Below are 72,089 nucleotides of genomic sequence, written 5' to 3'. Positions count from 1 at the left end.
GCAATATACAAATGTAGTGCATCCCACTCTCAAGCAACTATAGAAAAAATAAGTATATGAATTACAACCAATTTATCTAGAATATTATGAAATAATTAACTATAATAACACCTTATAATTTATTACCTATCACTTTACTCAATCTACCTTTCCCCACCAAGTACTCCCCTTGGAATTTTTTAGTGGGGTTTGGATCCCAAATGCAATCTATATGGGACTTTGCTATAAGATTAGGAAGATATTGAGTAACATACACTATAGTCTGGCATACCATGCATCCCTCCATCATAGAACCTTCAAGATGTACTCTTTTTCAAACCAAAGCCTTCAAAAATTTCAAGTGTCACTCAACCATCCACATTGACCTAGTTTGTACAGGGCCACACATTTTAATCTCCTCAACTTGGTGTATGAGGTAGTGTTCTTGTGGATTGAAAAAAGTTGGAAGTAAACACTTGTTCATTTCACACATTAGTTGAGGGATTCTTCTCTTCCAATATTTTATATATTTTTTAAGGATTCACTTGGATGACAACCACTTATAAGAGATTTGAGACTTATACATACAGACATACATATATGTGTGTGTGTGTATGTATGTATATACATACATACATACATATGTATGTATGTATGTATATGTATATGTATGTATGTGTGTATGTATGTGTATATATATGTATATACATACATACATACAAACATACATATATATTTGAAACAAATTATGAATATAATAAATATATACAATAAATAGAACAAATATCACTACTTACCTCATGTGTTTTCCAATATCACTTATCACTTGTTTGATGTTATTATCAAAGTTCTCAGGGAGAGATAGGGGTAGTGTGTACTGCAACAATTATAAACTGGCAATTTCATTCTTTTCTAACATAATATAATGAAAAGTATATGTAGTTTACAAATATATTATAAGTAGATAAGAGCATGACTTACCTTGATGAAGGTATGTCAATCATGCATTTTAAACCCTAACCCAAAATCACCTTTCTTTGATACAAGACTACTTATATTTGCAACAAATGCTGTGGGAAATCAAATTTTTTGTATGAATTCTTTTATGGTATCACTTTGTTGCTCTGTTAATAACCAAGGAAGGACACTCGTATTAATCTAATCTCTATTGCTATTTGATTAAATTAAAAATTTTAGTGCATGATTGGATTCATGAATATCATTACAAATTTTGATGATTTTTTCTTTGTCAGACCTTCCATCTAATATTTTCTACAATGTCTCTGTTATATTCTTTCCAATATTAATTGTATCAAACAAATACACAATTTGTAGGTCCTCGTAATAGGGCAACCTACTAAGTTGTTTGGGATAACATTTTAGTCCCTTTGGAAGGTGCCCAATAATGCCTTGACAACTTTCACGAGCATCAATTACATCGTTAGTAAACAAAACACAATATCAAAATATAAATTTCAAACAAAAACTATAAGATGGAATGACATTACCTCTATGATACATTCTATTGTATTCTAACTTCCACAAGTGAGGTGTCATTCTTTGTGGCTTTGATGTTATCTCTTCTCTCCCATTGAAAATATGTTTTTTAGTAGTTTGATACTTATGACTTCTATGGAGGAAGTGTCTATACTCAAACACCTACTTTCCTAAACTTTTTGAATGATGAGATTTCATCTTTGGACCTCAAACTGGACATGCAAATTTTCCCTTTGTTTGAAGACCTACAAGATAATGATACAATTGGATTAAATATGTTAATTTTAATAATTAGAATTATCGTGTGCAACTTGAATTCACCATAACATACTAGAAAAATGTGTCAGCCCTAGGGCATCATGTATTGTCAATACAAGCATTGCATAGAATTAAAATTATCTATGTCCAATTGGTCTAGAGATGTCGTACATAGTGACATCATTCCATAACTCTACCAACTCGTCGATAAGAGGCTCAATATATACATTCATATCTTTAACTTGGTATTTACCTAGTTTAATGAACAACAACAACATTATTTAATTATTGTCAGCATTTTGCTACAAGACTTATAATTACATGTAGATAACTATAAAATATTTAAACACCCAAAACAATCATTCTCAACATAATGTGCTCCCTCGTTATTGACATCCATGGAGGAAGGTTATTGTTGATAACAAAAATAGGCCACACCAAGTAAATAAAAATCTCAACTCTCCAAATGGATTGACACCTTCCACTACAAGCGAAAGCTTGAGATTTTGAAGTTCTTCTTTAAACTTTGGCCACTTTTCCTCTGTGTCCATAAATACCAAACCATCTGCATCTATTCAAATAATGGCATCTTGACTTCTATTACATGCATGTTAATACATAATTTTTGACAAGCTACTACACTCGAATAATAATTGTAAATATGGAATAATGAGGATGTAACAAAGAACCTTGTGAGGCACATTTTTTGTTACTTGATTTGGTCAATATCTACTCGTATGACATTTAGGGCATTATGTTTAAAATTCATGTTATTTATGGTAAATAATATGTTCTTAGGTACATGTATGTATTGCTTGACACTCCATTCCAATATCTTTTATAATGGCACATAATTCTCAGTATGAGCGAGGGAGAAATTTTTATGGTGGTAATAAAAACTTGCATATCAATCTACAATAAAAAGTATAAGTTGTTAATATAAACAATATTAATGCTACATGTTTCACCCTTTATTGAAAATAATGACACCACATATATATGACAAACCTTAGCATATGTGACATTGTTATGTTGGATAAACCATTCATAACTTTCACATTCACCAACAATAATACAATAGAGAGAAGAGTTTTTTGGGAGCCTCACAAAGGGTTGTGTTTATCATCTCAAGTAGAAGTATGTCATGGACAACGTCAATGTCATCATGATCATTAATTGCGTCGATACGAATTGTTTCATGGATCAATGTATTTGCATCGTCATCTTCAAATGTGTTTTCTAGCACATGATCGTCAACTTCCATGGAATCATGATCTTCAGCTTTAATATTCACACCTTCATGTTCCTCCACTTCCAAAACCATATTCCTTGGGATTTGGTTGCCCATATCATACATTGCATATTATGTTTAAAATTCATGTTCTTTATGGTAAATAATATGTTCTTAGGGACATTTATCTATTGCTTGACACTCCATTCCAATATCTTTTATAATGGCACATAATTCTCAATATGAGCAAGGGAGAAATTTTTACGGTGGTAACAAAAACTTGCATATCAATCTACAATAAAAGTTATAAGTTGTTAATATAAACAATATTAATGCTACATGTTTCACCCTTTATTGAAAATAATGACACACACATATATATAACAAACCTTAGCATATGTGACATTGTTATGTTGGATAAACCATTCATAACTTTCACATTCACCAATAATAATACAATAGAGAGAAGAGTTTTTTGGGAGCCTTACAAAGGGTTGTGTTTATCATCTCAAGTAGAAGTATATCATGGACAATGTCAATGTCATCATGATCATCAATTGCATCAATACCAAATGTGTCATGAATCAATGTATTTGCATCGTCATCTTCAAATGTGTTTTCTGGAACATGATCATCAACTTCCATGGAATCATGATCTTCAGCTTCAATATTCACACCTTCATGTTCCTCCACTTCCAAAACCATATTCCTTGGGATTTGGTTGCCCATATCATACATTGCCTTGGGGAGATCGACCTATATAAAAATGATGAACATAAACAAATCATGATCACGATCTCATCATTAAGCGATTTCATATGTATATTGATTGTTAAAATAATATAATGAATAACTTACCAATGGACAATATTCAAACCCCCTTCAATGTGACCATATCTTAGTTGTTTTTATTAGGAGTCTTCTTGTGTTTAAGTTGTTACACCTTTTGTAGGGAAATTAACATTTTACATCTCCTTCTCTTTGAAAGTTAGACACCAATCTAGTAATTGTCTCCCTATTTTGATCTAATTCACTTCTATTATCTGAAATGATCCTTCTTCATAGGAATATATTATGCTTGTACCCTTGTTCAATTGGTTGTACTTTCTAAATCTATCATTGATTATCATTTCACCATACACATTAACATTAGAGATAAAACCTTGAAAATGAACGACAAATTTTCTGATGCACCAAATTTACGTTTGACATCTACTAAGATGAAAAGCCTTAAACTAAAATTAGCCCTTTGTAATCTCAAAATATATGCATGACTAGCTTGACCTAACTTGGTACCTTTTCATACAATATTAAGTCTATGGTGGTCTAGATGGTTATCTTAAGCCATTTGTAGATTGATTCATTCACAATCCAAAACAAATTTTGAGGTCTCTAGTTATCCAAACCATTTATATGTAAGGTTCATGGTCAACTGAAACCAATCACACATGAGGATTTGAGATATGTGGCCTAATCCTAACATGAACAAGAAAACAATGAATTAAAAAGCGACTAATATGACAAATATGAAATGCAATTAGTATTGTAGTGGTGGGAACCAAGATGAATTGATATATAGATTTGCATCATATCTCATCATTCTCTTCACAAAGTATATAAAGATTTCCCTCATCGGATAAAACTATAAATTTTCCATATTTTAAATATTTCCCTCATTGGATAAAACTATAAAGATGTTTCATAATATTCTCTACAAGTTGTGTGCTTGGTGAATCTAACTATTGAAACCATATATATATGAGTGCGGACATGAGAATGGTATAATATGGTATGAGTTATACTTGCTGAATTTGACTATTAGGTCCCTTGTTTGGTGGCTTTGATTATGTATTTTGGACAATAAATATGCAAACCTTTATGTTGTTTCTAGGTGTTGATGTGGGGTTATGTTGATTATGTGAATTTGAGAGTTGTAACGTACAGGATAAATATTAAGAATTTGATAACAAAATTAATGTTCTTTCCTCTCAACAATTACAGTGAACCAATGAGGTAACATACCTCAAGAAGAATAGAAAAACTCCTAATGCAAGTTCTGTATGAATGCCTTCAGGTTTGGCCTACATAAAAAGTAAATAAGATTTGTCATACAAACAACAAGCATTGCAACATTCACTATTAAATCAATTCAAAGGACAATGTTAACTATTCCACACAAATTTTAACATTTTTCTAATACACACTAGAGGGTCAAAAATTGGGATATATGATATGTTACAAACCTCAAAAAGTCTCAATGAAAGCAAAAGTTGTGCTAGGTAGTGAGACACTTCCTTCTCTACTGAGAAAGATCACTACAGAGACATAGATCACAAGGGCACATCAAGAGACAAAGAATATATTCACTCTTGAATCCCAAATGAATGAATGAATTGATGTATTGATAGCTTAGATTAACATCAAGATAACCTTGTAGGCAAGAAACTAGAATTACCCAATTCACATGAAGATAACCTTGTAAGCAAGGTCTTAATGAAAGAAATAGGTGCATACCAAGTGATAATTAGCCAAGGTAAAATACCTACACTACACCACCATCAAAGAAATCCCACAAAATTAGAAATTAGAAGTTGCATATATGCCAACTACTTGATATGTTACATATGTTTAATTTTATTTTGATATATAGAAAAAAGTGCATGAGAAAGACAAAATGTTATCTTTACGAATTAACATTATTATTATTATTTTTTTTTTATCAGTAAGAGGCCGAAGCCAAGATTGATTATTATATGTTGTAATTAACTATTATTATTATTTATTAAGCATGATCATGAGAAGATTTGAACCCAAGACCTCTTCGATAAGAGGCTCACAATTTACCATTGTGTTGTAGGCTCTTGCCTAAATTAACATTACTTACAACCATCAACAAAAAGTCTATATAAAATTAGATGTATCTTAAAAAGAATGATTCTGATTGTTCAATCAATAATTAACAATATGATAAAGGTTTAGATGCAAAACAAAGTAAGATTATATTTAGAACAATGACAAACATAAGTCATAAATGCTTCACCTCTAGAGGCAATGTCATTGGAGTGAATAGAAGGTGGGTTATCACTAGGATTGAGAAATAAATAAAGACAATTGTTTTTTTCATTGCCTAAATTTGAAGGTAGTTTTTAAGAGAGGCAAACAAAATGGTAGATTGGTTGGCTAATTATGCAGTAAAGATGGGAGAAGACATGCTCAAGTTTAAAGCAGATTAGTTATCTTAAGCTATCCAAAGTAGATTATTAAGTAATGAACTAGCTCACAAATTTGATGAAGTATACGTAACCAAAGGGGACTCGGGCTATCTCTAGGGAAAGTAGATAATATTGGTTTTTAATAATATAATAACTTACTTTAAAAAAGTACACTAGTTGGTATTAGATCAAGATCAGTCAGATGAACTTTGGTTAGAAGTGCTAACAATGATTACCATGATTTCAGAGGCATACTAAATCAAGAAAAAACAATATTGCATGAGGTGACACTCATGTAGTTTTTGGGTTTGGTATCTTCTTCTTGAAGGGATCTTGAGAGGGGATATGACATATATCTTAGATAAATCATAATATACTTGCAGTAAGGGCTACATATCTAGTAATTAAGATAGTGTATATGAGTATAAGATCTCACATATAATGAATTCTTAAGTGGATTAGTTGCAATAATGGCTTTGAGGTAGTATTTATAGTCTAGGGAAGGATTTTTTATACTTTGTATTCTTCTTGGGAACAAAATATACTAATTATTTTGATTTGGTTATTATGAGTATCATTTTACTCAATGTTGATATGACCGATAATTCATATTGACAGTTATAAAATAAGTAGTGCATCGCTTCTCATTATAATATTTGGAGGTATGATGTCTTGTGAGCTTCCCATGATTTAGATTGAATGGGTGCAAATATTGATCATTAATTACTTGAAATTTAGGTTATAGATTTAGTTTCACATTGTTCTAGATCAGTCATTCACATGGTAGTAGTTTGATGCATAAATGCCTAGAAATAGACTAAATTTGTATTTCTAACATGAGCTAGGTTCTTTGAAATAGGTTACTCCATCAGAGATTATGGGGACTGTATTTAACCCATTTATTGTCATTGTCTTGTTGTTATAATATAACTTGGGTTCTCACAAAGGTTAACAATGAATTCATTAGATTACATGGAGTTGGGGGAATTCCATTTCACCTTCATCATCTAACAAAGGAAAAGAGAATATAAATGCTAAGGAGGTTGATTCATCAAGGATCTTAGACCATGTTGCTAAATCATAAATCCATAGAGTAGTTTTGTAGTGCTTTGTTACTTGGGATGTCATTTTGTTATAGGTATCTTTTATAAAATGTAAGTGATAGGTATAAGGTGTCATGCATAGGTCTATAGTTATGAGATTATATGGTTTCAAAATACGATCAATAGTCTTGAGATTCTACAATAGTATGATGGTCTTCAATAGAGATATATAGTATTTTTAGTATATTGTGGTTATGGAGCTATTATGAATCTTGGTGGCATGATGTATATGTATGTATGTATGTATGTATGTATATATATATATGTATATACGTATGTATATATATGTATATATATGTATGTATATATATGTATATATATCTATATGTATTTATGTATATGTGTGCGTATATACACACACACACACACACACACACACATATATATATATATAGTGGTTATGGAGTCATTATGAATCTTGGTGACATGATGTATATATATATATATACATATACATATATATACATATATATACATATATATACATATACATACATATATATATACACACACATATATACACACACATATATATACACACATATATATACATATGTATATATATACATACACATATATATGTATACATATATATATGTATACATATATGTATATGTACATATATATATGTATACATATATGTATATGTACATATATATATATATATATATATATATGTATGTATGTATATGTATATACATATACATATATGTATATGTATATATATATCTATATGTATATATATGTATATATATACATATAGATATACATATACATATACATATACATACATATATATACACATATATATGTATGTATACATACATATACACATATATATACATAGATATGTATGTATATATATATATATGTATCTATATATACATACATAGACATACATACATATATACATACACATATATGTGTATATATATGTATATATGTATACATATATGTATATATTATATATATACATGTATATGTATATACATATATATGTATATATGTATATATGTATGTATGTATGTATGTATGTATGTATGTATGTATGTATAATAATAACATGTCTCAAACCTTTTATCAAGAAAAAAATATGAATATTTTTATTATTGACTATTATACCCTATTTTATACTATCCTTGTATTCGATGATAGTCCTTTGAACAAGAACATCAATTGGTGGAAGTCTATAACATTTTGATATCCATACACTCTATTAAGTATGTCTAATCCTTTCTACCTAAGAAGAATTCATTTTGTGAATTAATTTAGTCAATTTTTCTAATACCCCAATTTTAGTAGTAGATTGTTATTAATGTTGCTAGGATTCATCATAGTCTTCTCAATATATTTCACAATAAAAAACAAGAATCCATTTTTCAAAACTGGACCATTATCCACACATGCTTTTAGCCACACAGAGAAATTAGAACAACAATTAATTTAAATTGAAAGAACAATGTGAACAAGGAATAAGGAAACAACGATAAAGGAATACAATGTAGAATTTCCAACTTCACAAGAAATGAGAAATGTAAGTGATGCAGGAGAATCTTGGGTCTTTGAGCAATCTTGCATCAACCAAAAATATTTATTGTTTTCTGTTATAGTATGTTGTTTACGATGTAGCAGTTGCTATGTGTTGTTTCATGTTATGTGCGATTAATACCATGTTGAGAACTTATCCTAGATCATGATCCTAAGTGTGCAAGCTTTTAAGTTACATATTCCTAGAGTTATGTGCCATTCTTCATGGTTCATATTCCTTTGATTTTCCTTCCTACATAGTGTATTATCTCGATTGGTGTGGTTGCATATGTTAACGTGACGTATTGCATAGTTAGGAGATGACTCCTTGCACATGTTTTGATCCACCTCTAAGTGCACATCATTTTATTTTTAGATTTTCTATAGTTTTGGTTTACTCCCCTAAGGTGAACCTATAATGTAATTAAATGCCTGACTAGCTGACTTGTGGCTTAGCTAGCTATATAAGGAGCTTGGGTTATTTTTGAAATAACAATTAAGAGAGAAGTAGCGAGATAGATCATTGGAAGATCCTAGAGAAGAAGATAGAATGCAAGCTTGGACTTGATTTCATAATTCATTGTATATGGCCACAACCCATAAGGCCTCATAGCTGGGCATGTTTAGATTTCTTTTATGAAAGTTAATTGATTTCATTTGTATGGTTGCATGGAATATAGTCTCTAGTTTTCTTTGTTCAATTAATTTGTATGTTACTTTTGTGTGTAACTCTAAGAAGAGGATGTTCATAGGTTTAAGTTGGACCTATTCCTCTTGAATCTGCCCGTCCTTACGTTGGGTGGTATCAGAGCCTAGTTTATTTCTTGTGGACTGGATCATGGAGAACCTTATTGGATTGGTTGTAGGGTGGCAAATTTGAAATCTAACCTATAACTTGCAGAAGGTTACAATCTTGCAAGAACCTGCTTATCAAAATGGTTTGTGGTAGAGGAAATGTGAATAATGTTATTATGGACATGTTGAGATAGATTGCAACTAGGCTTGAAGTTGTACAAACAACCCAAAGAAGAGTTGTACATCTTGAAGTTGTTAGTGATGAAGAAGAGGCAACACCTAATCCTAAACCTATATCTAAAGCCAAACAAGATGAGGAAAGACTTTTGAGAGTTTTGTCTAAAGCTAATTCTAGACCTGATGTAGAAGTTTCTCACTATGATGGAAGACTTGAGACTGATGCATTGTTGGATTGGATCTCTAAGATGGACAAGTATTTTGAGTATGAAGGTGCTCCTGATAATAAGAAGGTTAAGATTGTAGTCACAAATTTGAAATATCATGCATCTCTTTAGTGGGATCATTTGCAAACTGACAGACACAAGAGAAAAAGAAAAGATCAAAACACGAATGAAGATGCTTGAAAAGATGAAGAAGAAGTTTCTCCCAGAAGACTACAAGGTTAGTTTGTTGAGAAAGATGCAAAATTTGAGACAAAAGGACATGAGTGTGAAGGAATATACTAAGGACTTCTACAAGTTGGATATCAGATATAGACATGTTGACGATGAAGTTGAGAAAGTGGCTAGATACCTTAATGACTTGAGAGCATCAATTCAAGATGAAATCATCTATGTTAATATGGATAGCATAGAAGAGGCATATAAATTTGTTTTGAAGGATGAAGAAAGGTTGATAAAGAGACATGATCAAAGGTAGAGAGGAAGAGGTGACAGATTTTGAAGAAGGCAACGTAGAACCTATGGAGAAAGTAGCAAATCTGATGACACAATGCAAGATAAGGGATGGAAAGATGAACCTTCTAAAAGGGGTAATTACTCTTGAGATAGCTATATTGGTTACTCTAGGAATAATGATAGTGGAAAAAGAGAAGAGAGATCTTGGTTTAGAGGTACTTGTTACAAATGTGGTGAAGAAGGACATAAGGCCTTTGCATGTACTAGCTCTAGAAAGAAGATCAAAGGTAATAACATAAATACTTTGGCTTGTGAAGAAGTTGTTGAAACACCTAATGAACCTGAAAATGACAAGAATCTAATTTTAAGAAGGATCTTGTGGAATGAATAAGATGATGAGGAACCTATTTTGAGAAGAAGTTTGTTCAAAACCATATGTAAGATCGCTAGAAAATATTGCAAAGTAATCATTGATAGTGGAAGTTTAGATAATTTGGCATTTGAAGAGCTGGTTAACAAACTGTAGTTGTAGAGATTAAGACATCCTAAGCCTTACCATGTTGCTTGGATCTAGAAGGAGCATAACTTACTTGTAAGTGAACAATGCCTTGTCAAACTCAAAATTGGAAATTATCATGATGAAGTCTTGTGCGATATTATGCCTATGGATTGTTGTCATATTCTTTTGGAAAGGCCTTGGTAGTATGATAGAAAATCTTTGCATGATGGTAGATTGAATCAATATACTATTTGGGTGGAAGGAAAGAAACAAATATTGTTGCCTCTGGTGGAAGAGTTTGAGGAAAGACACAATACTATAGTCAAAGTATGTGTGGTAAAAGGTAATAAGTTTGCAAAGGAAATGAAAGAACAAAATGTTTGTTATGATTTGATTCCTAGAGATAGAGAAATAAGATGAATTGAAACATGCACCTAAGATTGAACCTTTGTTGACTGAGTTTCGTGACATCATTTTTGATAATGTACCTAATGGTTTGCCTCCTATGCGAAGTATAAGTCATTGTATAAATTTGATACCTGGAGCTAGTTTTCCTAATAAAGAATCACACATATTGACACCTGGCAATTTTTTTTAGATGAATAGACAAGTGCAAGAATTGCTAGAGAAAGGTTTGATAAGAGAAAGTTTGAGTCCTTGTGTAGTACCTGTTGTGTTAGCACCTAAAAATAATGGAGAATTGAGAATGTGCATTGATTCTAGGGCTATAAACAAGATAATAGTAAAGTACAAATTTCCATTACCTAGGATGGATGCCATAATAGATAGCTTGAGTGGAGCAAAGTACTTTAAAAATATTGATTTGAAAAGTGGCTATCATCATATTAGAATCAGGGAAGGAGATGAATGGGAAATTGCTTTTAAGATTAATGAAGGTTTGTATGAATGGTTGGTTATTCCCTTTAGTTTAACTAATGCACCTAGTACTTTCATGAGGTTGATGAATGAAGTTTTGAAGAATTTTTTGGGTAAATTTGTGATTGTATATCTTGATGACATTTTGATATTCAATAAGAGTAAGGAAGAACCTCTTGAACATATCAAACAAGTATTGTGGAAATTGAAGGAAGAAAAGTTACTGATTAATTTGAAGAAATGTTCATTCATGAAGGAGGAAATTGTATACCTTGTTTTTGTAATTTCAGCTGATGGACCTTGAAAAGGTGAGAATTTTCTTGATTGGCCTACACCAAAGAATGTTGGAGAGGTAAGATCATTTCATGGATTGACAAGCTTTTATAGGAAGTTTATCAGAAATTTCAGTTATATTTATAATGCTATGACTGAAACTATGTGAGGAAATAAAAAGGATTTCAAATGGACACATGGAGCACAAAGAAGTTTTGAAACACTGAAACAAAAGATTGCATATTTGCCTAGACTTGCCTTACCTGATTTTAGTAAAGTTTTTCAAGTTGAATGCGATGCTAGTGGAACTACCATAGGAGTTGTTTTGAGTCAAGAAGGAAGACCTTTAACTTTCTTTATTGAGAAGTTGACTGATGCTAAGAGGAAATATTCAGTTAAAGATCAAGAATTCTATGCTATTGTTCAAGCTTTGAAGAAATGGAGACATTATTTGATGCCTAAAGATTTTGTGTTGTATATTGGCCATAAAGCTTTGCAATATTTGGGAAGTCAGAATAAGTTGAATCAAAGACATATGAAGTGGGTTGAGTTCTTGTAGAATTTTTCCTTTTCATTAAAGCATAAAAATGGACAATTGAATAACGTTGTCGATGCCTTGAGCTAAAGAAGAAATTTGTTGATAGAGATGAGAGTTGAGGTACTTAGTTTTGATGATTTGAAACATTTATATGAGACTAATCTTGATTTTGTAGAACCTTGGAAAGCCCATAAAGAACAAATAGTAAGTGATAAGTGGAGTGATTATTTCATTTAGGAAGACACGTTGTTGAAAGGAATTTAGTTATGCATCCCTAGAGGATTTATGAGATAAAACATAACGAAGGAGAAACATAGTAGTGGACTTGCTGGATATTTTGGGATTGACAAAATAGTGAAACTAATTTTAGAGAGATACTTTTGGCCACAGATTTATAAGGATGTGCAAAAAATGGTAAGAAGATGCAAAATTTGTCAAACAACAAAAGGAACTAGTCATAATTTGGGATTGTATTCATCTTTGCCTATACTTGATAAGCCTTGGGAAGATATCAGCATGGACTTTGTTCTTGGTTTACCTAGAACACATAGGGTTAATGATTCTATCTTTGTAGTGGCTGACAAATTTTTAGAGATGGCTCATTTCATATCTTGTAAGGAAACATCTGATGCATTACGTGTAGCTGAGTTATTCTTCAAGGAAGTGGTAAGATTGCATGGTTTGCCTAAATCTACTAGTTATTTTTGGAAGACACTTTGGAAGAAGTTGAATACATAGTTGAAGTTTAGTTCTACATTTCACCCTTAGACAGATGGACAAATCGAAGTTGTGAACAAAAGTTTGGGTAACTTGTTGAGATGTCTAGTTGGAGATAAGCCTACTAATTGGGATTTAGTTTTGGCACAAGCAGAGTTTGAATATAATAATTTTGTGAATAAATGTACTAAGAAATCACTATTTGAGATTGTTACTAGATTTCATCCTATGGGAACTACAAATTTGAGAGACCTGAGCATGGAAATGAATAGGAGTGTTGAGGCTAAAGAATTTGTTGATTTCATGAAGAAGTTACATCAAGAAGTCATAGATAACTTGAAAAAAAAATCTGATATATAAGGAACTAATGGATCATAAAAAAAGACATAAATCTTTTGAAGTTGGTGATGAATAATGGTTTACTTGAGGAAAAAAATATTTCCAATTATAACTTACAACAAGCTGAAAATGAAGAAGTTTGGGCCTTGTAAAATTCTAAAAAAGTTTGAAAGTGATAATGCTTTTGAGATTGAATTACCAAAGGATATAGATGTTTCACCTATATTCAATATTGCAGACATATATGAGTACCATGAATTAGATAATGAAGCAGTTGATAAACTAGATTATCCTAAGAAGCAAGATGAAGACATTGAAAGAATTTCGGATACTAGGATAAGAAAAAGCACCAGAGGAAAAGATTATTTGGAATACCTTATTCAATAGAAGCATAAACCAGTCAAAGGTAGTTCTTGGATTACACAAGCTTAGTGGGATCTTTATGATTTAGGTTAGAATATGAAGAACGACTGATGTGGACATTAGTTCTTTACTAACCCTAGGTGTCTGATGCAGGAGCATCTTAGGTCTTTGAGCAATCTTGCATCAACCAAAAATATTTCTTGTTTTTTGTTCTAGTCTATTGTTTGTGATGTAGCAATTTCTACATGTCATTTCGTGTTATGCGCGTTTAACACCATACTGAGGACCTATCCTAGATCATGATCCTAAGTGTGCACACTTTGAAGTTACATATTCCTAGAGTTATGTGTCATTCTTCACGATTCCTGTTCCTTTGATTTTCCTTCCTACTTAGCATGTTATCTTAATTGGTGTGGTCACATATGTTAATGTGATGTGTTGTGTAGTTAGGAGCTGACTCCTTGCACACATTTCGATCCACCTCTAAGTGCACATCATTTTATGTTTAGATTTTCTATAGTTTTGGTTTACTCCCCTAAGGTGGACCTATAATGTAATTAAATGCCTAACTAGTTGACTTGTGGCTTAGCTAGCTATATAAGGAGCTCCGATTGTTGTTGAAATGACAATTAAGAAAGAAGTAGCAAGATAGATCATTGGAAGATCCTAGAGAAGAAGATAGAATGCAAGCTTGGACTTGATTTCATAATTCATTGTATATGGCCACAACCTGGAAGGCCTCATGACTGGGCATGTTTGGATTTCTTTTACGAAAGTTAATTGATTACATCCATATGGTTGCGTGGAACATGGTCTCTAATTCTCTTTGTTCAATTTAATTTGTATGTTGTTTCCATGTGTAACTCTAAGCACAGGATGTTCGTATTTAAGTTGGACCTATTCCTCTTGGATTTACCTGTCCCTGTGTTAGGAAGTAAGAACTATTAAATAAGTAACGGTTGTTATTATCCTTATAAAACATCGAGGTTTCAAAGAATCAACAATTGAGCAAAGTATATGTATGAGTTAGTCATAAGTGATAATATTATAGTCATGAAAGCATAAAAAAGGATTATAATGGTGCATAAGTCAAAGCCATAATAAGCTCAAAGGATCATCTACACATGACTTTATAAAGATATCTCTATAGTTTTCCATATAATTCACAAAAGATACATTGGAGGGTGTTAATCAAGAAATAAATAATGAGAAAGAATCCACACTATTGATACTTTTGGATAGAGTTATCTAATGAACCTAGATTGAGATTTGATATCAAGAGTTATGTCTATAGAAACATCAAATAAGTAATCAAGTAGACATTAGAATTATGGTTGGGGTTAAAGTGCAAAAAATCAAAGTAAAGGCATAATTGTATATCAAAATAAATTGTAATAGGTTGTTCTTCATTGAAGATAATTGAAGTATATATACCATCATAAAAAAGAAGAGGTGTTAGTGCCATCAAGAAGTTAGTGCAAGAGAACTAGTATTATATTTAGGTTAACCTTTTCCTTCAACTAGTAATGAGCTTGTTTCTTTATAATGGGAGGCAACTAAAAATCAAAAGACATGTACAAAATGATGCATATAATTAAAGGAAAAATGTTTGTTTTCAACTACATTTTTTTGCACCACATGAACATAACTAAAAAAGAATATAGAATTTAAGCTAGCTACATGTGGTAAGAAGATCCAATGGCTAAAAATTTGTCTTCGGAGAAAAATTCATAAAAGTTTTATCATTTACTACCATTTACAACAACCATGGCTAATTGGTTTGTGGATCATTAGATGTGGTATTTGGCTCTAGAGTTATCTTAAAATAATTTTTATAAAACTCTGATAGATTATGTTATAAATTATGCCCCCACCTAGTTTTTCCATATATTCATTCATTCATTTGGGATTTAGGAGTGAATATATATATTTTTTCTTAATGTGCCCTTGTGATCTATGTCTCTACAATGATTTTTTCAATGGAGAAGGAAGACAAGGAAAAGAAAAAGGAAGGGTCTTGTATACACAATTTAGTACAGGTAGCTTAGCCACAACCACATTAGTGGCTAGTAGGAACAACAAGAGGCTAGGTTAGTTAGTAGCAGTGTAATAGTAGTAATAGTACTAACTATACATACTATAATATATAGAGACATACTATAGTATGATCATAAATAATAACTAGGCCTAGGCCTATTCATGCTCATTATATGATCATGCAATAGACAATAAAATTAATCCTTTATCGATTTTAGCTAAATCCCCATAAACTCCTTTATGTGGAGAAGGAAGAAAGGGAAAGGAAAAGGAAGTGGCTTACATGCAACCACATTAGTGGCACCAACTAGAGTAACAAGAGGCTACATCATCTCAAATGATGATATGTGCATCCTAAATGTTGAGTGTCTGTACTGCGTACTCCAAAATTATACATTTCATACCTTCATCCATACAATTTCTTTCTAGTTTCTTTCTACTCAAATGCCCATTTCATTTCATACAATCATCTATACACAATTTCTTTCTAGATTCTTTCTATTCAAATGCCCATTTCATTTCATACGATCATTTGAAAATTGTATATTTTTTTGGTTTGCAGGGTTTTGATTTAGAAAGGTAGGTGGTATTTGGTGAGAAATAACTTGTTTTGGTCATTACAAAAATGTAGATCACAAGGGCGCAATAGGAGACAAAATATAAATTCAATTTGAGACTTTGAGTTTGAAGGCACAAAAAAAAAAATACATGTACAATATGATGCATAAAACTAAAGGAAAAATGACAGTTTTCAACTACGTTTTTTTGTACCACATGAACATAACTAAAAAATAAAATAGAATTTAAGCTAACTACATGTGGTAAGAATATCCAACGGCTAAAAATTTGTACTTAGAGAGAAAAATTCACAAAACTTTTGTCATTTACTACCATTTACAACAACCATGGCTAATTGGTCTATGTATCAGTATTTGGTTCTAGATTTATCTTAATTTTTATAAAAAACTTATAAAACTTTGATTGATTATGTTATAAATTATGCCTCCACCTAGTTTTTCTGTAATTCATTTATTTATCTGGGATTCAAGAGTGAATAAAGTTTTGGCTCTTGAAGTACTCTTGTGATCTATGTCTCTGCAATGATCTTTTTTCAATGGATAAGGAAGAAAGGAAAAAGGAAGGGTCTTGTATACACAATGTAGTACAAGTGGCTTAGATACAACCACATTTGTGGCTAGCAGGAATAGTAGGAGGCTAGGTTAGTTAGTAGTAATAGTAATAGTAGGAATAATACTAACTATACATACTATACTATACAGAGGCAGACTATAGCATGATCATAAATAATAACTAGGCCTGGGCCTATTCATGCTCATCATATGATCATGCAATAGACAATCAAATTAATCCTTTTATCAATCTTAGCTAAATCCCCATAAACTCCTTTTCGTGGAAAAGGAAGAAAGGGAGATGAAAAGGAAGTGACTTACATACAACCACAATAGTGGCACCAACTGGAGCAACATAAGGCTGCATCATCTCAAATGATGACATGTGCATACTAAATGTTGAGTGCATGTACTGAGTACTCAAAAATCATCCATTTCACACCTTCATCTACACACATTGTCTTTCTAGTTTCTTTCTACTCAAATGCCCATTTCATTTCATACAATCATTTATACACAATGTCTTTCTAGTTTCTTTTTATTCAAACGCCTAGTTCATTTCATACAATCATTTGAAAACTGTGTTTTTTTTGGTTGTGGGGTTTTGATTTATAAAGGTAAGTGGTATTTGATGAGAAATAGCTTGTTTTGATCATTACAAAAGTGTAGATCACAAGGGCACAATAGGAGACAAAATATAATTCAATTTGAGACGTTGAGTTTGAGGACACAGAAAAAATATACATTACTCTCCAGAATCAATGTAAAAATGCCAAATCACAAGGGCACGACAAGAGATTCAATCCAAAAAATAATACATACCCTACATTACTTGCCTTGCCTTGTCGACTTGCCTTGTTGCATCAGTTTGTCTTCCTTCTCACGCTCTACGACAATACGTTGATATGCAAATGAAATGTTTCATGCAACATCTATGAAATATGTTTTAAAAAAAAATTATGAACCCAACACCATCGCAATATCAATGGACCCGTCGCAATATCAATGGTGTCAGGGAGGGGTAATTTTTTTAAAAAGAATTTATAATGAAATGCCATTATTGTTGCAAATTGGCCTCTAATGTTGTAGTGTTAGGTAACACTAGGAGGAAAGTGGCATTACATACATGATTTGCAACCAAAAGTAAAACATGTGTGTTTATTGATCACACACTATTTAGGTTGTTAGGAATGATGAATCAAGAGATGCACATGTAGGATATCTCAACAATGTAAGCCACAAGCTATCATGATACATAAAAGAATATCCCATCCAAGTATAACATCAGTGCATCAAGTGAGGAACTTAGATGTACCAATACAAGTCAACGAAAAATTACTAAAAGCATCATGTGCATTGTAAATGACACCAGTTCACATAAGGAAAAAATACCAAGAAGGGTTAAAAAATCATCCTGAATCAAAACATTATCATAAAAGAGTAAACACGGAGAATAATCATTGCACAAGTAACTATCCCTAGATGTGTTTGATGACTACATATAAAACTAGATAAAATTCATCATGATAGGCTATCAAAGAAGTATCATCATAAAAAACCCTAATACTATAAGAAGTGAGATTCATCAAGAATAAAAAAAAACACATGATAAAATATAATAATGAAAGGTATACCAAAACTGATTAAAGTCCTGCCCTTGATACGAATCAAATTCGATAAGAGAAAATATAATATTCACTAAATTATGAGGATAAAAATTTGCCCTTTACATATATCTAGAATGATTAATTGAATAAACCTATGAAAATTATATTATCTTGTTGGCTATTCATAGTGGCAGATTAAATGTAAGAATTTAGCGAGTCAAACAAGAGAACATACACATGTCTTCTCAAGAACATAGGCATGTTATATATTTGACACAAGGGTTGATGTAGACGAGATGACTAATGCGAGAACATATGCATGTATTATCCCAAGTGACACTAAATGGATATGTATTGTCCTTATAAGAATAAAAGGATCCTAAAGACTTAGGAGTGATGCCCATTTATGAAGTCTTAGGTGTATAATACATTTCTTTTGACACGAACACCATTGACTAAGAATAATTTTAGATTTAGTTGACCCACACTTACAATAAAAATTAAAACCAGACTAAACATACAAAGGTTGTTGAATGATCTTGCCTTGAGTAAAAAATACATACTAGTATTAGTTTTAGTAAAGCTAAGAATATATTTGTAAGATCAAAATTGAGATTAAATTTGCATAAAATGAAATAAAATAATACACTATGACTAAATTTAATTATGATGCTCACAAAAAAATTATTAAATAAAAGGGAAAATAGGGAACAAATATATATATTTCTTTGATGGGTAATGGGACAAAACTGAGATTAATTGTTATTATTTGTTGAGATTAGTCGTTATTATTTGTTGAGACTAATTATTATTATTTGTTAATGTTAAGCAGACTTGAACCCGAGACCTCCAGATGAGAGGCTTACAACTACTATTGTGTTGTAGGCTCTTGCTTGAACAAATGTAATATTCACCTCTACAAATATACGAAAAAAATACTTTACTACCTAGGGATGTTGTACTCAACATGTCATTCTTCATGTATGAAATACAACAATTTGTGTATTTTCTTACCACAAAAGCAATATTATTGTTGGAAGCACCATTTTAGTTTATTTTAGGATAAAACATCCTCTAAAGCTCCATAAGTCAATGTACCCACATATTAACTTGTGATGCATCATTATCAATTATTTTCATATTTTGTTGAGTTGGAGGTATTATTCCACAATTGCTCAATCTATTCTATTTTAATAATAGGAGAGAGGGTTGTTGTACGAGATTTTTCGAGAAGCTTGCAAGGAAGGTTTTTATATTATTATTTTTTGCATATGTTTATTACTATTCTAGTTGTTTTCACAAAGAATTACATTCACCCATTCTTTTCAAATCATGTAAGAGAGAATTGTTGTACAAGACCTTTTTTCCGAATGCTTGGAAGAAGGTTTTCTAATATTGACTTTATTGGTTTAAGCACGTGTCGATTATTTAGATTAGTGGCACCAACTGGAGTAACAAGAGGCTGCATCATCTCAAATGATGATATGTGCATCCTAAATGTTGAGTGTCTGTACTGCGTACTCCAAAATTATACATTTCATACCTTCATCCATACAATTTCTTTCTAGTTTATTTCTACTCAAATGCCCATTTCATTTCATACAATCATCTATACACAATGTCTTTCTAGATTCTTTCTATTCGAATGCCCATTTCATTTCATACAATCATCTGAAATTTGTTTTTTTTTGTTTTGTTTTGTTTTGTGGGGTTTTGATTTATAAAGGTAGGTGGTATTTGGTGAGAAATAACTTGTTTTGATCATTGCAAAAATGTAGATCACAAGGGTGCAATAGGAGACAAAATATAAATTCAATTTGAGACTTTGAGTTTGAAGGCACAGAAAAAATATGCATGTACAATATGATGCATAAAATTAAAGGAAAAATGACAGTTTTCAACTACGTTTTTTTGTACCACATGAACATAACTAAAAAAGAAAATAGAATTTAAGCTAACTACATGTGGTAAGAATATCCAATGGCTAAAAATTTGTACTTAGAGAAAAATTCACAAAACTTTTGTCATTTACTACCATTTACAACAACCATGGCTAATTGGTTTATGTATCATTAGATGATGGTATTTGGTTCTAGATTTATCTTAATTTTTATAAAAAACTTATAAAACTTTGATTGATTATGTTATAAATTATGCCTCCACCTAGTTTTTCCATAATTCATTTATTTATTCGGGATTCAAGAGTGAATAAAGTTTTGGCTCTTGAAGTGCTCTTGTGATCTATGTCTCTGTAATGATATTTTTTCAATGGATAAGGAAGAAAGGGAAAAGGAAGGGTCTTGTACACACAATGTAGTACAAGTGGCTTAGATACAACCACATTTGTGGCTAGCAGGAGTAGTAGGAGGCTAGGTTAGTTAGTAGTAATAATACTAACTATACATACTATACTATACAGAGGCAGACTATAGCATGATCATAACTAATAACTAGGCCTAGGCCTATTCATGCTCATCATATGATCATGCAATAGACAATCAAATTAATCCTTTTATCAATCTTAGCTAAATCCTCATAAACTCCTTTTCGTGGAAAAGGAAGAAAGGGAAAGGAAAAGGAAGTGACTTACATACAACCACAGTAGTGGCACCAACTAGAGCAACATAAGGCTGCATCATCTCAAATGATGACATGTGCATACTAAATGTTGAGTGCATGTACTGAGTACTCCAAAATCATCCATTTCATACCTTCATCTACACACATTGTCTTTCTAGTTTCTTTCTACTCAAATGCCCATTTCATTTCATACAATCATTTATACACAATGTCTTTCTAGTTTCTTTTTATTCAAATGCCAAGTTCATTTGATACAATCATTCGAAAATTGTGTTTTTTTTGGTTGTGGGGTTTTGATTTATAAAGGTATGTGGTATTTGATGAGAAATAGCTTGTTTTGATCATTACAAAAGTGCAGATCACAAGGGCACAATAGGAGACAAAATATAAATTCAATTTGAGACATTGAGTTTGAGGACACAGAAAAAATATACATCACACTCCAGAATCAATGTAAAAAATGCCAAATCACAAGGGCACAACAAGAGATTCAATCCAAAAAATAATACATACCCTACATTACTTGCCTTGCCTTGCCGACTTGCCTTATTGCACTAGTTTGTCTTCCTTCTCACGCTCTATGACATTACTTTGATATGCAAATGAAATGCTTCATGCAAAATCTATGAAATATGTTTTTAAAAAAAAATGATGAACCCGACACCATCGCAATATCAACGGACCCGTTGCAATATCAATGGTGTCAGGGATAGTTAATTTTTTAAAAAAGAATTTATAATGAAATGCCATTACTGTTGCAAATTGGCCTCTAATGTTGTAGTGTTAGTTAACAACACTGTGACATTACATACATGATTTGCAACCAAAAGTAAAACACGTGTGTTTATTGATCACACACTATTTAGCTTGTTAGGAATGATCAATCAAGAGATGCACATGTAGGATATCTCAACAATGTAAGCCACAAACTATCATGATACATAAAAGAATATCCCATCCAAGTATAACATCAGTGCATCAAGTGAGGAACTTTGTAATGTCCCCTTACTGATTTTGCATGGTATTTCCAGCCTCAAATTAGATCTTTAAAATCAAACAACCAATATTACAAAGATCTGCCAATTTCCCAATAAAACCCAAATCGGGTATGTCCAAATTAGTGCCAAAAAACTTCACAACTTCACAAATTATTAATAAATCTGAGAATGGACATTTTTACAGAAATTTCAGCAGCATAACAGCCTAAAAAATGACATTTCCATATTTGTATAGCTTTTACACAACAGCTCACAAATGTAGGACAAAACTATGCTCAATCGGGCTCCCGAAATTAACACACAATGCCCAGAAACACCACAAAAACACTCATAAACTATCTCAGAAGTTTAATCACGACCCAATACAAATATTCAGCTCTATTTTAACATCTTAAAGTCTGAAATACAGCAGCAACCCAAACTGATATGAAACACTCAACTGAAAACACCAAACTCAAACAAAAAACAACCCCGAAAACCCACAAATCGGCACTATTCAGCACAAAGGAAAACTCTGTATGAGCATGCACATGGAATGGCTTCAAACTCCCATCCTTAGCCTTCCTGGAAACCTGCAAAATCCCATTTTTGGGTCTCCTTCTCCACAGGTTTGGCAGCCTCTGAAGAACAACAAGAAAATTAGCAAAAATCAAGTTCTGGAATGAGCCCAAAATGCCTCCAAACCCCTTAAAAGAGGGTACAACCCTAACTCACATCCAAGAGGGGTTAATAAAATATAATTTAATAATAATTTTTATTTATTAGTCCGTTGGTTTCCAAAGATTAGCCCCTTTTTTCGAAACTTCACCTTTTTGGAGCCTGCCTGCCTTAGCAAAGTTTATTATTTTTTTAATTATTTGAAAAGGGGACATGAAAAGTCCTCCCCTCCCAAATATTGCTTGTCCTCAAGCAATGAAGGTTGGAATTCTCAAGAATATGTGCTCCTTCCCAAGTTGCATCCTCTAGTGGTAATCCTTTCCATTTGACCAAATGCTCTATGACACTCCTATTTCTCAACCTTTTCTCTCTTGTATCCAAAATATCTTCTGGTATCAAAACTAATTTCCCTTCATCATCAAGAGGTGGTAATTCTGTAGATACTATGGTTTGCTGGCCTAGAACCTTCTTTAAGCAAGATACATGAAAAATATTATGTATTTTGCTGTTTGGTGGGAGCTCCAATTCATAAGCTACCTCTCCTACCTTCTTGATGATTTTATAAGGCCCATAGAACCTTGGCTTGAGTTTCTCTACCCCACTCCTCTTCAAGGTGCTTTGCTTATATGGCTGCAACCTAACAAATACCAAATCTCCCACCTCAAAAGATCTTTCAATCCTTTTCCTGTCAGCATATATCTTTTGTTGGTTCTGTGCATGTTGTAGATTATCCTTGAGGGACCTTATTATGTCTTGGCTTTGCTTGATGAAATCACTTGCTGCGGGTACTCTGCTATCGGAAAGTATTAGATCAACAAAGGAAAGGGCATCATAACCATAAAGAGCACGAAAAGGAGGCATACCAATAGACATGTGATGAGATGTATTGTAACAATACTCCCCTAGGTGTAACCATTTCACCCAAGCATGTTGTTGATTTGAAACATAGTTCCTCAAATATCTCTCTATCCATTTATTAACTATCTCTGTTTGTCCATCTGTTTGAGGGTGATAGCTAGTACTGGGAGTGAGTTCAGTTCCTGCCAAATGAAAGAGCTCCTTCCAAAAAGAGCTGAGGAATCTACTGTCCCGGTCACTAACAATATTTCTAGGCAAACCATGTAATCTAAAAATTTCCTTGAAGAACAATTCGGCCACTTGTGATGCCTTGAAATCAGATGTGATAGGAAATAAATGTGCATACTTAGTTAGTCTATCTACCACCACATCTATGCAATCCTTACCTTGAACCTTGGGCAACCTAGTGATGAAATCCATGGAAATACTTTCCCATTTTTGTTCGGGAATCGGAAGTGGCTGCAACAATCCTGCAGGAAAATTTTGCTCACTCTTGCTTTGTTGGCATACCATACATTCCTTAATGTGTTTAAGGACATCCTCCTTCATACCCTTCCATGAAAACCGCTCTTGAATTTGCCTGTATGTCTTGAAGTATCCCTGATGACCAGCCAAAGGTGTGTCATGAAAGACCCTCAATATCCTCTCCTTAGTTTTTGACCCTGGCACTAAGAAGATCCTGTTCTTGTAATAAATCAATTCATCAACAACCTTGTACCTGTTATCATCCACTAACTTATCCAAAATCTTGGTGGCAAATGAATCTTTAGCATACTCTAAAATTATGGAGACTTTCCAATTAGCAGAGATAGATGATAAGGAACACAAAGTGGGCTTTCTTGAGAGAGCATCAACAACCACATTATTCTTTCCTTTCATGTATTCAATATCAAAATCATAAGCTTGCAATTTGCTTACCCATTTTTGTTGGCGATCATTCAAATCCCTTTGGTTCAAGAAGAACTTGAGGCTATTATGGTCTGTCTTTACAATGAATCTCCCACATACCAAATATTGTCTAAACTTATGAAGTGCATGCATGATTGCCAACATTTCCTTATCATAGATGGAGTAACCTTTCTCTGATTGATTTAATTTTCTACTCTCAAATGCTATTGGATGTCCCCTTTGAGTTAGGACAACCCCTATACCTTCTCCAGAAGCATCACATTCAACAACAAAAGGTAAAGAGAAATCTGGAATTGCAAGCACAGGGCATGAACTCATTACCTCCTTAAGCTTATCAAATGTTTTTTGTGCCTCTTCTGTCCAAACAAAAGCTCCTTTCTTTGTCAAATCAGTCAAGGGGGCAGCAAGCTGAGAAAATCCCTTGGCAAATCTCCTATAGTAGCTACACAACCCGAAGAAACCTCTCAACTGTGTAAGATTAGTGGGTGGAGGCCAATCCAAAATTGCCTGGATTTTTTGTTGATCAACCTGTACTCCTTTAGAACTTATAATATGTCCCAAATATAGGATCTCTGTCAAACCAAACTCACATTTAGATAGCTTAGCATAGAAGGATTGCTGCTCCAAGATTCCCAAAACAGTGTCTATGTGCTTTAGATGCTCTTCCCATGTTTTACTGTATATCAAGATACCATCGAAAAATACCAAAACAAATTTTTGAAGATGCTGACTGAATACCTTATTCATACAAGATTGGAATGTTGCAGGTGCATTAGTGAGTCTGAATGGCATAACAAGAAATTCAAAGTGCCCATAGTGGCATCTGAAAGCAGTCTTTTCCACATCTTCACTCCTCATTCTGATTTGATGGTAGCCTGATCTTAAGTCAATTTTTGAGAAGTATACAACACCATGTAACTCATCAATGAGTTCATCTATGCATGGTATGGGATACCTATGTTTTATGGTCTTCTTGTTTAGAGCCCTGTAGTCTATACACATTCTCATTGTACCATCCTTTTTCTTAACAAGTACCACAGATGATGCAAATGGACTAGAGCTAGGCCTTATGAATCCCATGTCCAGGAGTTCTTTAATAGTTTTTTCAATTTCTTCCTTATAACCTCTTGGATGGCAGTATGGGGTTGTTATAACTGGTTTGGCACCCTGTTCTAACTGTATAACATGCTCAAAACCTCTATCGGGTGGTAATCCTGGAGGCAAATCATTGAAAACTATACTATGCTTATCAAGAATATTTTGAATTTCAAAATGGAAATTACCTTGATTCTTTGGAGAGCTTGTTGGTTGGATTATGACTCCCGCTGCCCATGTTACTTGTCCTCTTCGAAAAGTCCTCTCCATCCTCTTTGCAAAGACTGCCTTAGGTGCTCCATTCGATAACCCTCTCAATATGACTTCTTTCCCATTGGAATGAAATTTAAACTCCATAGTTTGATGGTTCATGTAATAGCCTCCGATAGAGTGCAACCATTGAACACCCAATACAAGATCTGTCTCCCCAATACCAACCGCATAGAAGTCATCACATAACTCATAATCTCCTAAGGTCATCTTGAGTTGTTTCACCACCCGTGTGCAAGGCATAGTGAATCCATCAGCTACAGTAACATTGAATCCCTCAAAATCCTCTGCTTTAAGCCCTCTTTTCATGACAAATCCCTCATCAATAAAATTGTGAGTTGCCCCACTATCAAGAAGAACGGTCAACCTTTGCCCTGCTAGTACCCCTCGAATTCGGAAGGGATGGTATCTTGGGACTCCTGATAATGCTGCTAAAGTGCCATCCTTCCTGATTTCTTTTACTTTCTCTTCTTCTACCTCCTCCTTAGTATCATGAAATTCCTCATGCTCATCTGAATCAGATTCTGAAGCAACTTCAATATAGTGCACTTGACCTTTCCCCAAACATCTGTGTCCTAGAACCCATGGTTCTCTACAAGTAAAACAAAGCTTTTTCATTCGTAATTCACTCCTAGTCTCTTCATCTACCTTCTTTTTTGCCACATTTGTCACATCTTTTGGTGGTAGTGTTGGGAAAGTCTTTTTTTGAAAATTTCCCTTATGTTGCCAAAGATTTGGGGGTTTTTGATTAGTGATTGATTTCATAGGCACGCAAGTTTCAAGTTGCAAGCTTCTTTTGATAGCTTCCTATAAGGTTGAGGGTGAGAAAGCCTTAACCAAACCCTTAACAGAATCTTCTAAACCATCAAGAAAAAAGATAAACAATCCTCTTTTCACTCATATCAGGTACCATAACAGCCACTTTTTTGAAATTCTTCTATATACTCATTAACTGATTTGGTTTGCTTCAACTTTGACAATTCTTTAAAGTACTCTTCATCATCCTTGAGGTCAAATCTATCTATCACTCTTTGACTGAAATCTTCAAATGTAGTTACCTGATCATGACCTTGAGTAGTCATTCCATGATACCACCAATCATAGGCTGCATCTTCCAAGTGTAGACTTTCAAATTGAACAACATCACTCTCTTTCATGGGGTTAAGTGTGAAGAAAGTTTGTAATTTTTGTAGCCATGCTCTAGCTGAAATTTTATTTGTTCCATCAAAAGTAGGTGCTGTAAACTTGCTTATTTTATTTTTGAGCTCTCTTCCACTTGTGTCATGCTCCCTCCTGTTCTCTTTCTTGGGCATCAAAGCGTTCATCATATCCACATATTCTCTAAAAGGAACTGAACTATGAAAGTCATCATCTAAGCCATTGTAAGTAGCTCTTAATGTAATCAAGTTACCTGTAACCTCTTCCACTGGATTAATGGCTGGATTTGGTACTGGTGGCTCATCTGCAGGCAAGAAAATAGTTTTGGTTGATTTAGATGGTGTGGATCTCCCATTTCTTGGCTCCTCTGAAGTGCTCCCTTTCTCATTAATAGATGCAATTCCTTGTAATTTTTCTATCAATATTCGCAAAGCCTCTCTAGTTTCCGCCAAACCATCCACTATTTGCTTCTGAGTATTTTGGATGTCTTGGAAGAATTTCTTTGCCATCTCATCTGGATCAACCATACTTTTTTCTTCCTTGGATTTTGTACTTTTGCTTTCAACTGGGGGTTTGATCAAAATTTCTTTATTCTTTTCTCGCTGCAAATATCTTTTTTCTCTTTCACTTAGTTGCATGCTATCATAAATTTTGACATGCAACTAATTAGAAGCAACATGCAACCATAAAATATGACATGCAAGATCTGAGTAGTTGTCAAAACTGACATGCAAGATCTGGGTAGTTGTTAAAACTGACATGCAACTTCTACAAACCCTCAGGCTGGCAAGATCATGGCTCTGATACCACTGTAATGTCCCTTTACTGATTTTGCATGGTATTTCCAGCCTCAAATTAGATCTTTAAAATCAAACAACCAATATTACAAAGATCTGCCAATTTCCCAATAAAACCCAAATCGGGTATGTCCAAATTAGTGCCAAAAAACTTCACAACTTCACAAATTATTAATAAATCTGAGAATGGACATTTTTACAGAAATTTCAGTAGCATAACAGCCTAAAAAATGACATTTCCATATTTGTATAGCTTTTACACAACAACTCACAAATGTAGGACAAAACTATGCTCAATTGGGCTCCCGAAATTAACACACAATGCCCAGAAACACCACAAAAACACTCATAAACTATCTCAGAAGTTTAATCATGACCCAATACAAATATTCAGCTCTATTTTAACATCTTAAAGTCTGAAATACAGCAGCAACCCAAACTGATATGAAACACTCAACTGAAAACACCAAACTCAAACCAAAAACAACCTCGAAAACCCACAAATCGGCACTATTCAGCACAAAGGAAAACTTTGTATGAGCATGCACATGGAATGGATTCAAACTCCCATCCTTAGCCTTCCTGGAAACCTGCAAAATCTCGTTTTTGGGTCTCCTTCTCCACAGGTTTGGCAGCCTCTGAAGAACAACAAGAAAATTAGCAAAAATCAAGTTCTGGAATGAGCCCAAAATGCCTCCAAACCCCTTAAAAGAGGGCACAACCCTAACTCACGTCCAAGAGGGGTTAATAAAATATAATTTAATAATAATTTTTATCTATTAGTCCATTGGTTTCCAAAGATTAGCCCCTTTTTCCGAAACTTCACCTTTTTGGAGCCTGCCTACCTTAGCAAAGTTTATTATTTTTTTAATTATTTGAAAAGGGGACATGACAAACTTAGATATACCAATACAAGTCAGCGAAAAATTACTAAAAGCATCATGTGCATTGTAAATGGCACTAGTTCACATAAGGAAAAAATACCAAGAAGGGTTAAAAAATCATCTTGAATCAAAACATTATCATAAAAAAGTAAACACGGAGAATAATCATTGCACAAGTAACTATCCCTAGATGTATTTGATGACTACATATAAAACTAGATAAAATTCATCATGATAGGCTATACAAGAAGTATCATCATAAAAAACCCTAATACTATAAGAAGTGAGATTCATCAAGAATAATAAAAAAAATATACATGATAAAAAATAATAATGAAAGGTATACCAAAACTGATTAAAGTCTCGCCCTTGATATGAATCAAATTCGATAAGAGAAAATATAAGATTCACTAAATTATGAGGATAAAAATGTGCCCTTTATATATATCTAGAATGATTAATTGAATAAACCTATGAAAATTATATTATCTTGTTGGCTATTCATAGTGGCAGATTAAATGTAAGAATTTAGCGAGTCAAACAAGAGAACATAGACATGTCTTCTCAAGAACATAGGCATGTTATATATTTGACACAAGGGTTGATGTAGATGAGATGACTAATGCGAGAACATATGCATGTATTATCCCAAGTGACACTAAATGGATATGTATTGGCCTTATAAGAATAAAAGGATCCTAAAGACTTAGGAGCGATGCCCATTTATGAAGTCTTAGGTGTATAATACATTTCTTTTGACATGAACACCATTGACTAAGAATAATTTTATATTTAGTTGACCCACACTTACAATAAAAATTGAAACCAGACTAAACATACAAAGATTGTTGAATGATCTTGCCTTGAGTAGAAAATACAAACTAGTATTAGTTTTAGTAAAGCTAAGAATATATTTGTAAGATCAAAGTTGAGATTAAATTTGCATAAAATGAAATAAAATAATATGCTATGACAAAATTTAATTATGATGCTCACACAAAATTTATTAAATAAAAGGGAAAATAGTGAACAAATATATATTTCTTTGATGGGTAATGGGACAAAACTGAGATTAATTGTTATTATTTGTTGAGATTAGTTGTTATTATTTGTTGAGACTAATTATTATTATTTGTTAATGTTAAGCAGACTTGAACCTGAGACTTCCAGATGAGAGGCTTACAACTACTATTGTGTTGTAGGCTCTTGCTTGAACAAATGTAATATTCACCTCTACAAATATACGAAAAAAATACTTTACTACCTAGGGATGTTGTACTCAACATGTCATTCTTCATGTATGAAATACAACAATTTGTGTATTTTCTTACCACAAAAGCAATATTATTGTTGGAAGCACCATTTTAGTTTATTTTAGGATAAAACATCCTCTAAAGCTCCATAAGTCAATGTACCCACATATTAACTTGTGATGCATCATTATCAATTATTTTCATCTTTTGTTGAGTTGGAGGTATTATTCCACAATTGCTCAATCTATTCTATTTTAATAATAGGAGAGAGGGTTGTTGTACGAGATTTTTCGAGAAGCTTGCAAGGAAGGTTTTTATATTATTATATTTTGCATATGTTTATTACTGTTCTAGTTGTTTTCACAAAGAATTACATTCACCCATTCTTTTCAAATCATATAAGAGAGAATTGTTGTACAAGACTTTTTTTTCGAATGCTTGGAAGAAGGTTTTCTAATATTGACTTTATTGGTTTAAGCACGTGTCGATTATTTAGATGGTAAAAGAAAATATTCAATAAATATTATAAACTAATATAACCAAGAATAAAAATTAACAAATGTGAACACCAAACCTCCAAATTACACACAAAATAGAAATAGCATAAAAATATGAGTGCTAAAATTTTACAAATTAAATTTTGCAAATTAAATTTTGCAAATTCTAACATATACTTGTACAATCAATTACTAACAATAATCTACTGTACAACAATTCTTTTCCTTCTTGTTTCAAAAAAACAAGTGAGTACAACAATTCTCTCCTTTTTATACTCGGCAATGAAATGGGCAAATGTGAGCACAATAAGTTGGGAGTCATAAAGTGAAAAGAATCATCAAACTAGAGATGGCGATGTCAATAGCCGGGTTGACTTGACAAGCTTTAGAGCGCCTTTTCCCCATAAAAGAAACAAAAACGCTTAGGCCAATAAGATGCTTGCTTTCGCCGCAAGAAAACCCTAAAATACTCTATTTTCCGAAGGCCTTGATCGGTGCACCGTAGAAGTGGGGTTTGTAAGGGGCGGTTAGCTTGAGGGTCAAGTCCCATTTCGCTCAACCGCCCTCTCGCGCCGCTTAAATTTTCAATAAACAATAAATGACCGATTTTTGGACCAGTAAAACACAGTAGAGGCGTATACGCACGCGTATATATATTGACACATAGGCGAAGGGCAATTTGGGTGCAACAGTGGAGCTAGGGTTTGTATTGACATTGAATTGCTGAGCGTCAAGCCTAGGAGGCCAGTAAGGAATGAAAGAGGAGGAGCTTTGCAGGTGGGAAGCTTTATGTTTCATTTGAGCCGTTGGCCCTGCAGGTTCTGAGTCTTGACCTTGCTTCTCTGTCTCCGCTCTTTTTTGAATCTGAAATTTCGCCCTCCAGTTTGGTCGTGTTTGTGTAATTTAAGGGAATTTTGTTGGGGTCTTGAAAAATTTGAGCCTCCTATAAGTTCCCTTTAAACTTTAATTTCGAAGCAATTGTAGTTATGAAAACTTTTGTGTTTAACTTTGACCCTTGGGCTAAATTTGGCCGTGCGCTGAATTTAGTTCTGTATTAGGGTGCTGGATACATGGTAGTTTAGGAAGCGATTTCTTTTTGAGTAGTGTTCGATGGAGAAAGCGTGGGTATGGAGTTTTTGATGTTAAATCTGTCCCTGGAACGATTTCGTTAGCATTCCCAAAACTGGGCCTTGACTCGTCTTTTGGAAGTCGGTTTTTATGGCTTCGTTAAGGTTGTTTTATGGTGCAATTGAGGTGTTGCCATTTTCCTGGCTGATTTTGGGTTTGTAGTGACCCATTTAGACTTTTGAAACTTTGGGACTTCAAATTGGCGCTGTAAGTGGGGTTGGGGTTGGTTTTTGGTCTTGCTGTGGTCGTTTCATGGTGGAGCTGGGGTTCGCTTGTCGAAATTTAACTTATTGACAATTGAGTATTGTTTTATGGTTCGATGGAAGTTTGAATAATGAGACTGCAAGCTGCAATCGACTCTCTGTTCAATATGTTGTTTCTCTTCGTACTGATGTAAAATGTGGCATCAGATTTTGGTGTATATTGTGGCCTCTTGTTAGGGGTGGCTGTAGATTATGGTGATACGGTGACATTGTAAATATTTGCGCTTAGTTGAAACGGTTTGAGCTGTAAATTGTTTTGTTTGCGATGAAGGGCGAGGGGAAGCATTTCTGTCACCTTAGCAAGAAAATATTGGGGAGAGCTCAAATGAAACGAGAACAAAGTAATAAATATGCTTTCTTCTCCAAAGGAAGTGGATTACCTAAGTGGGTACGTAAAAATAGAGTTAAGTGGGTACGTAAAAATAGAGTCAACCGTGGCAAGAAGGAAAGAGGCTTGAAATGTAGTTGTCTGTATAAGTCCTGTTCTGGCAAGGCAGCATTGCATAACTATGAGAATTTTCGTAAGAGTTCAGTTCCCATGAGGGTGATGTATTTTTGGAATGGCTCATGGAATGATTTTTCTGTCCAAGTTCTGGATTCACTTAGAGTTGGGTTTTTGGCTGGCATGCCCTCTGTAGAGTTGGCAATAGATGGCTCACCATATGTTGTTGATTTTTTGCGAATGCTGCAAATAGACTTGAGGGCAGGCTGTCAAAGATCCATTGCTTGGATTGACGAGAATGGCTCATGCTTTTTTCCCAAATTCATCATTGAGGATAATGCCGATGAAGAAGTTGCTTCTGAGGTTGAGGTGGAGATTGAAATTCGAATAAGTCCAACGGAGGCCTCAAACGCCGAGAATTGTGATACAGTTGCTGCTGATATGGATGTTTCAAAAACTGAGCAAGTTTGCGTTCCTGATAATGTTGGAGTCTCCGAAACTCCAATAAATAACTTTCGTGGTCACTTAAAGCTTCTCTCCAAGGTGCCGAATTTGAAGACTGTAGCTGATGTAGCTTCAATGAATGTTGCTAAATTAGATGAGTTGATCAAGAAATATTCAACTGAGATCCCCACTAGTGAAAATGAATTGTATAGAGATCTAAGAAATTCAAACTTGTCTAAGGATCCAAAGCCAGAACCTGTCACTGAGTTACCAATGAAGATTTTTCAAACAAAGCAGTTGTTTGATAAACCATCAACTAAGGTTCGAACAGGCACAGAAGCAACTCAGTTGGAGAATGGCCAGGTATTGCGTGATGAGATTAAGGATGGTGTGATTAATAATAATTTGCTTTGTGAATCCCAACAATGTTTTAGTTTTGTGACTCGTGAATTTGAACATCTGGGGGACAGATTGATCAAATTAATGGATTGTGATACGGAGTTTGTAGCTGTGAAAAATTGTTTCCTTACTGGCCTAAATAAAATTGGACTTGCAACCAGTGTTACTGGGATTTATCGAAATTCACATACAGGTAGGCTGGGACAGGCTCGGCTGCAGATTTTCAACAAACAGGTTGAGATAACAAGAAATTCTCGTGGTAAAGCAAATGTTAAATATGCATGGCATGGGGCATCCGATGCAAGTGTATCATCAATTATACTACATGGTTTTAGCAATAACAGATTAATGAATGGTGGTCCGGCATATGGTGTTGGTGTTTATCTTGCTCCTGAAGATTGCTCCTACCTGAGGTATGAAAGATTATGTTCAAAGATGATGTCTTTGGTGGGGATTTCTTTTAAATGTTTGAATTCCAGAATATACTTTCCTTTAATACGCATATTCTTTATTTAAGAAGGAATGTTTTAACTGACTATTATTGCTTATTCTTTACAGTGTTCCATTTTCAGACTTGGACATTAATGGGGAACAGTATGCTGTGTTGTGCCGAGTTATTTTGGGGAATGTTGAGGAAGTTCCTCTTGGCTCTCTTCAGTTTCATCCGAGTTGTGAAAAGTTTGATTCCGGCATTAACGATATCGCCAATCCAAAGCATTACATTATTTGGAGCACTCACATGAATACACACATTCTGCCAGAATATGTTGTCAGTTTTAAGCCTCCTCACGAGTCTCCTGGTATTGTTGAATTGTGCTTTTTAATAACATCTCAATTATGCTAAGCGATCTGCAATCTGGACAGTTGTATGTTTTGTTTATCCAGAGTAATAACGTGTTTTGAATGTTACAGCTTGTTCAGATGGATTGGGAGCAAGTAAACCTGCTTCTGATGTTTGCAGAAATGCGAGGACTGATGCTCATGTAGCTAATGGATTTTCTGTTTACGAGATGGTAATCTGAAATGGTCTAATTTCATAATTATGTTGATTAATATGTGTCACATACTTATTTTTTGTAAGAACTTTCCCACAGGTTGCTTATTGAGCACGTACTTTCTTAATTGGTTTCCAGGAGCCATGCGCAAATACAAACAAAGAGAACCAATATAAGGTAGAGGCACCTAGAAGAGAACCTGTGCGAGATCCCAGTACGGGGAACATGCCATTTATGGAGTTACTGTCTATCATCGGAAAGTTTCTTCCCACAGCTAAAATAAAATTATTGGAACATCAATACAATGTGTACAAGGTAGATCATTGTTTATCAGAGTTTCTGTTGTCATTGAGGTAGTGTTATAGTTTCAAGAGCAAATGCGCATAAGACTAGATCTATACACTGCCTATAATTGTCAGGTAGGAAGAATTAACAAAGATACATTCATAAGGAGGGTGAGGACAGTTGCCACTGATAAGTTGCTGATTGAAGTTATTCGAAACTTAAAAGAGCAGGTATTTTAGTTTTAAGCATAATTTGATATGGGTTTATTGGTTTCATTGAGTTATTCTCCTTGAAATCTTGTGGAAGTCGATTAAAAGGGATGTTGGATTTGTTTCCTGTCTGGGTTGAAGACCCTGTGAAATTGTCTGTACGTAAATACACTGAATAACTGGTGATTGAACATAACTGTCCATGTCTTGGCACACTGTTGCTTAAAGTTAAGATGCTTTTCATTTAGTGCTGTTTGCAACTTTGTACATGTTTATTGTGATTTACTTACCATCAGTAATGTCTGTCTGTTTATTGCTTTCAACTAGGTCTGTTTGCAGTTTTAGATGATTGGATCATTTTAAGTGTATAATTTCCTGCAGCAGAAATCTTGATATATATAAAAAGAGTTCTTTTTATCATTACTGGCATTTCATTTTGGTTTCTTGGTTTCTAACTTTTATTCTTTGGAGCCTTGGCCTGATCTGCCTCTATCTCTCATGGGTGATTGTTGTTGACTCCAAACTGTGTTTCAAGTTTCCTCAAGGTTAATCTATATACAATGATCAGTATCTGATTATTTGTTCTTACATTCTTTCTACTTGTATTAGTCTACTTGTATGCAATTTTCTTTTATCTTCTACCAATTTATTGCTCTGTTGTTGGCCCTTAATATAATAGAGAAATTTTCTATATTTATATATTTCAAATAAACATTTTCCATTATAAAAGTATTCTACGTTGGACATTTCTAGCTAATTAAGGGTGGTGTTCTGTGATGCTGAGAGAAAATTCGAAAATTCATATCATATCCTTTTAGGAACTGGGTATCACAAATGAACAGGTCTTCATAATGTACAGAAAAACTAATTTCTCGTCTCTCCAATTTTTTATTTATTTATGCTTTTCTTCCTCGAATTCTTATTGTGTCTGTTGTTAAGAAGTTGTGTACTTTAGTAACTATGAATGTAGAAAAATGATTTTCGATGGTGCTTTGCAGACATTTGTCAAATACATCTTTATCACTGCATCTGGCTTGCAGAGAATGTGTAAGGACCGACCATTTCTAGCTGGTGCTGGAGTTCTTTAAAACTGACTGCTAGAAACTGTTTATCTTTCCTAACTATGGTCTCAATTTTCTGATATTTTTAGTGCTGCCTTCAGAATTGTAATATCTATGGTTATTGACACATCTTCAAATTAAATCTGTATTTCTCATTGCAGCTTCCTCTTGTTGGGTTTATTCAGTTGTGGTTGTGGAACAACTTTTTTTTTCTTTCATGGAAGTCTAACTGCTTGATAGGGATTGAACTTTATACACATTGTATGACAAGTATCAGGTTTAGCTACTAGGCCAATCCATTGTTTGTACTATGGTAACATTGGACATGTATTGTATGTACAGCTTAGTTGCTAAGATTGATAGCATGCTTTTTTTGAGATCTCTTCTGATGTAAGTAATGGAGCGCAACTTATTTTTGGATCTAATGCAGGTTGACAGAGAAAACGGTGTTCCTCAATTGCTTCTTGATTCAAAGAGAATTAACATGGACAGTCAATCTACCTTATTTGTGGGTCAGGTACCAAAATAAATTTGAATAAAGAAGTAAATGATCTACAGTGAATCCTCAGTATGTTTAATAAACAGGGTTATTGTGAGTAGATTTTGCACAGAAGATTTCATGAATGATCTATATATAATGTTTACTATAATCTTGCTTGAAACATATATAAAAGAGAATGCAACTTGTTTGAAATATATCTATAGTTTTTTCAGATTTATGTTGGCAACCATTTGCTATATGTAACCAATTGATGTTGAACTGAAGTTGACACGCTTCTGTATTGTTTATTCTACCTGACATAATGTCATGAAATTGACAATCAGTTTACCTTATTTACAGGTCAGGTGCCAAGATACAATTGATAAAGGAAAATAATGATCCATGTTAATGCTCAAAAATTTAGTAAATGGGTTAATACAAGCAGATTTTGCATGGAGGATTTCATGAATGATCCATACATTGTCTTGAGTCTTTATGTCCTGTTTGAAATATATGAAAGGGGTGCTTGTAATTTGAAATATAATCACAGCCAAGATACAATTGATAAAAGAAAATAATGATCCATGTTAATGCTCAAAAATTTAGTAAATGGGTTAATACAAGCAGATTTTGCATGGAGGATTTCATGAATGATCCATACATTGTCTTGAGTCTTTATGTCCTGTTTGAAATATATGAAAGGGGTGCTTGTATTTGAAATATAATCACAGTTTGTTTTTCAGCAATGAAATTCTTTTATGCTATTTTGATATTCTTTTTCGGAAATAGTTTTGCGTTAGCATGCCATATGTGTAATGAACTCCTTTGTTTGAACTGAAGTTGGGAATGTTTTTGTACTGTCTATAACTTTATTCTATCTGGTTTGCATGTGATAATATCAACAATTTTTGTTAATATTTGGAAAATTTCCTTTTGAAATGGATACTTATTTTGCATACCTCTATTATGGCTGCTTCGTTTTACTTTGTTTTGCAATTAGAGGTCTATATTGCAGGAAATCCGTGGAGAAATTTGAAGTTACTGAAATGAAGTTTTTAGTTCTGCACTTCTTGTTTCAAGCATGATGAACCATTATCACCTTTTAAAGCATTTTTTGTTTCCTACAATTTCATGTTTGGATAATTAAATTTTTAAATCACAGGTGTCTGCTGATAGCTTTGGCATTAGCATGCTTTATATGACAATTAGCTGTATTTTGTCAATGCGTTTGTCATAGAATCAATTTTATATTTCTACAGAATGCAAACACTTAGTTTGGAAGAATTTAAATTATATTTATGAAATTGTTATCCAATTGTCAGTAGTGAAAAGAAATGAAGTCAATATTGAAATGAAATGAAATCTTGTGGCATAATTTGTTGGGCATCATGGTTATTTGAGCTTCTAAGGGCTTATATACTAACACTTGTAAGTTTGTGTATTAATGGTTGCTTTCCATGTTGTTGGAACATAAATTTTTTGAGCTTCTATATGTTGTTTTAATATTGTTCCTGTACGTTTAAGTTTTGTTACCAGGATTGAGAGTAGATGAGGTCTTTCCTATTCGAATGCATTTTTCAACTAAATGGAAATGCTAGTATAGCAAGGGTGGACCAAATAGGTGTTATTCGTATTATTAGCCTAAGACATTCCGATTGAGCCTAGGTCCATGGTTTTAAGCATATGGTTTGTTTCAACAAATTCAAATACCTGGAGAACTCAACTCATTCATGTGATATGAAATGGTGTCGTTAATCGGTGCAAGGGTTGCAGCAAATGACTAACAAGCTGGCAGATGCTTTTTGACCTTGAAAACTACCTAGCTTGAAAAAGCATCATCGATGGTTCAATGACTTCCCCAAGCATCAGCAAGAACCCAATTTTCAATTCAATAAATATCTCTATTATATATGTAGTGTTACGTTATTATGATGCACATTGGTTGGTAGAGATGTCAGCATGTGGCACACATTCCTTGAGTTATATTGATCATAGGATAACTTGTGTAATCAATTATAACTAGCCAATGAGTGGCCTAACATGGGACAAAAGCATTTGTTATTTGTCCCATGTGTGTGAAAGAGGTATTTTTGAGTATGAAGTAGTAGTGGTTGTTTGTAGGGTCAAGGCAATAGGGAAAATACGACGACTATTGCATGTGTTTGGGGTCTTATATTTGGAGAAATAACATGGAATGGCTTCTTGCAATGAATACCATTGTATGGTGTTTTATTTTTTAGTATATTATTTGTAGGAGAAAGTTGTAGATTCAATTTAAAATCGTTACTTCTGCAAAATTGCTTCAAATTCTGAGTAGAATCTTGTTTCAGAAAGCTTGTGAAATCTGCTTTCCAAGAAAACCAAGATTGTCTTTGATTGTTTTGATGAGGTAAATAAACATATTCAATAATTTTGCCCTAATTTTGTGTACAAATAGTACATGAAGAATCAGGATCACAAGGCCAACTTTAGATGATCATTACTTCCTTTGTGCTGCTGCAAATATTTACCATAACCACTTTTCAAGAAGCTTGTCAAATTATCTTCCAAATGAATCTAAGATCTCTTTGACTAAAGGCCAATGTTGGGTGCGCAGCCTTCTTCCACAATATGATCAACAGAAAAAAATGTTCCAATTTGCTCAAATCAAAACTCTGAAATTAGATGTTACAGAACTGCTATGGATAATACAAATATTGGCAATATTCCAAATTGTAATGGAAATGTACTCATTAATAGGATAAGCTCTAGAGATAGGGCAACACCACATAATGCTCCTTATTGGAAGAGGGCATTCCACTTATATTTGCAATTTGAGATCTCAAATTTGTACAATCATTTCCTATAATTTTTCTTACCTGGGATCCACAATATGTAATCATCCAACTGCTATGTGTGAGAAAAAGTATCCAACATAAGGGATGTGTGCTACATGTTGGCATCTCCATAAACCAATTTGCATGTTCATATCATTATTCCCAGATACATCTCAAATTGCTTGTACAATAGCACAGTATATTGATGGTGATGGTAAAATGAGTTTCAACTTTAACTAGCATGAAATGTAAATAGCAAAAACAAGTTTCAATGATTGTGGATTAGAAGTTGACCATATTTCAACATCTCACAAGACAACTAAAACTTTAACCCGATATATTTGATTGCTCGCCTTACTTTCAAGTTGGCCACCAGGATATCCATTTCTCATTTTAATTCCACTTTTTTTTCCTGACATGTTGGATATTTGGATTGTTGTTCATCCTTTGCATTTTTTAACGTATCAAGTTTTATATACATGTGTATGCTACATGATGTAGCTAGGAATAAGGCTTTTCTTGCATAAGACCAAACTAGATTTATCTAGTTCCAAGGGCATCTTGTGAAGAAATGGAGCAAGGCAAGGCTTCTCCTTTGTGTATGGCTTGATCGATCTTTTAGCAAATTTCTAGAACATTTTTTAATAGATATGCACTAAACAAATTCAAGGCTTGTATTTATTGCCCTTCTGTTCTGCATTCAATTAGAATTTTCTGTGTGCCTTGTGTTAGCTCTGGCAAGCACAATTCAATTTGTGTGTTATTGTGAAAGCTTCTGTATGATCTGTACAATTTGTTAGCACTATTACACAGGGTGAATGGTTTTTGAGCATGGTTCAATTCTCTATGCAGACCTCTGTCTGCTGCACAAGCCTTTGCATCATTCAAGTTTTTCTGTAACATGTGCACAAAGTTTCTAGTGTCATTCAACAATTGAATGTGCTAAGGCAGCAGACATTTCATTATGTTTGTACACAATCTTTTTCTTGTTGCATGTTACCTCTTTGTGTTTTGGCACACTTCTGCTAAGTTTATAGTTCTATGGAAGCCTCATGAATGGGTTATTAAAGCCATAGCTGTGAGCTGGTATATTTTAGAGCCTGTTGCTTTCTCATTGGATGGCCAAGAAGTGATTGGAAACTCGTTAACCACATATCTGCTTCTTTTGATATTCAAATCATCCTGTGAATATAAATCATACCTGTTTCCTGAAGTGGCAGTTACTAGATTTGCATAACTTGGCTTAGGTACTCACATGTTGCAGTACCGAGTTGAAGGCATCACGTAGGTCTAAAGATAATGAAGATCAGTGGAGCTGTTATATATGAAATGGCAGGGGTAGACTGCAATCGATGAGAGGAAGACATCATGTACTCATGAAGATAATGAAGAGAGTGGAAAACACTCAAATATTTTGAGACTTTTGAAAAAAAATCATGGCAAAGATAGAGAATGCTGGTTTTCCAATATTAGGTTGGCATAGAAATGTTTTCAACCGCTCCCTAGTTTCTGGATTGTATGAAGTCATTTGAACCAAAAACTGGAAAGTACTTACTGCCAATGGAAATCTAAGAATCATTTTCTGTTCAATGTTATATTGATCAACATGAATGATGAAAATGTTGTCTAGGTTCCAAATTTGCATTTAATTGAAATATTTTTATTTTAAAAATACTTTGGAATCTAGATCTCTAGTAATTCAAATTTTTCTGCACCCAGATGATCAAAGATTCTGAATTCCCCCGATTTGCTGATATCCTGATGCAAAGCCATGTTAAATGTGCCTTGGAATGCCCTTAAGGTCTTTGTCTGACTCAGCAACTACCCTCTTTTTTTTGTAGAGTCCTTCAAACACATAATCAGTTCCTTGTAAAAAATTGTAAAAATCTATGTGCTTGAACTTTATTTTGAGTGGGCACCTAATACAGGGAACATAATTTGTGGATAGTTGCACTTACAAATTCTGAAAGAACATGTCAATGCCAACAGGCAATGAGAGGAGGGAGTGTATAAGGTTTTATTTGCACATCTCTAATACATCCAGGGGTATTATTGTGTACATATGACTGCATAAATGTTGAACTTTGAGCTAAACCGTTAAACTATAGTGACTTGGAGACAAGTAGATGCCAAAGACTGGTAGGGTACCAGTACAGCTAATTCTCAAAAATAGGATATGGGTACATGGAGATGCATTTATTAATGTAATTTTATAATTTTTAGAAAATACCATGAGATGAAACTTTGAACGTAAGAATAGTAAATCAGTCGCACAAGAACAGTAAATTACTATCTAGTAAAGGCAATTTCTCTTTAGATCATTAGTACATGGAGATGCCTTTTCTAATGTAATTTAATAATTTTTAGAAAATACCATGACATGAAACTTTGAAAGAACAGTAAATCAGTCACACAAGAACAGTAAATTACTATCTAGTGAAGGCAATTTCTCTTTAGATCATTATAATAATGGGAAATCAGTCCTACAATTGTTTATGCCTCTTAAAAAGGTTACCCTGTCAGTAGATCCAAATACCTGTCAGTAGATCCAATCACTATAACATCACATGAATTTTGGTATCATCCAAATTATCAGCGTGAAACATTATGCAGGCTTATTTTATTTATTTGTGTTATTATTTTTTGTTACCTTTTAAGGCATTTTGCCCATGTTTTCTGGTGGGAGATGCCAAACTTTAGTTGGGAGACTTTGGAGATGGCACGAGGCAGCACCAATAGAATCTTGTGTGTTGGGAAGTCCTCGGAGATGCCTCCAGTACTGTAGACATCTCTGAGATGTGTCTAACAGGGTGGGAGATGGGTCCCCAGGTAATTATGGTTTAAACCAATATTTGGAGAATTGCTTTTGTTGGTAAAACAAACAGTGGTGCTCAATGTTAGCAGGACATTGTCTTGTTTAATCTGTTGTCTTTGGAAGAATGTCTGTCATTTCCATTATGCAAAAGTCAGTACTCTAAAGCAGAGGCTTTAAACATTTGGAAATTGAGCTTTCTTTGATACCAAAATATCCGCAGGGCAGTGAAGTGTCTAGGAATCAAAGTTAAAATTTGTTAGTTTATAAATTTTGTTTTCACGTGATTTCATGGCCCTATATATATATATATATATATATATATATATATATATAAACCATTAAAATAAGAAAAGAGCACAGTTTTGCTTAATTATACAAAATTTATTACAGTACACAACTAGTAATCGATAATTCCATGTTGAGTAAAAATAATGATTGAAGTAATTTCAATCACATGTGGAAATTCAATCAAGAGTATCAAAATCATGAGTTGGTTTTTTAATAGGAACCACCAACACCAGTGCCATTTCCCTGTGCATGCACTATGCATGCTTCGAGCATAGACATAGGTAATGGTAAGGCATAGCATTGAGTTTTCCTAAGACAAAGTGTTGTTAACTTCGTTCTCCATATAATTTGGGGACATTGTTGAACTTGATATAGAACCTTAGCTTATTGTAAGGGAAAAGGACTTTAAATGTTCAAATGACCGGTTTGATAATCATAGAGACAAATGACAACTGAAAATATTTATAATTTTTTGGTGATTAAATTTATGAAACTTTCAAAGGTACAAATGAGCCAAGGATTACGACGGTTATAAGTGACAAACATTAGAATAACATAAGACTGTGTCAATAGAATATATGAATATCTAGTTTGAGCAACAGGTTGAAAATCAAAGCTGCCATGCAGTGGATGTTTTGGAAATTTCTTGTCGTTGTTGGAATTGTTGGACTGAATTATATATCCTGCTATTTGAGACCATCCTATCCCTGCTGCATTGCAGATCTGCTCCTCAAAAACCCAATTGTGGCTTTTTCACTTTATTGAGGGGGCTCTACCAGGTGTTATTTGATCATTGAGATAAGTTATTGTAAACATGAATTAGCTTTAGCACTCTCTTAGAAGTCTCTTCCTTTTGAGGGAGTGGATGAAATTAAACTTGTAGAGAAGCTTAATCAAGTTTGGTAAGGAAATTAAAAAACTGCAGTTTCAAAGTTGTACACTCATGTCAATCTGATATCATTTGATCATCTTAACCTTCATCTCAAGAAAGTTTTTCACAAGAGTCAATGCCTTTGCCAGTATGCTTTGTTCCGAAGAATTCATTAATTCATGCAATGTTCCATTTTCCTAGTCTTTTAAGGCAAATCCTGCATTTGCTATGCCAGCTTCCATTTGAAATAAAATTTTAATTGACTAGATGGTCTCACGCAACACAACCAATTGGTACAAGTTGGGTTTTCATGATTTATGGGCCCTAGGCACATGTTTACTAACATCTTGGAAGAGTTAGTTGTCTGCAATATCCTCCCACATGTACTTCCTTGGGGGTTGAGCTAGCATCAATTGATTTCCTTACTTAGCGTTAATTTCATCACTTAATTCAAACTCATTATTATTCAAATAAATTTTTGACCTTTGAAGGGGTATATAACAAAAAATAACAATATGAATTAAAAAGCGGAAAACTATTTCACGGATTGCAGCACATTTCAGAGTAGAGTTCTGAAATTTGATGTAGGGCTTTAAAAGTGCCAAAAAATTTAAAAAAGAGACAGAATTTGTATGCATTGCAAGTGCAATAAAAGAGAACAGCAGTATTTGGAAGCACTAAAAAATTATAAAGGCAGTAGAGAACATAGAAACATAAGTTAATCATCTTCTAGTGGTTAGAATGCAAGATTCCAACTATGATTCTGATAATTTATTAACAGATACTCTTATCTATAGAAGAGATTTGAGGTAAAAATCATGATCTTGTTTTAATACTGTTGACAATCAATTCCTAGCTATAGTTGCCATAATTTTTTGATATATCTGATTTGATTACAACAAAAAGACTATACCATCCATGAAATTTGAAGGAACATATTAGTATGTGAAGAACCATTTCAAGTCTCTGTGCTGTTGTTTAAGAGGTTATCATTTATCATGCTGCAAAGTGCAAGTGGCTGAACTCGTTAATGTTTTATATGTAAAATTTAATTTTGTTTGTTTTTAGAAATATAGTAGTTGCATTCATATTTCTGAATCAGCATGTGATGATTGTTTGTGGGATTCCTCAGCTACCTCATTCAGAACAGATTTGATTTAAACTTTGAATTTCCTGATAAATCTGTACTGTCATGCCACTAGGGTCTGGGTTTGAGTCCTTTTCAAGGTAGTAAACAACATCATGATACTTGTTCCACCAATTGACTGGATTCTTGAACATGGCTTAATTTTTCTTTGAAGTTTTGTGTTGTAGTCCATGGAATTGAAGAGCATTTTTTATGTGATTTTTTGGTTATTAATTTCTTTGGAATTCTAATTGAAAATTTGGGTGGCTTCTGGCTAAATCAGCGAAGCTTGAGTTGATACTATGGAACCATGTTGATTTTATTTATGTCAAAATCACATAAATCAAATCAAATACGGGTCTTCTTTTTCCTGTAGGGTTGAGCGTTCTCAGTCAATTCCTGGTCTTCTGTAGCTTTCAGGTCATCATAACTGACCTTATGCATATTTGCACAGTTTTCAGATTGGCAGGCATAGCCTTCAGCAGGAGAAAGTCATTGCCAAATATCTCTAGTTCCAGACCTTAATTTTTGCTTGTTGAATTTTCAATTACTAAGTTTTATGGTTTTCTCTTTGCTAATATGAATCAGGACGATGTTGTTGCTAGTTGTTTATTTGTAGTGTTCCCAATTTTTATGGTGAAAATTAATTAAATTGATATTTATTAATTTTAATGATGATTTAATATTAACTAAATCAATAATAAAATAAAAACTGTGTTCCATGGGGATGCATCTGCTATGATTTTGGGGTCTACCCATCCCGGGGACGAAATGGGGACGCGGGGATGGATTTTTGCTGTCCCCTTTTTGCCAAATTCAGAAACGTCCCCAAAATGGCAAATTTTTGTGGGCCAGGAAACTTGGGGATGGCCAGCAGTACCGGAGACGGCTTTGCCGTCCCCTTTTTTCCAGCTAGTGGGGTAAAGGAAAAACACCCACACTCCCCCAGTTTTTTTTTTTGTGCAGGCCCCTAGCTGTCTAGTTGTTTAGTTGTCTTAAAGACAAAAAAAAAATGCAAACCATATTTGGTCCACTAAAACACTAACTCTTCTATTCGTTTTACGATTTGACGTACTTGTTAAGAGGAAGAAAAAACACATAGAGAAGCAGCAACCGTGAGGCAAGATTGCATTTAATGTTTACTAATTATTTTAGTTGGACTTCTCTTTATTTCATGCATGATACTTGGAGCCTTTAGGCATTTTGATTTTTGTTCTATATGTATGTGATATTGTTATAATGGAAGTATTCAGTATTTGTCATTTGATAATTTTCCATGTGTTGATCTTCTGAAATGTCTATTGGCGAATAGTTTATCAGTGTTATGATATAGGAATACTTGAATTCTGTCATTCTATATAAAAAAATCTCCTATTTTTTTAATCGCTGTCCCCTGAGGTCTTGTCCACTAAATTCTGGCTTTGACCTGTCCCTGTAGCAGAAACAGGTCACCGTCCCCTAAAACGTCCCCATCTTGGAAACTCCGTGGAGCAGAGAATAAAAATAATATTATAATGTTGCTTTGTTAAATACAGTTCTCCAAATAAGATTAATATTAGAGTTGGTCAAGTCCATCATAAATTCTAGATCCTCCTTGAGTTGTTTATAAGGAGGTTGGGTGGAGGAAGTAAGATATGCTTTTGGGTTTGATAAATGTTTTATGATTTTTGGAGACAAATACTTTTAGTAGTTTTTACAGAAGGGTTGGACGAAAACCAATCTTTCCGTAAGGTGCGAGGAGTCTACAGCTGGACCAAATCTGTGAAGTCTTCCTGTTGAAGACGAACTTGCAGATGAAAAGGTATTTGCAAGTCTGAAGTAATTTACATCTGATATACAGGAATTAAGAAATTCAAATAAATCATTTGATGGAGCTTCAATATCTTAATATTGGCTGCTGCTTTTCTTTGTGAGGGCCAAACTTGGCTGGACTTCTTGGAAAGGACTGTTTTATAAAATGACATTACAGCTAATATTTACAATATTTGAGTTTCTTTTCTTAAGCTGCATGGTGACATCTACATATTGGAGGTCATGGTAATACTTGTGTAGACTGGGCATGATTTTTTGGCTCCTACAACAGAAAACTCTTCCTTTGATGGCGAGATCCTCTCAACAGTAGATTGTTTTTCTAAGATTTGTACCCGGGGAAGTGAATCTGGCCGCTAGGGTTTATAGATTACATTAAGTGGATTGTGGGCTTTTTGGAGCTGTCTGAGTTTGTGCTTAAAGAGTTATTGAGGGTTGGAGACATTTTCTACACTTGCCTTATGGTGTGCTATATCTTTCAGGTTGTATGCTATCATCAGAATATAATATCATCCCATTGAAGTGGCAGATTGGTAATTGTGTGACAAGTCTGAAGAATTTTCATCTTGCTGGGAGCATTCAATGTGAAAAGAGATTGGTGTGGATTAGGGAGCAATACAGATTAATCGGACAGAGATTCAGGTTGTGAACAGGAAATCTGGTTTATCCATTTATGTCCTTTATTTGTTTGAATCAGCCTGATGAGGATTCTGCAGAGTCTGAGACTTCTGCTGTCAGTGATTTAATTGAGGAAGTATTTTTCAGAAACTTATTAGAACTATATCTTTGAATCAGAAAATTTAGTTCTTATTGTGTGCCTTATTTGAATTAGCTTGCAAATCTCTTTCAATATCTCTGTTGCTTGTCCTTGAATGCCAGTTTAGGATTTTACAATATGTAACAAATTTGCGTTCATTGGTATGTGTATATAATTTTTTACTGAAATTTAGTCAACCCTCTGAGAGTAGCTCTCAGTATGTTGAGAATTATATGTCGATGGTCATATATTGCAAAATTTATTATACTGGCAATGAGAAAAGTGGTAATAAGCCAGTTAAATAATATGAAACCTGTTCGGATTTTCTGTAGGTGTCATGGCCAATGGCATATTTCTGTTGTTCCACAGAATTTCCAGGACAGATTGTGAACATGTTTCTGGGATGGAAAGCCTTTGTCAGTGAATGATGATTAACACAATAGAAAATTAATAAAATATAGGAAATTTCATTTTGTTCATAAATAAATGGAAGGCTTTTGTAATATCCAATCATAGAATTGTGGCCTTGTGCTCAACACACGATGTATACATTACTAGACCAATCAAGCAAGACCTTACAAAAGAGTACTTTTCCTCTAATTTATTGGAAGCCCTAGTCCAACTTCCATTGGAAAAAACTATGTGCTGAAGAGTAACACAAAGCAGTCCAAACTTGATTATCTTAGAGAGGATATAATCTGCTGCATGTTGTAGCCAAACTAGAAATTCTGTCTCCTATTCAATATTTTGCTGCAAGGAAAATGTATATTAGAGAGCTCCCAATCTATAACCATTGTCTATTGCAAAAATCCATCCTAGCCCACTGTAGCTACAAGAAATAAGGATTCATGAATCCTAGCTCATGAGATCATCAATTACTGTTGGACTACTCTTTGAGGCAAGAGACTTGATAATTTCAGATCTCCATGGCCTAGTGGTTTAAATATTCCATGTTTAAAGCTGTGGTGTGAAACTGTGAACAAATACTGTCTTTATGCTTGGAATCAAGCATGGTTCAAGCCTTGTTTTGACAGAATTGGTGTTTACTTATATGAGGATGACGATGTAGTGATATGAACTCATAACCTCACAGTATTGAGGTTTTAACCACAATACAACTTATAGCTTGATATGATATAAGCTCAAGCCTTCGATTTTGCTATTTTACAGACCTATGTATGGCTGTAAGGGCAGAAAGATTGCAATATTGGTTTATAAGTGTCAAAATTTTATCTACAGAGGAAATTGAACTAAAGTCTAAAGCATTGTACCATAAAAGAGGGATGATTAGAACTTCCAGTAGGATCCGGTTTCTTATTGCCAGTTTGAATTAACATAAAGAGGCAAACACTGATCTCTTTGCTGAACTGTATTGATATTCAGACATTTACCACATTTTCTTGATGAATTAGAGTCCCATTGAATGCTTAGTTGAATCCCACATGGTAGATATACAAGCAGGCCTTATTCAGTGATATCAGTAATTCAGACAATTTTTTTTCTGAGTAGTGTATGAATTTACCTTGCACAGACTAACTGTCTTGTGAGGAGCTTCATATTTGCTGATCTGAGGCCTCGAGTTCCATGAGATTATACTCTACCATAGTTTAAAAATTTGTTGAATACGTATGCATATCGCAAAGTACTTGTGAGTTGATTTGTTGTCAAAGGAAATTGCCAGCAGAGGTGTGGCTGAGTAGGTGTAAATCTGAGGCACAGACTGATGTGCAGTGTGGATTGTGGCTTAGCCGTGTCTTCAACAATGCCCAAATGCAGGAAAAACGTTTTTTTTCCGCTTCTATAAACCCTGCTCAATCTCACTTGTGACTGGTAACATTTCACGTCCACTTGTTTTCTGGTGACGGTAAAGGGAGATTTCTGCATTTTTCGGATTTCAGGTGTTTTTTCCCAATCTTTGATTTATTTTTTACATTTCTGAATTCTTTTCTTACACGATTATTTATGTTTACATTCATTTGAATTAGCATGAGCTTTTGCCATTTCAAATTTATTATTATATATGCATATATTTGAAGCACTATGTTTCTGCAATTTTTTTAATGCATGGTTTTTAATGATTATTTTACAAAAAGAAATGAATGTTTGAGTCTGCACTTTTTATCCAATGACACCAGTAAGTGGAAGTTCAAGTGTTGGCAATGGGGATGATGTTGGAGGTATTTTTTTAGCAAGATTTATGCTGGAACCAATCATTTTGCAAGTTGTAACTATGTTGGGTTGAAGATGAGTGGGGGCTTCAATCACATCTTAAAGTTTGCTTATACCTTTGAAGTAGATGTTTGTGAGCCAATGATGGGTGAAGTTGGCAGCAGTGTTGGGGGCAGTATCATTGGCACATTCCCAGTTGCTAGCACCTTTAAAGCAGATGTTTGTGAGCCGAGGATGGGTTGATTCCAAAGTTTCGTTTTGTATTGGAATGAAGGTTGGGGAACCAAGGGCTTGTTTGGGACTAGGCATGGGTCCCCAGCAGTCTTGAGGGGAACACGCCTGACACATTCTCATTTAGACATTTATGGGGCACACCATTTCTCATAATCTATCACTCCGTGTTTTGATTATTTTAGGGTGTAAGCGGGACCAATTAGACTATTATGGTTCGGATTGCCCTATAGTTGCAAAAAAACATTTCATAGTTCTAATTTTTAAATATATTTAAATATCCTTATGGGGCCCAGTTGGCAGCGGGAACTGAACTGGAATAGGAATCAACAAATTCCTAAAATATATAATACTCAGTTTTGGTGCGCCAAATTGGCCTTTGTATTCCCATTTTGGCCCCAAAATGAGAATATGATATTCCACCTAAATTGCTGGAATATCAAATTTCCATTCAAATTCTCATTTTACTTTTTCACAATTTTAAATATTTTTGGGTCCAATGAACATATCTTTTAAATTCAACACTCCAAGAAGATTTATCTGGAAAGTGCAATTACCAGGAGAGTGTGGATTTGGATGTTTTACCTTCATTCTGAAAATCTGGAAATGCATTTTGTTCACAGAAATAAGTGAAATCCTTGACTGAGCTGTGAATTGTTTGAGAATTGTGTGAGGAATAAGCTACTGGAGGACAGAGCTCATGTGGTCTTCCACATTGTCACCGAATGTTGCCCGTGTTGGAGGTCATTGTCAATGACTGTCATAGTGTGTGGGCTGTGGGGACCTTCATGTTGTTCTGCAGATTGGCATTCTTGAGCGTGGTTTGAATGTTTTTCATTGCATGAACAAGATATGGGACATACTGAGCCTGTTTAGCAATTGGGACTGTATTTCAAACATGATGGATTATCATAAAATACCTCCTCAAGGACTGCGGTTGCCTTCCCTAAACGTCCTTTCACGTCAATTCCAATTTCAATTTGGTGAAACAAGAAACAAACAGATTTTGAAAACTCAAATATGGAATAACAATACCAGAATTGGAAATTCTGGATAACAAATCCAGAATAACCAATACTGGAATTGTTGCAAAATCCAGCAGCCAAACGGGCCCATGGAGATTTATTTTAGTAACTTGCATATTATTGTTGTTTCAGAATTTTTGTTAAATCTGTAACTTGTTAAGCATACTGATATGATAACAGATCGATCAGATCTGATATAGCATGATAAGTAGAGGAGCAAGTCTTTGCATTATTCCTTCTTCAAGATCGGCTTCTATCCTTAGGAGATTGTATTAGTATTAGTCTAACAACATTTGTTTGTGTTTGTAATTAATATTTAATTACCCTTAGAAAGTTGCCAACTTCTAGAGGTTAGGCAAATGATTTTTGGAAGAGAAAGGACATGTCCCTTGACTCCTATACTTATCAAGTACAAGTCTGCTCCTTAGTCATTCGAATTGCAGAAATAGAGGACAGAATTCTGAGTTATATCTCTAATTCAATTAAAGGCTATAATCTGAAGTTATTCTCAGTAAGCTATAAGGAGATAAAAAAAGGTAGATTCCAGTCTATATTCAGTCCAAGGATATTTGCAGAAAATTTACATTTTTACCCTAGTGGTTTTCTTAATTTCTATATTCTAGCATTCTTGAGCTTTTCCCTAATTGTCTTTTGATTGACTTGCCATTTCTTGTTTACAAGATATCATTACATTGCTTTGTAACTTATTTTGTAGGGGTAGATTTCACCTTTCCCAGCATTTTCTCTCTCTATTTTTTAATTGGTGATAGTATTTGATGGCATAATCTTGTGATGTTCTTCCAAAGTATAGAAGCAGGCTGTACCTATATGCTCATTTTGTTTGCTTTCTAGTTTGTAGTCAACAGTTGAGAGTAGTCTAGACAATGGGTTTGTGGAAGAGATGATAGCTCGGCTCCACACTTCTTTTAAATGTCTTGAACTCGCCTGTCTTCTATTTTTGTGGAAGATCTGTTGGTCCAAACGTTCTTTGCTTGTTCTTCATTAGGTGTAGACTATCAGACCAAATTGTTGTTGGTTATTGAAATGACCCTAGCTAATCACTACTACTATTATACTAGGGAAATTAATTACTTCAAATAACTGTGCTATTTGGGATTATTGTCTAGCTCTGTTACACCAGGAAAATTAAGCAAATGCATATAATAAGAAGTCTACAATATCTCATTATCCATCAACATTTGTAGCACTTGTCAACAAAACATATAATAATCAATGGGAACCTGTTTGGCGACCCAAAATGCCTGGCGCCTTATCCAACCACCATCTTGCAATTGGAAAATGATATCCACCAAGAACAATATCGGTGTGCTCAGACTTGGCGATGTCCACTGGTCGGATATGAGCACCGAACTTGTGTGGAGCCGGCAGTAGAAATGTCTGGATCTGCCGCAGACATTCGATGATGTGTAGTTTGCCGCTAACGATGCCAAGATCCGCAAGGAATGTCCTCTCCTGCCCGACGGTATTGACTCCGTCTAGGATCGTGGTGGCTGGTCTGGAGTTTAATATTGGCCCAATTTTTTAAATCGCGGCCTGTTCATTTCGTGTTTGGCCCGAATCCGCCCATGACCTTTCGAAAGGAAATAAATTCAGGCACCCGCTAATCTTCACCCTTCGAGTTTATCCTTGGACCTGCGAACTGGATAATCATGTGACGCCGAGAATCCGTAGCATAAGAAACCTATTGAGAACTCCGTCTATGAACTGTAATTTATCCCCCTCCGATTGGAGACGGATATCAGACTCTTGTCTGGTTCGATTGATATTCTGGCTTCTTCTACGAATTTGCTCCAACCTTGCAATGACTTGAAGTATGGTGATCTATTCTTCTTGAATCTCCCACTTGGCCTTAGGCCACAAATTTTGCCCTGTCAAAGTGACTGCAGTATCACTTTCAGATTGCAATAATTCGGATGATATTCCACATCCTCAAAATTGCAGATCTAAGAGAGTTTCCGTTCTCAGAGACCTCTAAGAATTTGCAGGCCGGGGACTACAAATTGCTCCAACTGAAAATAGAAATCGAATCATTAAAACTGCTTGCCTCAAATGGGAGCCCTATGTCCTCTATTTATCCCCTTTGCTGAGAAGTTTCTGGAAATTATCCGGAATCATCTTGCACTACAAATATTAACTATATAAAATTAAATAATTAACTTTATAAAGTTAGAATACAACCTTTATTTAATATTGGAATGAGTAGGCCCCGCTTACTTAATTGGAAGACAAAATCGACCCTCTTCCCATAATTATTTGCCTACGAGAGTCAATGATAGGCAAATCCCCTGTTATAATTATGTTGCTAAGAGAGGGACATGACAGTCCGCCCTTCCAGATATTGCTTGCCCTCAAGCAATCTCAGAGCTGGATGCTGCAAAATGGTCTCATTCTCCCAAGTAGCATCTTCGACTGGTAGATCCTTCCATTTAACCAAATATTCTCTGATTACTCTTCGGCGGAGCTGTTTTTCTCTGCTTCCTAAAATGAATTCCGGTACCATGATCAATTTCCCTTCATCATCCAGAGGCGGCAAGACTGCAGAAGGTATCACGTTCTGTCCCAATGCCTTTTTGAGACGTGATATATGAAACACATTATATACTTTGCTGTCTGCTGGAAGCTCAAGTTCATAAGCCAATTCCCCTATTCGCCTACTGATCCTGAAAGGTCCATAATACCGGGGTTTAAGCTTCTCTGACCCACTCTTTTTGAGAGTAGATTGTCGAAATGGTTGAAGCATTAAGTAAACCATGTCGCCCACCTCAAAGCTTCTCTCCGTCCTCTTTTGATCTGCGTATTGCTTATACTGATTCTGTGCTCGAGCGATGTTATCACGTAGAGAGCTAATGATATCTTTACTTTCTTGCAGTAAATCCCCAGCACGTGGAACCCGAACATCACTCATCAATAAGTCAATGAAACTGGGTGTATCATAGCCGTATAATGCTCGAAAAGGTGTCATTTGGATAGACATGTGGTAAGTGGTGTTATAGCAATACTCACACAAATAAATCCATCTTACCCAAGCCCTCTGCTGATCAGCTACGTAATTCCTCAAGTAGCCTTCCACCCATTTGTTTACTATTTCCGTCTGTCCATCAGTTTGCGGGTGATAACTAGTACTGGGTGTGAGCTCAGTGCCGCATAATCGAAACACCTCTTGCCAGAAATGACTCAAGAATCTACTATCCCTGTCACTGACAATACTGCGGGGTATCCCGTGTAACCTGAAAACCTCCCTGAAGAATACTTCAGCTACCTGTGGTGCAGTATAAGTAGTGGTGATGGGAAAGAAATGAGCATATTTTGTTAGCCTATCCACCACCACATAAATACAATCACGTCCTTGAGCCTTGGGCAAACCGGTAATGAAGTCCATGGATATGCATTCCCACTTCTGACACGGAATGGGAAGTGGCTGTAGCAGCCCCGCTGGAAAAGTGTGCTCCTGTTTATTCTGTTGGCAAACGGAACACTCACGAACATACTGCAAAACATCCTTCTTAAGTCCTTTCCATGTAAACCGTTCTCGCACCTGTCTATATGTTTTAAAGAATCCGGGGTGACCAGCTATAGGTGAATTATGAAGAGCTCGCATAATGAACTGCCTCACCTTCGATCCTGGGACTAAAAATACCCTGCTTTTGTAAATAAGCAATTCATCCACAAGTGTATACCTGGTATCAACAAGTGTCCCATCAACTATCCTAGATGCCCATGAATCTTTGGCATATTCTGCAATAATCAAATGCTTCCAATCCTCAGAGATCTCAATCATTGAACTAAGATGTGGTCTGCGTGACAAGGCATCTGCTACCACATTTTGTGTGCCCTTAACATAAGATATATCGAAGTCATATGCCTGTAACTTACTGACCCATTTCTGCTGCCTATCATTGAGATCCCTTTGGCCGAGGAAATGTCTTAAACTGTTGTGGTCAGTTTTTATGCAGAATTTGCCACCTACTAAGTACTGCCTGAACTTAGCTAGTGCATGTATGATAGCTAACATCTCCTTATCGTAAATGCTGAATGATCTCTCTGGCCCACGGAGTTTCTTGCTTTCATATGCAATTGGGTGTTTATCCTGCATTAAAACAGCCCCAATACCATCTCCTGAGGCATCACACTGGAGTTCAAATGGTTTCGAGAAATCAGGCAATGCTAGTACCGGACATGAGGTCATGATCTCCTTGAATCTGTCAAAACAAGCCTGTGCCTTTGCTGTCCAAACGAAAGCTCCCCTCTTAAGCAAATCTGTTATAGGGGCCGCGTGTCGTGAATACCCGCAAACAAATCTGCGGTAGAAGCCACATAACCCAAGGAATCCTCTTAACTGAGTTAGGTTCTCAGGAGTAGGCCACTCCACAATAGCACGAATCTTATCAGGATCCATCCGTACACCTTCTCGGCTGATAATATGACCTAAGTATAACAACTCAATCATTCCCAAATCGCATTTGGACTCTTTGGCATACAAGGATTCTTCTTGCAAGGTTTTCAATACTGTTTCTAGATGCGCCATGTGCTCCTGCCATGTTCGACTGTATACCAAGATATCATCAAAAAATACCAACACGAATTTTCTCAGCTGATGATGGAAGACCTTATTCATGGTGGACTGGAAAGTAGCTGGTGCATTGGTCAATCCAAATGGCATCACTACAAACTCGAAATGCCCACAATGGCACCTGAATGCAGTCTTCTCAATGTCCTGTTCTCTGACTCTGATCTGGTGGTAACCTGATCTCAAATCAATCTTACTAAAGTAGCATGCCCCATGCAGTTCATCTATTAGCTCATCAATCCGTGGAATAGGAAGCTCATCAATCCGTGGAATAGGATATCTATTCTTAATGGTTTTCTTATTCAGCATCCTGTAATCTATACACATCCGTAATGAACCATCTTTCTTCTTAACCAAAACTACTGAAGAAGCAAAAGGAGACTTACTAGGTCTGATGTGTCCCATCGTGAGAAGCTCCTTGATGGTTTTTTCTATCTCATCTTTAAGCCTTTTGGGATGCCTGTATGGAGTGATCATAACTGGTTTAGCGCCTTCTTCTAATTCGATGATGTGCTCGATCCCTCTATCAGGTGGCGTACCAGGTGGAATATCGCTGAATACCTTACTATACTTTTTCCTCAATATCTGTATGTCGGGATGATATTCTGTCTTTGTTTGTTCCTCCCGAGTAGGCATGAGAGTACACATGGCTGCCCATTCAAGATCCTCATGTCTCACCAATCTTTCCAATCGTCTAAGAGAGATTGTTCGGATATCACTATTCCGAATAGCTCTCAATACATGCTGCCTCCCATCTACTTCGAACTTAATCTCCATGTCCCTGAGTCGAAAGGTAACTTCACCCAATAAACGTAACCATGTCATGCCTAAAACGATATCCAAATCACCCATATTGACCACGTGGTAATCCGCTTTGGACTCATAATTATTCAGGCGTAAAGGCATGTCTCTGACTATCTTGTTACACTTAAGAGTGTATCCGTCAGCAACCTGTACACTAAGACCTTCAAATTCTTCTGTCTTAATACCACGACGCTCGACCAATCTTGCATCAATGAAGTTATGTGTGGCTCCGGTATCAACCAATGTAATCACCTTTTGCCCTGCTAGGACACCACGCAACCTGAAAGATCCTTCCTGTTGAATACTAGACAAACGCCCTTGCTGTAGATGCAATTCAGGGTCTTCTTTCTGTTCTAACTTTCCCGTCTCTTCCTCAGATTCTGAACCAGTGTGTTCATCCTCTTTTGCCGTACCGTCGGAGTCTGATCCTTCGTAATATGCCCACATAACTCTATTGGCTTTTCCTTTTGGTCGCAAGGGACAATCATGATCCCTGTCATATGGACCTTTGCAATAGAAGCATAATTTCTTCCTTCGCAAGTCATTTAATGCTTCTGTATCTAGGGGTGTGGTAGATTTCCCTTTGGTTTCAATGCTCTTCCCTTTATTTTTATCAAACTTCCTGTTGTCTTTGAAAGAGGTAGTATTCTTGGGAGTGAACCGGCTAGAAGGGGTGGTAAGTTCCATACTTCGTGCTTTCCTCATGGCTTCCTGCAGTGTTGGTGGGTCAAATGCCTTAATCCATCCCTTGAGGGGTTCAGACAATCCTTCTGTAAATAAGATAACTAACCTCCTTTCCGATACATCTGGTACCATGACTGACAACCTTTGAAATTCACTAATATAAACCTCTAAATTGCCGAATTGTTTTAACTGAGCAAGGTCGCGAAAATAAATTTCTGGATCCTTCTTATCAAAACGTTCAACCAATCTATCCACAAAGTCCTGGTATGATGTTACCTGATTGTGCTGCAAGGTAACCATTCCATGTGACCACCAATCATGAGCTGCGCCTTCCAGATGTAAGGTGGCATACCTGATGGCATCTATTTCCGACATAGGCCTTAATGCTAGAAAGGTGTCCAACTTATGAATCCAAGCTTGTGCTGTCATCTGACCACTCCCATCGAAAAAAGGCAAAGTAAGTTTACTGACAGCTCGTTGTAACTCACTTTCATGACCTCCTCTAGGTCTCCTATTCAGGCGGCTATTCCTCATATGTTCTCTTCTTTGGTTTAGATATCGATCAAAGTTCAATAATTCATGCACATGCGGGGGTAATGCTTGCCATTCTGTCGTGGCAACCCTAAGATCATCCTGGAAATCTTCTGGTGCATCGTCTTCTCCCATCTCCTGAGCCTCTTCCCTTAGGAAGGTGGGACGAGTAGGCCTATTTGCTGTCCATGATCTGCGCCTAGGAGCACCTTGTGATCCTGCCACACTCCTATCATCGTGATCAGATGTGCCTCTTCCTTGATCCTGAATCTTGGGCTGAATAACTCTTTCCATTATGGTAGTCAAAGCCTGTAGTGTCTGAGTTATTTCTTGTTGTCCGGTAGTCATGGTTCTGTAAAATTCTCTGGTTTCATCATCGTCGACTCTGGGAAATCTTGGCGGACTCTGTCTTTCACCCATATCCCTGTTCTTGAATATGGTTCTCGAGTACGACTCCGGAAATTAAAGTACTTTTATCCAATCAGGATGGCAGGACTACTGCTCTGATACCACTGAAATGACCCTAGCTAATCACTACTACTATTATACTAGGGAAATTAATTACTTCAAATAACTGTGCTATTTGGGATTATTGTCTAGCTCTGTTACACCAGGAAAATTAAGCAAATGCATATAATAAGAAGTCTACAATATCTCATTATCCATCAACATTTGTAGCACTTGTCAACAAAACATATAATAATCAATGGGAACCTGTTTGGCGACCCAAAATGCCTGGCGCCTTATCCAACCACCATCTTGCAATTGGAAAATGATATCCACCAAGAACAATATCGGTGTGCTCAGACTTGGCGATGTCCACTGGTCGGATATGAGCACCGAACTTGTGTGGAGCCGGCAGTAGAAATGTCTGGATCTGCCGCAGACATTCGATGATGTGTAGTTTGCCGCTAACGATGCCAAGATCCGCAAGGAATGCCCTCTCCTGCCCGGCGGTATTGACTCCGTCTAGGATCGTGGTGGCTGGTCTGGAGTTTAATATTGGCCCAATTTTTTAAATCGCGGCCTGTTCATTTCGTGTCTGGCCCGAATCCGCCCATGACCTTTCGAAAGGAAATAAATTCAGGCACCCGCTAATCTTCACCCTTCGAGTTTATCCTTGGACCTGCGAACTGGATAATCATGTGACGCCGAGAATCCGTAGCACAAGAAACCTATTGAGAACTCCGTCTATGAACTGTAATTTATCCCCCTCTGATTGGAGACGGATATCAGACTCTTGTCTGGTTCGATTGATATTCTGGCTTCTTCTACGAATTTGCTCCAACCTTGCAATGACTTGAAGTATGGTGATCTATTCTTCTTGAATCTCCCACTTGGCCTTAGGCCACAAATTTTGCCCTGTCAAAGTGACTGCAGTATCACTTTCAGATTGCAATAATTCGGATGATATTCCACATCCTCAAAATTGCAGATCTAAGAGAGTTTCCGTTCTCAGAGACCTCTAAGAATTTGCAGGCCGGGGACTACAAATTGCTCCAACTGAAAATAGAAATCGAATCATTAAAACTGCTTGCCTCAAATGGGAGCCCTATGTCCTCTATTTATCCCCTTTGCTGAGAAGTTTCTGGAAATTATCCGGAATCATCTTGCACTACAAATATTAACTTTATAAAATTAAATAATTAACTTTATAAAGTTAGAATACAACCTTTATTTAATATTGGAATGAGTAGGCCCCGCTTACTTAATTGGAAGACAAAATCGACCCTCTTCCCATAATTATTTGCCTACGAGAGTCAATGATAGGCAAATCCCCTGTTATAATTATGTTGCTAAGAGAGGGACATGACAGTTATTGATGTCTCTTTCAACTCGTATTCAGAATTTTCTTGTTACACCTAAAAGCTTATCTGCCCACAAAGATAACATTTCTTTGCCAGTTCTACATAGAATTGGTTGATATCAATAATATCAATTGGATGTTTTCTCTTCCACAAGCAAGCATATATTTTTCTCTTTCTATTTGGTTTTTGCCTCTTGTTTTGTGGTATTCTATAACTTCCTTTATACATGAAACTGTAGACCACAAACAATGAGATTGGCTTCCTCTGCCATTCCGGGCCAGGTTTGGCTGACATACAGTCAGCCTACTATGTTCTTTAAAAGCTAAGCAAAGAAGCAACAACATATTTTTACAACAGTTATCAACAATGGATTTTTAGGTGTTTTAGGACCAACAAATAAATTGTCTAACATATAATCTAATGCATTGTCTAATGCATAATCTTTTCAATACCGTTTTAGGCATACTCCTCTAGACATGAGTCTTCTCAAGAATCTTTTAAACGTGTCTTCGCAGCCTTCCTTTTGGCAAATGGAATTTGGATGTTGAACTCACATACAACACCTCAATACCTCGTTTTATACCTCGTTATGTTGTGAGATGGATACGGAGTGATCACATTTATTGTTTGCGCTATGTTGGCTTTTGCTCCCTTCATTGCTGACACATGCATCTATTGGAAGGGTTTTTTCTGAAATTTATTTGTTTCTGCTGTTTTTAGCTACGATTTTTCCGAGTGTCTCAATTACATATTTGATAAATATTGTAATGGATTTTGGAGTAGCAAATAGGGCATTCTGATTGGATAAGAATGAGTTAGTTTTGATCGAGGATAAAGGAGAGGATAAACTCTAAACTGTGCTTTTACGTTGTTTCCCTAAATTGATTTTAAATTGTTAATATGGTATAAGTTTCGATTAGTTAGCAAAACTTGCAGGCAATACGGGCCAATGAACCTCAAGATTAATTACCCGGAGGTCTCTGCTATGATGTTTCTAAACACACGGAATTTCCTGCAATATGTTTATAACATTCTTGATACAGTGGATAGCATAATATATTTGTTTCTGGATTTGATTGTGTAGAGATTTTTACCATGAACGTTTCGAATCACACTACGTGATCCATCATCAGGATGAAAAGAGAACAAGAGATGCAAAACAAATTTGATTTTCCGAGTGTCTCAATTACATATTTGATAAATATTGTAATGGATTTTGGAGGAGCAATTAGGGCTTTCTGATTGGATAAGAATGAGTTAGTTTTGATTGAGGATAAAGGAGAGGATAAACTCTAAACTGTGCTTTTACGTTTGTTTCCCTGAATTGATTTTAAATTGTTAATATGGTATAAGTTTTGATTAGTTAGCAAAACTTGCAGGCAATACGGGCCAATGAACCTCAAGATTAATTCCCTGGAGGTCTCTGCTATGATGTTTCTACACACACGGAAGTTCCTGCAATATGTTTATAACATTCTTGATACAGTGGATAGCATAATATATTTGTTTCTGGATTTGATTGTGTAGAGATTTTTACCATCAACGTTTCGAATCAGTGATCCATCATCAGGATGAAAAGAGAGCAAGAGATGCAAAACAAATTCGAATTTGTTTTGCATCTCTTGCTCTCTTTTCATCCTGATGATGGATCACGTATTGTGATTCGAAACGTTGATGGTAAAAGTCTCTACAGAATCAAATCCAGAAACAAATATATTATGCAATGGATTGTGGAAATTTGATCTCTTTATAGACACACTGGATATCTTTTGCAGTTTTCTTTTGACTTTTATACTGCAATTCTTGATCTCAAATTGTAAATTTTGTCAGAATGCTCTTTTGTCCAAGCAACTGGCGGGCAGCTTCCGAGCTTCTGTGTTTTGTGGCTGCTTACTGAAAAATTGTAATTGAGAGAATGGTTCGATGGACTTCTTCACTTTTTCTCCATTGAAGTCATATTTTAACTAGTTGTATTTTCATCCTTCGTTTCTGATGGGAAAAATGAATTTTGATTTGCCTGTTTGGTTTTGTACATTTTTTCTGTATGCGAAGCAATATGACACTGCTGGTTTTTATGAGATTAATTGTAGACAAATAAAATAGGATTAGTTTTTTTCTGTAGTGATTTTACATTTGCTATATGGCATAGGTTTTGATAAATTAGTTATACTTGCAGGCAATACAGGAACGTGGATCTCAACTTTAATTCGAAATGTCTCTACTACCAGTGCTCAAATGCAAGGAAGTTTCAGGAGTAGTTTTCTAGCGCTTTTGATTTAGCAGAGGCATTACGTAGGTTTATTTTGCACACATGTCAAGTTGTAATCGTTTCAGGCTGCGATGCTGTACAATCAACTTGTGGTTTGCAACTTCCGAGGCTTCTGTATTTTGTGCGCTTCTTTTCTAATGGAGAGAACGATTAAATGGACTGCTTTATTTTGACACATTTAGATCTTTTCGTATTTGTTAAAGCCTCTTCATATTTGTTTCCTTCTTTTTCTTCTGAAATTAAATGAATTTTATTTGCTTTATTTGGTCTTCTTATTGAATTGTATATGAAGATCTTCTAAAAAAACTTGTATTCATTGTGTTTTAAATTACGCTTTATGGTTCACAGATTCTGATGTGTGTTCGATTCCTCACCTTGATGATGGACCTAGGAGGGGTTCAAAATATTTATGTAAAAAATAAAACTGAAAACATGTTCCTTTTCTGGTTCACACAAGAATGTTGCAACTGAAATGATGTCCGTTTCTTGGAATGGCTACTAGATTTTGAGCTCTTGGTCATTGTTTCTAGAGATCCTGAAGAATGCGACGAAGCAAATATTCAAAAGATATTTTACTACTTGTTTCTAGAAGTCTTTAAAATAAGTAGAGATGTTTTAACTATTCAGAAATATCCCTGTTCTCGAAACTGTTCAAATCAAATTTGTATGATGACATTGAGGATGCGGTGTTTTTCCAGAACCGGGCCAGCAAATAGTTGTAACCCATCTCCAAGAAAGATTTCCATTGCTTGTTCTTTTGGTATTTTCTTTTTTTAATTCGTCTATATTTAAACATGGAGCTCGTTGGTTTTAAATTATGGGCACGAAGATGCGGTCTTTTTCCAAAACCGGGCTAGCAAATAGTTGTAACCCGTCTCCAACAAAGATTTCCATTGCTTGTTTTTTTTTGGTATTTTCTTTTTTTTATTCGTCCATTTTTAAACATGGATCTCGTTGGTTTTTAATTATGGGCACGATGCGGTCTTTTTCCAAAACCGGGCTAGCAAATAGTTGTAACCCATCTCCAAGAAAGATTTCCATTGCTTTTATTTTTGGTATTTTCTTTTTTTTATTCGTCTATTTTCAAACATGGATCTCGTTGGTTTTTAATTATGGGCACGGAAGTGGCTTGAGATTTAAAATTGCATAATATATTACGAACCCATCTAAGAAACTCTTTTCTGTTCGTCTATATTTGAACATGGATCTCTCTGGATCTTTATTATGGACTTGGCATGTCGCATAAGATTTAGAATTGTAAAATATAACATGAGCCCATCTAAACAAAGTTTTCCATTGCTTGTGAATTTTTTTTGATTTCTCTTTTCAAAATGTTGTTGTGTCTATATGTTAACATGGATCGCTCTGGTTCTTTATTATGGACCTGGCATATTTTTTAGAGTTAGAATTGCGTGATATGTTATGGGCCAACTTTTCAGACATCAAACAAAGATGCATTCAACTTCACTCGAAAGGTATTCTCAGTTTATTCATCTCTAGCGATTGTTTATGTAAATCTGAGATAAATATCTAATTTAGTTTTCCCCCATATTTTAGAAATGTTATATCATAGCCGATTACTGTTCTCAGATCCATCTACATGGGTGGATTGCGCTCTTATATTTTATTTTACGTTATTGTTTTAGGTGATGCATGAAGATAGTTTTATATAATTTCTGGTGGTGGTACATTCCGTGTATGCGTTGTGAGAAACATGCAAAATAACAGTATTATAATATATTGGCAGACAGTTTTACTCCAAAGGATCTCTTTAACCCATTGTTTGTCCAGGAATTTATGAAATATTTTTAGTTAAAGTAACGCCTCTTCGTAGCTGCTCTATACAGGCTCCATGGCGTTCTCATCTCTTAGTTTTGACTGCGCCTCTTGGTAGCTGCGCTTTCTACAGGCATGGTGGCTTGCTCATCTCATATTTTGAGTAATTAATTGTTTACTCAACACACAGTTCTATTTTGTTTATCATATGACCCACCAAAACTGGGCGAATTAATCCAGTTTAAGGGCTCTAGTGGTGGGGATATATTGATCATTCACTATCTACTGATTATCTTCAAGATCAACATTTAATAAGAGTGATTTTCGTAATTGTTTTGAACGCTTTTTGATTCTGTTAAATATGATTGATAATGACCTTAATATTGCAGTTTTATCCTGATAAATATTTATCGTGTCGTGCTAATTAATACGAATAACGGGTTTTGTTAATACGCAGTGACTGCTTCCGAAAATTAGAGATGATTATTTTAAACACTCAAGATTCCTCTTTGCAGATTAATATATTCAGGCGTTTAGTTTCGTTTTCAAGCATTTGATATTTAATTCGTATATCATTTGCAAATACTATATTCAGGGAGTTTGGCTTTCCTTTTGAAGCATTTGGTATTATCTTATACATAACTTATTCCGAAATTATCAAGTTAATATGTTTTTATGGGATGTTGACAAACAATAAAATCTTATTGTTGCAAGTGATTAGAACCTGAGTTATTCAGTTGCCAACTTCACCCCAAATATTGCAGATTGATTTATAAAAGATCTTTGCTTTTTAACGTATAATTAGCTATTTGGTTTTGTGGAAGGTCTTTATATGGATGCATCCAAATTTACGAACCGAAAAAATAGTGGGTTTCAAATGCTCTTTTGAATAGGGTTTTGTGCCCAGAGTTGTTCATTAATTTGTACTTCATGTTATAATTATAACTTGGCTATTGTCAAGCAGAAGTAAACATCCGTGGGCTCGGCTAATATTTATTTTGACAGGGCATCATATTGTGATGGTTGTTGCCCAGTAGGCTCTTCAAAGTGTGTTGTTATTGTTAAGGTTAATCAAGTTTAAACGCAATAACCTTGGCTTGCTTTGACACGTTTAAACCAAAGCTTTGAATCGTGTCTTTAATTTATTCAGCCAATGGAAAATTGTTTTCTAGTCAACACTTAATTGAAAAGAATTTTCAGTTCTGGTAGGGATCCTTGTTAATGGTCATTGTAACTATTTGGTTAATTATTCTGGATATTCACATTGGAACTATTTGGTTAATTATAGGAACTATTTGCTTAATTATCGTGGACATTAAGTATGCTATTTTGACTGCAGTCGGTCGAAATGTTGATGTAAAATTCTCCATTTCCTGCTTTTAGTAAAGTCTTATGCTCTAGTTTGTTGAAGGAAAACTTTTATTAGTTTATTGTAAAAGATTTAAAATGAGCTATGTGCCTCCATGTCATTTGCCAATAAGCCGAGTGGCATTTTGCGGAGGGGAGTTATATATATATTTTTGGTCATGGCCAAGCTTTATTTTTCATATAGTCAAATTGACATTGTAGGGGTCTATAGTTCATATTTTGGCTATAGCTATCAATAGTTTAAAAAAATTGAAGGGATCTATAATTGTGGTGTGTGGAAGTATTATGACCACATTTTCTATTAGATATGGAAAGAAGATTTTAAAAGAGGTCTAAGTATCCAAAAAATTTCAATGTCTCTGAAGCCACTATTATAAATGTTTTAACAAAATTGTTGAGGTTTGATTTATTATTGGAAAACGAGCAAGGATATGGTCCATTTGTTTGGTGAATTATTGTTGAGCAAAGGGTTGTCAATTTGTTTATTTTCAATCAGAGTTGCTTTACCACTTAGACTTCAAATTTGTATTTTTCCCAAGCCAAATTAACTCTTCTTCAAAGTGGGCATCTCAACTTATGGTCTTATTGTTCTATGAGCCAATTAGGACAATGAACAAGTAAAATCAATGTTTCTTCAATATTTTTTATTAGATTAGCAAAGGGAGGGCTCAACCTATAGTATAACCATCAAAGAAAAAATAAGCTTGTTATCCTTATTGTACTTGTCCTAGGTAATGTATTATTGCATTCACTTTAACTGATTACTCAATCCATAGATGGAAAAATCGCCGAATACTCGGCGAGTTTTAACAAATCGCCGATTTTTTCAGCTTGGCGAGTTTTTAACCACTTAACTCACAGGTCTAAAACTAGGCTGCACCATGTTTAATCGCCGATTACTCGGCGAGTTTTTGGCGAGTCTTTTTCAAAAACTCGTGAATTGCTTGATTTTCAGATTTTTGCTTAATTTTCAGCGGGAAAAATGCATTAATCTGTTCCTCAATGCTTCATAAATTTCGACAATGTAGAAATGCTTAGCTGGAACGAAAAGGGGCTTATGAAATTTGTCAAATAATTTCATTTGGTCTTATCAATCATGGAGTGCATACTGACTTTTACATAAAATGCTAACACAAAAGAAAAATATCATAGTGAGGAAGTAGTGGAGCATTACATTAAGACATGCATATTCTAGCATGTATTTAAAGTATTAATGAATTAACAACTGCTAGAGATTGAATGCATGCCTATTCAACTATCATTGTTTGCAACTTTGCACAATAAATTGCATTTTATTGCAATCTTAATCTTTTTTAGCTTCAGTTAAATATGCATTTGATGTGTATTGTATACTCCGCTGAGTCCAGTTATGTTTTAACAATTTTAGTTTCCTTGCAGTTTGATAGCTAGTTTCTTTGTTTGACTTCTCCATGCATTTGAATGCATGACATATCTCTTTATTAGATTCATTAGGTAATAATATCTTCTTCTATTTTAGTTCATCCACAGTCAAGACTTCAACTGTCTCTCTTTATTTATTGAAGCTACTGATACAACAGTTTGTAAGCAATTCAAATCGGTACAATTTCAATTCTTTTAACTTCGCAATTTAATATCTCTGCTGTATGCACAGTGAGACCAATTTATTGAAGTTTTTTCTCTGTATTTTGAAATTGGTTGTGGAATTCTTTTCTGATTTAATCTTCGGCATAGCGTAAGAGCTGTTATGTTTTTCTTTTGTATTCTCTTTAATTAACTTATTAGATGCATCGTCTCATTAAATTTTGCAAAATAAATGTATTTTTAATTAAATTTCAGCAGTTTTTTAGGTTCTCGAGTTTTTCTCGAGTTTTTTTTTTAAATCGCCGAGTTTTTCCCGATTAAACTTTTGGGGGGCATGACGAGTTTTTGCATTTGGCGAGTTTTCCAACTATGACTCAATCAATATTTACCAATCACAAATAATTATTTTAGGCATTTTACAAATGTCTAAAGTTTTGTAATTTATTTATGATTTATTATATTATAGAAATTAAATATCTCAAATATAATATCGTCAATTGATTTTGTGGAGCCTTTTTTTTTAGAAGGTTCTCCATATAGTGGACAACTTGTGAATAATGATCTAGTTGTATTAAAAAATATTAACGTATTTCATAAACTATATAATTCTCTCTATTAATAGTTTACATATAATAATTAATTATATAAATTTATAATATATGGTGAAGAATAATATATCATTTATAGGACTAAAATTTTGGTATAAATTGTTGTGAATGATGATCTATTTTTGTTAAAATATATAATTATATTTCATAAAACTAAATAATTATATTGATCTCTGTTAACAATTTACGTATAATAATTAATTCTATAAATATATAATATATGATGAGAGTTACATAATATAGTTGAACAATAATATAACATATCACTATTATAAATTCTAAAATATTTTTTATATTCAACTTATAATATATAAAATAGTAAAACATGAAAATAAAAATTATTATATTCATATAGTATATAGCTAGTACTATATTAGCTCTTTCTATATTAACTCTTTTTAATCCAAGGTAAGATAACATTATAGACTTCATGAATAAAATAAAATTATTATTATTATTTTTGATTAGTAACAATAGTATTTCAATAATATCAAGAAATTAAGTGAAATACAATAGCAAGTGGGCCTCATATCTATGGCCTTTACAAAAAATTTCACACTCACATCACCCTGCTATATCTATATACATATCATCTATTAAATTCCTCTTAATTACAAATGATACTAGGATAATAATTTAACTTAGCCATATTAGTTCAATGATTCTTTATTATCTATAGCTTCTCTCGCATGTTGAAATGCAATAATGATGTCACCTCCCTTTCATTCTTTGGTTCGAAACCCAAACGGTCTTTCATTCAAAATAACCTTTTTGCAACCTTTCGTCCCAACTTCCTCTTTGTTGTTACTGCTTTCCTAAGTCCAAAAAACCTTGGATCGCGTTATCTCCATTAGGTAAGCAAAAAACCTCCCCCTCTACAAATTTCCTTTTCAAATTTTCAAAAAAGATAACCATTCCTTCAAAATGGACGTCAACAATTTCATAGGCATTTCACACTTTCCTCAGAATCTCATCAAAAAGTCAAAAAACCATAAAAAACTTCACTTACTCCTTCGGATAGCAAACCCTAACACTCATCTTGCAGCGTCGTGGGATTCCAGAGTGACACCATTGAGGAAAAGCCACCGGGAAGCCATAAATCTGCTGGCCCTTCATTGCTCAAAAGTCTTTGATCTCCATCTTCAACTTATAAAATAAAAATATTCATTATACTTGAAGAATTATTATTAATTATGCCAATATTCAAAATTAAATTATAATTTTTAATTATTATGAAAATTATAATGGCAAGTACATACCACTATAATATAAGTGATCTGTTAGTTTTCTTCTTTGTTCCATGAAAGTGACACTCCTACAATAGATTAATAGTTGTATAGTTTGGATTATAGATCGCTTCTTGTCTTTGTGAATATGGACAACTAATTTATGAGTCTCATTCCTTTTGATAACTAAAAAATGTGTTTTATTTGCGCTTGAGATGGCTTTCCATTGATTTCTTTTAAGAATCTTGAAATATATCAATTTTTACTTTTGGACGTGGTTATAGAACTAAACTAACATGTAATGTGCTCTATTAATCCTAAAATTGCTTAATACCACTTCCCTTGTTTGCATAGAAGGAAGATGTTGAATCTTTTAATCCGTTTCACCCTTGACGACCTTTGGTACTTTTTTGTAATGCCCTGCTTGGATTTCTTGGGAACACACGGATAAAACGTACACTGAATAATTTTTTTTTCTTAAGACAAGTTAACAACAACATAAAGTAACCAAGTGCAATAATGAAACACCAGGACAAGGTGATGAGAATAGGGAACATGGCAAGACTCACATGTTCACCTACACTAGCAAAAGTCTTAAAACTACTTCTAAAGATCTCCAAGTTCTAAACCACAACTCACAAACCAAGACCACACGAATCATGAGCTATACGGAGGGATTATTCTCAATCAAACCCAAAGTAAAAGCTCCTAGCATGCTTAGACATACAAGTCCATGCCCACTAAACAAATCATAAACATGATTCACAAGTAGAGAACAACAACATCAAGCAGAAGACGAGGGCTCAAAGTTACCACCACTCATCTACCAAACACCATGCTGAAAGATAAATGCAGACTCGTGAAATTTGACTAAGCCTAAAATCCTGAAGCCTTGAAAATTAGCTAAGTTTAAATTTCTGAAGCCTTGAAATTTCCTAGAATCTCTATCTTAACTCGGAGAGGTTTGGAACCTATTTCAAATGAATCGTCGCATATATTAAAATATATCTTAAGTATAAGAAATTAAATTCTTATACTTAAATGATGTATTTTAAATCCCATAGAAAGACTGTTTTGAATTGGAAAGGTGTGAAATCCAACAAGGTGTCAAAAGAAGCATACACTCCGCACGAGGAAGTGCATTCTCGCGCGAGGGAGAATGTGTGTCTGTGCAAGACAACATTCTCTCATGAGGAACTACCCTTCCCTAGTGAGGAATGCCAATAGCGCAAAAATGAAACAAGACGAAAATGCATAAAAATATAAAACCTCCACATTGGGGAGTATTGGATCCACGTAAATCAAGGAATGATCACTTGAGAGCATGAAATACAACACTATTCAACAATAAGTAGAAAACATCTATCCATCCAATCTATAACAACATAAGAAAGAAAATGTAGAAAACAACATCCAATGTACATACATGGTTCATAAACCAAACATCATAAGAAGGAAAACATAACATCTAAGCACCAACACAACTAAGACTCATGTGTGGTTCTTCCCAACTGTAATAGCATCATGAGGCCTCAAAGGCCCTAGCCATCCCCCAAGTGTAACATCCCAAACTGCCAACTGGATAGTCAGAGCTGTCTTATGAGGGCATCACTACTACAACATAATAACATCATAAGAACAAGAACATCTAACATGCTAAGCCAATAAAGCAATAGATATTCCAACTAAGTGAATCACATCATCTAATCATATGCTAACATCATAATAAAGGAATGTGTCAAATAAACTAACATCATCTAAACATGATATCCAAGCATTCCAGCAAAAGTATAAATCACAAGGAAACATACTTTGGAAACCTAAAATACCAAATGAAACATTAAGCATCGGTCGCACTAGAAAATAGATCGTCTCTATACACCGGTCCCCAGCAGTGGCATAGGTAGCCATGCCTCCCAACCACATAAAACTTGTAGGTCCACTCCCGTCGTGCTGATGGAGATAATGATTCAACCAAAAACACACAAAAAACAAACATCCTTGGCTAACACTCATGCCAGATAGTAAAGAGGACTACAACCAAGATCATGAGACAATGCAAGTGGATTAGGTCCTGGTCGGACACTCTATGGGTCACTATGTAGGGGCTCACTGGAGAGTAAGTAGCTTGGCATCGAGTAGCCCAAGCTAGTGTTGGTAGCTCACACTCCCCTAAGGAGGAGCACAATCACTTGTTTAGAACTTCTTCATGCCAACCCTCTAGGATATAGTCACCAAGGTTGCAAGAGAAGTCCCTCCATGCTACCCTACATACCCATGCTCATCACAACGATGAGTGCGCACAGACATGCATATTCCCAACCCAAACCCAATGAACATAACTCAACCGAAATACAATTGGGAGTTCGGGCCTCGCAAGTCACGTGACAAATGCACACACACATGCTCATGTGTAGCACACCACCATCATGAAGATCCTGAAACAAGGGTTGGATGAGAACATGAGCAAAATAAGACTCAACTGAATACAAGCTCAAGAGAACGGATGCAACATGCATCCCAAAGAAAAATATAACCATACATCATGAACTGACTCAATCGACCTCAATCCGAGAATATGGATTCAATACGAATCCTAGTGTCCATGGAATAATAAGGGTTTGACTAGAAATAATGACACAAGATATAAAATCACTCAATTGAACACAAGGTTGGGAATACGATGTGGCACACATCCCAACGCAAACATAAAGATGCAACAATGGTCAGATTGACATCCTATGGATAATCCAAATCCGTGACCATCATGCCAAAAAAACTTGAGAAAATTGGGTGACACACAAATCAAGGCGATAACCTTAAAACTCAAAAACTTCAAAATTAAAACCCATTTGGTCTTAGGGCACAAAAGCCATGAAAATCCAATAAAATATAGGTTCGTACACCGTATGTAAAAATGGCTAGCATAATGGTGCAAAACCCCAAATCCTCATCCCAAAAATCAGAAAAATGTTCATACTTGTCCAACTGGGTATAACTAACAATTAGAAACATAGGGGAACACTAGTTCTCAACCTCCTAACATACATCTGCCTGAAATAGAAGCAAAAATGGAGCTGAAACGTAAAAACAAGATTCAGTCAAATAAAATAAATATCTCGTGGAAGCTACCGAAAGTCATGACAACCCAAGGTCTCCTTGAGTTGGATCCAACGAGACCAATCTCGCGACAATCCCACACCCATAGCTCCTACAATGAATATAAACACAATCCTCCAAAAGAGGATTTGGAAAAAAAAATCTCAATTTTCTTATTTTAGAAAGTGAGAAGTGAGGAATAAAATTCTTTTTTGGATATTTATTCACTTTTCGAGTGAATAACAGATTAGAGTAATTAACCAGGTCACCTAGTTAAACCCTAAAATAACCCAAACAAAAATAGACTATTAATTGGAATTTATCTGCGACAAAGCTGTCAGGAATTAAATTAAATTAAATTAAACCCAAAATTCCCTTAAACCAAATCACAGAATTCTTTAATTACTTTCGTGATAAATGCAGATCTCTAAATGCACAGACACGCTCACAGGTCTAATCACATAATGCAAATGAGTTCGAATTTATTAAATCACCAGAGTGTTTAATTTAATCAATTAAATATGATACATCAACCATATAGGGACGATTGGCTAGATATGAACAACTGAATCACTAACTCCATGTGCCACTGCCAGGGATATAAATCCTGCACACTAAAACCCACGATCAAGTGCAATTGCATATGATAATATAGTCGAAGTGATAAATGCATTAAATCACATTAAATAACCATTTTGCATAAATTACCGAAATGAACAAGGCAAGTATCCATAGCACATAACCAATGAATCCAACATGGACAATTTGTTTATAATTATTTAAGCATTTAATAATGGTTGATTAAACAACATAAAAGACACTTAAAGCATACAAGTGAACATGGTCAAATACACGACTAACCAGTGCTACATGAATCTAGTCCAGTGTAGCAGGATAATAATACACAGTGCAATCTCTACACACATCTCGGGGTAATCGCTGAACAACATCATTATATCACACCAATCTAGGTAACCACTGACACAAACCTCAATGAACCCATCTAACATATTATATTCTCATAATTAGCCATAAACATAATCAAAGCAACTAATACAGTAACATCAATCTAATCACCTCAAGGGTGTAGACCACTCATGGTCCGAAACATGATCACTCACCAAGCAAAATCACCAAGGTTGCATCCATCATGATGACTTACAGAAATCAAATGGGAGAGGCACTACATTTTCCAAGATAAATTGATTGGCAATGAGCTATTATGTCACTACACAAAAGACAAGCCTTATTAACAGAAGGGTATCATACTATAAAGGACCCTTTAGTTGAAATGGATATGTGGGGGGCCCATTATCTAGATTAGATTCACACCCATTGACATGACAAACCAACTACA

The 72,089-nt window shown here is 34.7% G+C and overlaps 1 protein-coding gene across 7 annotated transcripts; it reads left to right on the top strand.

Annotated features, from left to right (window-relative positions):
- The first annotated feature begins 31,475 nt into the window (after positions 1-31,475).
- LOC149551922 (inactive poly [ADP-ribose] polymerase RCD1-like) lies at positions 31,476-61,269 on the top strand. Of its 7 annotated transcripts, none has more exons than XR_016352831.1 (9): positions 31,476-33,883; positions 34,029-34,270; positions 34,383-34,483; positions 34,604-34,780; positions 34,885-34,980; positions 36,451-36,537; positions 60,203-60,242; positions 60,654-60,726; positions 61,000-61,064. XR_016352831.1 is itself a non-coding variant. In XM_089787419.1 (8 exons), the coding sequence occupies exons 1-8, from the start codon at positions 32,451-32,453 to the stop codon at positions 61,101-61,103; spliced, it is 2,313 nt and encodes a 770-aa protein (XP_089643545.1). In that variant the 5' UTR covers positions 31,476-32,450; the 3' UTR covers positions 61,104-61,269. The 7 variants fall into 7 exon arrangements, 5 of the variants coding, with proteins under 5 accessions (XP_089643545.1, XP_089643546.1, XP_089643550.1 ...); XR_016352830.1 differs by having other exon boundaries at positions 60,654-60,741; XM_089787419.1 differs by lacking the exon at positions 60,203-60,242 and having other exon boundaries at positions 61,000-61,269.
- The last annotated feature ends 10,820 nt before the right edge of the window (positions 61,270-72,089 follow it).

Source organism: Cupressus sempervirens, chromosome 6 (genome assembly GCF_028749045.1).
Source record: "Cupressus sempervirens isolate cs-2001-9-10 chromosome 6, ASM2874904v1, whole genome shotgun sequence".
Classification (NCBI taxonomy): domain Eukaryota; kingdom Viridiplantae; phylum Streptophyta; class Pinopsida; order Cupressales; family Cupressaceae; genus Cupressus; species Cupressus sempervirens.
The sequence above is the reverse complement of the archived record's forward strand: the minus strand, read 5'-3'. Positions and strand labels throughout refer to the sequence as shown.

What these genes read in the sequence shown, in the direction of transcription:
- LOC149551922 (XM_089787419.1), top strand. Translation starts at nt 32,451, where the DNA reads ATGAAGGGCGAGGGGAAGCATTTCTGTCACCTTAGCAAGAAAATATTG. An exon ending in CTACCTTATTTGTGGGTCAG is followed by an intron (nt 36,538 to 60,653) that starts GTACCAAAATAA and finishes AAATTTTGTCAG; the next exon opens with AATGCTCTTTTGTCCAAGCA. An exon ending in TGGCTGCTTACTGAAAAATT is followed by an intron (nt 60,727 to 60,999) that starts GTAATTGAGAGA and finishes TTATACTTGCAG; the next exon opens with GCAATACAGGAACGTGGATC.